A 72,089-nucleotide genomic window follows, 5' to 3' on the forward strand; every position below is an offset into this window, starting at 1 on the left:
GTTTCCACCAGGTCCTTTAAAATATAGTCAGCATTCTTTCATATAACATTGTGATGGAACAGAGCTGAAAGAGTCCGACATCCGTGAGTCCAGCTGAAGATGTACTACTATCATTGTGGAGGACTATGATAATTCTTAGTTAACACTTAAGCTTTAATACATGCAGGGGTATTACTCTTATTTAACAACTGAAAAAGGTGAGATGCAGAGAAATTAAATTGTGTACCTTGAGCCTTTAGATTTGGAACTTCACCTTATTTTGGCCCTCACATGGTGGTCGAGGGAATGCCTCCAGTTGAAGTCAGGCTCTATCTCCCTCTGCAGTTTCCAGCCATATTTCCAGCACTTTTGCTTTGTGACTGTGAGCATTTGCTGAAAACTGGATGGCTGGATAGGAGAGGAGTTTGGATGGTATACGAGATGTATGCAAATCTCTGAGTGTACAAATAATGATTGATGGAAGATGTTCTAATACATGAATTAGCTGTAAATGTATTTTTGTGATTTGATTTAGGTTGGAGGATCTAACCTTAGAGGTTCCAAGTAATGAGGCATTAACTTCACTGCTATTTCTTTCAAACTACCACAAAATATAAGCACATGTCAAAAAATGAATCAGATGATGATAGCTGTTTTATGGGTGGTATTTTAAATAATGTCATTATTGCCATTGCAAACCCAAGCAAAATGAATCTGGTCATTTTAGTAAAATCCCCAGTGAGCAATAATATCCATTCAGAGGCAAGGCTCACATCTTGGTAGATTTTTCCACAGCTGCTCAAATGGGGCCTAAGTCTGTATAGGTCTTTTTTCCCAGATTGAGGAGGGCTCTTCTGTGTTAAGGTGTGTGATTTAGCCATTCAGGGCTAGCTCATAAAGGAAATTGGTAAATTTGTCTTTAGGATCTACGGTAGTCCTATACCTTTTCCCCTAAGAACGTTGTCAACTCTGCTATTCCAAAAGTCAACTTAAACTTCTTTTATTATCAATCCTCCTGGACTTCATTTCTAGGTTCTCTCTCTCTCTGTCCAGTTCCATACAAACTTGTGACCTGACCTCTCTTGTTTGTTCTGACCTTGTGCTCCCATGGGCTCCTGCTACTAGCCTCCTACTAAAACTTCAGGCAACAGACTTCCCCAACATGGCCCAGCTCAGGAACCCTCCCATTGGTCAGGTTCCATGTAAGCTCCAACCTCAATTTGTTCTGGTAAGGGGAGCAGGACGGAAGGACTCTCTTCTTCTCTGTGGCTTGATATTTAGCCAGCTCCTTCTTCCTTCCATATACACACCTGCTACCCTCAGAACAACCATTTTCATTCAGTTTCTCATGACTGATAACACAAAGCAGTGTTCTGTAAACTTTTTAACCACCAAGGACACTACCTACTATATCCCCCTCCATAGATAGAAACCATATTTTGAAATATTTTTAATCTACCATGCTTTATTAATTTAAGATTTCTTTATTTATCACAAATGCCAATCAAGTTTTTGTTTTTGTTGTGATAAGAACACTTAACAGGACATCTACCTGCTTTAAAATTTTTAAGTTTACAATACAGTTGTTGACAATAGATAAAATATTGTCAACAGAGCTCTAAAGCTTATTTATCTTCCTTGATTGTTAGTGACTTCCCATTTCCCCCTCCTTTCAGCTCCCAGAAACCATCACTTCACTTTTTGTCTCTATGAATTTGACTTTCTGGATACCTCATATAAGTGGAATCAAGTAGTATTTGTCTTTCCATGACTGGTCTATTTTACTTAGTATAATGTCTTCAAGGTCCATCTATGTTGTTGCATATTTCAGAATTTCCTTCTTTTTAAAGGCTGGATAATATTACATTGGGTGTTACACCGCATTTTGTTTACCCATTCATCTGCCAGTGGACATGTAGGTTGTTTCTACATCTTGGGTATTGTGAATAGTATTGCAATGAATGCAGGAGTTCGGTATCTCTTCAAGGTCCTGCTCCCAGCTCTTTTGAATAAATACCCAGAACTGGGATTGCACATCCTCAGGAACACTTGTCATTTCTTTGTCTTTCTGATACAGGCTATTCTGACTGGTGTGAGGTTATGTATCATTGTGATTTTGATTTGCATTTCCCTGATGATGAGTGATGTGGAGCATGGTAATTCTATTTTTAGTATTTTGAGGAACCTCCACCCTGTTTTCCATGGCAGCTGCACCATTTTGCATTCCCATCAGCAGTGTGCAGTAGCTGTAATTTCTCCATGGCCTCTCAACAGTTGTTGTCTTTTTTCCTTTTTTCTTTTTTCTGATACTAACCATCCTGACATGTGTCAGGTGATATCTCACTGTGGTTTTGATTTGCATTTTCCTGATGATTAGTTGCCGTGGTGGCATTGTGGTGAGTGGGAGCTGCTTTCCCATCAGATTTTATCAGTACGGATAACCAGCCTTACCACACTGACTTGATAGCATCATTCCAGCCAAAAGCAAGGAAACTTAAATTGTAGTTATCCTTTGTAGTCTGGTTAATATTTTTCATTCATCACTTCTATATTAGAATCTTTACTCATAAATTGCAACTACTGATTATTGTTTATTCTGTCAGCAGAATTTCATTGGAATCGGGAAAAAAGTTTCAAGCTAGAAAAATAAAACTCAAAAGGGAAAATCAGGCTGTTGCTAATGAAAGATGTCCAGGGACATTTGGAACTTCTTGAACATCTGAAATAATTCTTATGAAGTGAGACCTTAAGTTAGACTGTGAGTAAATATAAAAAGTGCATCTACGAAAAATCTACTACAAGAAATTTCAGGGAAAATGTTGGACATTGTAAATGTCAGTAACATTCCTGGAATGGTCATAGTTACAATGGTATGATTAAACTCAGGTAAATGGGGGGGAAGGTGATTAAAGAAAATGCTGCTAATGAACAGAGATTCTATTTAACTGGTATGGGAAGGTGGACACAAGGTAATTCTAATATGCAGCCAGGGTTGAAAAACCACTGCCTATAATTGGTCGTTAGGCCATTGGTAAAATTACCCCATCTAGGAGTTTCTGATTTAGCACGACTCAGGTAGGAACTAACCATGCTTTTCCAGCAAGCTCCTAGGCAGTGTTGATGCTACTGATCTGGGAACCACACCTTAAGGATCTAAGGTAGTCATTTCCCTACCATCTCTCTCTAGACCACAAGCCCTGGCCTTGTCTTGTCCAATTGGAAGTACTGTGTCTGGCCCATACTGAACATTTAAGAGATACTGTATTATAGATTAATACATTAAATTTCTGATAGAAATCAGTGTTACATGAGTTTGAGAATGGCAAACCACAAGTCCCAAAACTCAGTTATTCCCATGACGGCTGCAGCCTGAAGTTTCTAGGCCTGCAAGGTCAATCACTGTGCTGCCATCACCTCTACTAAGATTTTCAGGCTAAATCTCCTTGCTCAAGGACTCAAGCCTGAAAGCCTATAGGCTCATCTGTTTTCATCAACTACACTGTACTCTTCAATTTTAAGGTATCAAAGATACCACCCTTTGTACTGGTTTGTTCTTTTTCTTCAACACTTATTTCAGGAAAATCATTCATACTTTAGATATTTATTAATTAGTTGGAAAATGATGTTTTGCAACATATTAATGATAGAAAAAAATTATCCTGATTTAAAAAATAAGGGTTTGCAGACTAATAGCTATCATAAACATTTCTGCTTTCTTCTTTATCAGTTTTAATAAACACTTTTTAGGAGTTAACTGAAACCCTTATGTTGTATGTAGCATCTGTGTCCTATGTGCAGGGAACACATGGATTAGCAAGAACAGCCCTGGCCCTCCAAAGGCCCACAGGCCACTGAGCCAGAAGCAGCTTGGAGAGGGCCCAAGGTGGTTATCAGTCCCCTATGTAGTTAGAGCAGCATGAAGGAGAGGCCAGGGCTTAGTTCAGGGGAGAGGTGGGGCCAGAAAGGGGATGGAGTGCCAGCCTTTAGAAAGGAGATACTTTCATTCCTTACTTGGTGAACCTCTCTGAGGCTGCTTTTAATAAGGAAAAATGAAATGATGAGTAATCATCATTGGGACCCAAATGATGAGTAAGTCCCATTTCAGAAATACAGAGAACAAATAGGCTTCCTGATAAAATTAATTATTGGTTATAAAAGAACAAAAGGGAGAGTCTGAGATCCGCAGGGATTTTTTTGGTTAGTAGGTGCCTGTATCCCCTACCTTCAACTACCACACAAACCAATGCGCTACCCCTTAACTAAATGCAAACACACACCCGTCAAATCTTTTATCATTTTTTCAAGTGGATCCTTTGTTTGTTCTGTTCTGTGTCCCAGTACCAGCCATTCTGATTCTCTGGCAGACATTAAGGATAAGGAATCAATTACACTCTTGAAAAAGCACATTTATGAACACTTTACATGTCCGTTCAAGCCCTTTCCCATAGCAAGTCTTGCCTGTGGCTGCCTCTAGATGCGGAGGCCATTTTAAAGCCATTATGTGTGTGCGTGCGCACAGGTGTACAATTGCAGCTTCAGAGATTTATACATTTAGAATCCTTTCTTCACCACCTGTTAAAACAAAGATTATAATACTTAAAGTGTGGGGCATTACTTTCAAAAAAAGATTTATCCGACCCCCAAATATAACTCCTTGGGTTTTCATGGCTTGCAGAGAATACATTCTCTTGTAAAACAAGTTCTTTTAAAAAACCTCATTGATTTTTAGATGGGCTTTGTGGTTAGGGTGTGCACATTTATTTCTATTCAGGAATACCTCTGGAGTTCTCTTTAGCTGGAGCAGTGTGCTTGTCTTACTATAGAGCTATGGTGAGATCATTTTAATCAAAAAAGGATGTTTTTTCTTTACTGTCAAGCATGTTTTTGAGTTTGTTTTTCTGAATCATTTTTAATCTTAAATGAAAGAAAAATGTGTATTTCTACCTTTTCTTGATTTTCAGGCTATTTTATTTTGCACATATTTTTCTCATCAGAAGCTAGACTTGAGAAGAAGCACCTTTTTTTTTCTTGCTTCTCTGTCTCTAGAACTTCTCTATTTTTTCTGTACATTCATAGTATCTTTGTAGAGGCCTGACTTGGCCCTGGTTTTCATCCCCCAAAGCATTTTACTTTAAAATAATTGTCCACTTACCTCCTGGACAAAATCATGGACTACAATATTCATAGTTTAAAATGTTAATTTAACTCAAGAACAAGATTGGCAAAGGGACAAAAACACAAGATGAGCAGAGACATTATCTTACACATTTTGTCTGGATAGTAAAAAGAGGGAGGATAATTATATCTCTGTCCAAGAGCTGTTATGAGGATTAAATTAATTCATACACATAAAGCAGTTATAAGTGTCTGACTCTATACATGCTCAATAACTGTTAGCTATTATTATTATTATCTGAAAAAGTAAAACATGGAATTTAAAATAGCATTTATTGCCAGTATTTTGTGGCAGAGGAATGTGGTCAAGGATTATAAATACTCAATTTTACATTTATTTTAAATTTTCCAGTTCCTTTCCTTTTAATCTTCCATCATGCTGGATAGCAGTCAATGTATTTTCCACATGGAAAAGAAAAAGCCTATCTTTCCCCTAACTGCCCACCTTATTAAGGAGATGGTGACCTGTAAGGCATCCACGAAACAAGTAATAATAATAACAGCAACAACAACAACAACAACATCAAAATCATTTCTTGAGGCCATCCTTATCTAAATCTGGGTTTGTTGTTGCCTGGCCATTGGTTCATCAGTGAGAGGGCTCTGGGTTTGGGGCTACATAAGCAGCTCTCCCTCCAGCAGTATGATTCTCTGCTAATTGGAATGAGAAGTTAATCTCTCTCAAACTGAACCCAGCTGAGTCTCTGAGAGCAGTGATGTATTTAAAAGATCTCTGGCAGTGCAGAGCATGTGGTACGAACCGGATTTAGCTCATTAGCAAATCTGCAAGGACCTGCTGACACTGCACCCAGAATAAAATACATGAGGCCAGCCCATGCCCTGTGGGCACCTACAGCATGACTACATAATAAAAAGGCATTTATTAATAATCTCATTGGTCACACAATACAAAGGAAGGCAACGAGAAGTCAAATGCTGTCATTTGTCGTGACTAGAGAAGCATAATTAAAATAAGTGTCGTACGATTAACCTTTGAAAAATTAATCTGGTATGGAAAAAAAGGCACAAAAACAAGGAAGATAGGCTCTTAAAGTTAATTTAATACAATAGGCAGCTGTTGTATATACTTGTTGGCTCAAATTCTGTGTGCTTATGAATATTAGTGCCATTGATAGCAAAAAACAGTTAGCAAATTTAACAAGTGGAATGTCTATTATTAAAGACAACAGCAGGCCACAGAATTAGTGTATATCGTGGTAAAGAGAGTGGGACTTGGTGTCATTCATCTGAGTTTGAATGCAAATTCTTTCATCTACCAGCTATGAATTCTTGGTCAATTTTCTCAACCTTTTAGTAACTCAGTTTCCACATCTGTAAAGTGGAGACATGAATATATCTCATGTGATTTTTGTGATGCTTAAATAAGATCATATGTGTAAAGCTTTCAGAATAGTTAGGCACATTGTTAAGTGCTCAAAAAATATTAGTGATGATAAAAAGTACTTCAGTCCTTGATATGTAAAAAGAAGTTTGCTCTGCATTAGGAAATGCGTGAAGTGCGTACTCAGCAATGTGATCGGTGAGCCTCAATACTGATCCATTGAGTTATTTTCAGGGTTTTGCTGACAGTAATCTTGTGATTTAATGTCAAGAGTGGCACATCAGTGATCCTGAAGGAATGGTATAGTCTATGGCAGAACATGTTTCCTGAATGTTAGAGAATAACATTTGTACATTTGGTCTAGTCCCAGAATGCTTAACTCAAATCTTACAGGGGTCAGGCAGTAACTGAACTGGGCAGGAAGTAGTGGGGGATGCCAAGAACAGGCCGGCAGTCGCTCTCGAGAAGAGGCAGCCGCCACTCAGATAAAGCCACATTTTGCCCTATGAAAAGGCAAGTCCAATGTTGCCATGTTTTCCAGTTTTTACGAGGGATGCTAGAAATGCTGATTTTCTTGGGAACTGTTCCATTTTTAAGAGCACTCTGTTGGTCACATCCGGACCATCCAGTACTAGGGGTAAGGTAAGGCAAATGAGGTATTGGTCTCAGATGCAGCATTTAAGGAGGTGATCAAAACTCAAAAGTGATTAAGATAAGTAATATCATTTTTAAAAGATAAGTGATATCTTTTTTAAGTTTATTTATTTATTTTGAGAGTGACAGAGATAGTGTGAGCATGGGAAGGACAGAGAGAGGGAGAGACAGAATCCCAAGCAGGTTCTGCACTGCCAGCACAGAGCCCAACTCGGGACTTGAATTCACAAATGGTGAGATCATGACCTGAGCGAAAACCAAGAGCAGGATGCTTAACCAACTGAGCCACCAGGCATCCCAAGATAAATAATATCTTAATGCACTATTTTAAAAATTAAAGCAAAAAACTCATGAAAAAGAAAATATCAAAATCTTAAATTAAGACATGATCAGTATTACTTATTTTTCCTTCTGCCTCAGGCTCTGACATAGCTCTGAGTGGCACTGTCTTTAGCAGTTGTCTGGACTCTAACACATCGCTGGCAGCTACTGCCAGGCTTATTGCCAGCTTTGCACTGGATCAGTTTATGAAACAACCATGAAACTGCCCCAAATAAAATAATTGGATAATTTATCAATTAGTGTTAAGGATAACTCCATCTTTATACGACAAAATTTCACTAACATCAACTAAGGAGGAACTATTAAGAAGTCAGAATAATTTATTTGCAAATAAAAAGGTTACATTGCTTTCTGATAGAGTTATCCAAAAAAAACCCAACAACAACAAAAAAACCTCTGCTAGTAGAATGGTTTTGACTTTTATAAATAGAAGAGATTTAAAAATAGGCAGTAAGACAGGCATTCTTGAGCCAAAACCTCTTTGAGATCATATGCTCCTCACATGTTATGTGAACATGTTATGCTCCTCACCTTTCAACACATCCTTATGAGGTCTGGACTCTCAGAAGACCACGAATTATCATAATAGAGCATGAAGGTGAGAACACAGGCTTTGATGCCAGCCAGACCTGAGTTTAAATGCTGATTCTCCCCTACTCTGATACCTTGGACACATCGAAATCATGTTTATCCGTTTTCTTATCTGTAAAGTAGGACCATTTCATAGGTGTGTTGTTGAGATCATAGTCAGTAATATGTCACATTATCCCTTGACTCTTGGTGTGGCCACAGACATCTGACATATGGCAGTTGTTACTGTCATTTAGCATATTCACTCCAAATCATTCCCTGCCAACATCCTTAAAAACACATGATTAATTTAAGTGAGTTAAATATGTTTAATTATGCTATCAATTTGCTTATTCATCTTTTCAAAAGCAAAAAATTCAGCATCAGTTTGGGTGGAATTACCGCTGGATTTAATGAGGCCCGTATTAGAAAAATTTAACAGTACACGATTTAGCAAGTTTCCCCTCCCTTAAATTACAAAGAAATAAGTAGCATTAAAAGAAACAACAAACCAGAAAAATAGATGATTGCGGTCTTACTGCATATTCTGAAAGGAGAGTGACCACTGACCAGTCTGTGGTGCCGTGGAATATAGCCCAGAATAATTAACAACAGAAATCAGCTTTGGCAGTCAGGGTTTTATTTTTTATTTTTTTGTTTTTTGTTTGTGTGTGTGTGTGTGTGTGTGTGTGTGTGAGTGTGTGTGTGTGTGTGTGTGTGTGTGTGTGTGTGTTTGGTGTTAAGCTTTGCAATAATGTTCCTGATGTCTCTGTATAAACATGTGTGCTCCCAAGATTAGAAACAGCATCATAACTCAATGGCTCTGGGTTCAAATCCCATCCCTTCCTCAGCTTTTCAGAGTGACTAGAGGCAAGTTCAATTAACTTATCTGCGCTTTGGTTTCACCCGTTGTAAATCATTTTACACAGGGCTTTCCACTGGTGCCCTGTCATGAGCATTTAAGAAAAATGTGAAGTCTTGCATAGCTTTGTTGTCCTCTGTAATAGATCTTTATTTTATGTTCTTTTCCCTGCTAACTGTTCTTCTAAGAAGCTGCTAGAATTTCTCATTTAATCAGGAAGCCATTTTTTATCATCAATGAAAATGTAAAACCTCTATCAGTTAGAATTTGATATTTATGTCAGATTCATCTGATTGGAACTTAACTCTATTTTATTAATACAGAGAAGTGTCACCCTTTTATCTAATGGAATGTATCTGTAATAGAGCTGTATTTTTATAGGAATATCACCAAAAATAGCCATATGCAAAATGCCCTTTCAATGAACGGGCAAATTCCTGAACCGCAGTCTGAGTTCCTCTTCTATGCATCCCTAACCCAAGTGAAAATTTCTATTTACTGTAGAAGGCCATGTTTCATCCTGGAGAAAAACAATTTTGATTGTTTCCCCATCTTAGGAAAATATTCCTATGTTAGCCTCTCACATAGGTATACTTTAAGGGTGTCATAAACCCTTTAATTTAAAACATTCAGTGCCACAGATGGCCTTGGAAGCGTGTTGGAAAAGATCAGGGGATGTATAAAAACATTCGAAAACAGGTCATTGTGAGGCTGTTCAGGCCCCACTAGCTGTTTTCTCTGGTGCTTTCCTCCACCCACTACCAAGTCTGTGATGGGAAGGGCCCAAATAAAAGCTTTTAAAACATCCCCCCAAGTGATTGGGAAGGCCCATCCCTTCTTCCTTGTGGCAGCATCTTTAAGAAAACATTGCAGTAGCAAACAGTAGAGTTTTCAAAAGAAATCACTGAATAGATCATGTCTCTGGGACTGACCACTCAGCTTTACAGTACAGCACCGGCCGGTTTAGCCATAAATGCTGAACTGTGAACACAAGGTGGTTTTCCATCTTCTCTTTTCTCTCTTCTCCTCCCTCTTCCCCTTTTGCCTCTCCTTTTTTCCTCCCTTACCTCCCTTGCTTCCTTTTCTTCTTTTTCCACTCATCTATTACTTTATTCAAAAAACATTTAAGGTTTGGTATTGCTGAGTAAAAAGTATTAGGCTCTGGGGACAAAAAAGTGAATGCCCTTAGGAAGTCTCTAGTTCAGTGGCAGGAGGTCTTTATGTGTTAAATAATCCTAATAAGGGGAAGCACCTCTATAATGGTGCTGAAAGATGTGGGCTTACCTCTGCTTACCTAAGTCAGGGAACAGAGAGGCAGCTTTGCAATGGCTTGTGGAAGAGCAGTCATGAGCTTAGCAGGCAAATGTGGAGGGGAAAGAACATTCTGGGCAGAAGAGGCAATAGGTATAAGCACTTGGCGGTTGGCAGAACTAAGGCAGCATTATGCACTTGGACCACTCTAAGTGGGTGGTTTAGAGGAACCTGGGTGTGAGGACAGGTAAGCCAAGGACAGATGAAGGATGATCACCCAAAAAGATTTCACAGATATCTTTGGACCCATATTGTAGGTCAGACACTAGTTTTGGTACTTGGGACACAGTCTACATTCAGGAAGCTCATATTATTTGATGAAAAGACAGACAATAAAGAAGCAAGCAGCTCTAATCTGTCAGACCCTGATAAATGCTATTTAAAAAATAAAACAATAGGATTGAATAGGACAGAGACCAATGGGGGCATTCTCCTTCAGATAGGACAGGCAGGGAAGCCTTCTCTTAAGTGCTTAAAAAGAATATGTACTTTTCAGATTTAGTACTTTGGAGGTGAGACTGGGACATCTATACTTTAAAAAGCATCCCAAGACTCTGACGTGCAGCTGGGGTGAAGCAGCCTAACCCTAGGCAGTGGGGCCACTGGAACAGTTTATGTGGGAAGGATGGCCTGGCTGGGCACGTGCCCTGTAGAGAGCGCACAGTGAGGAGCACGAGGAGTTGCGGGGGATGCAGCTTGGAGGTTTAGACTGAAAGCAGGGAGGCCTGTTGGGAAACCACTAGGTCATGAGGGGGTACGGGTGGGTGGAATTATATCTGTGGGCTTCTGCCTGAACAGGTAGAAAAGTCTTGGCTTAAACTGGTATCAAAAGAGCTCAAAACTTAGGACCCAAAGAGGTGGGAGTTAAGAATTGCAGTGAATTGTGGTGCTAAACTCTAGGCCAGCCAGGCTCCACCTTGGATAGCTTTCCCAGAAAACCCTCACACCCAGGATGTGGAATTCATTTTTGCTTTACATAAAACTAAAATGCTCTAATCCAGGGTTCAGAAAACTTGTAAAAGAAAAAAGAAGTAAATGTCTTATGTTTTATAGATCATACAGTCTCTGTCACAACTATTCAACTCTGTTGCAGCTCAAAAGCAGCAATAGCCATTACATTACCATTCATATGTAAATGAACAGGTGTGGCTGCAATCCACACTACGGCACTGTGACCTGGTTTATAAAGGTGGGCAGCTGGCTGGTTTGGCCCATGGGTGGGAGTTTCCTACTCCCTGAGTTATTCTTTTGGGGAGATTCTTTGGATTGTGGCCATTGGCTCTAATGAAGGAGGTTGATGAGTATTTTACCTCTCTTGTAAATGTAAATGAGGATTTTAATTTCTTATTTTTATTGAGCAGCAAGTTTAGACTCTATTTCTAGCTCTGTAGATCTTGTCTTGGTTTTGTGCTTTATTGGCTACTGGAATTGTCATACACCATAATAACTTACCGCGGCAATATAACCAACCGCGGTTACCAACATCCACAGAGATCAGCAGACCTGTGTTTAAAAAGTTTATCTACTATCTAGAGTGACTTTACTTTTCAGAGCCTCCTCTTTAATAAATTGTAAGCGTTTGACTAGATGACTTTAGAGGCTCTATCTGGTACTAATCTATTTCTGTGTGCTTTGTTCATTAGCTGGAATGCTAGTGATATTTGATAAATAGATGCCCAAATAGAAGAGGCACAAGTCAACCAGATGATAAATGACACCAGTCTAGAAGAAGGAATTGACATCATGGATGGAGATGCCAGCATGCAGATGACAGATGTTTGTGGTGTGATGCCAAGCACACTCTTAAAATGAAATGAATGAGGGAGTTTGTCAATGTGAATGGCAATTAGATGCATATGGGTACTACGGGATAGGAAAGAGTAGAAGATGATCATAAAACTTTGAGTCTGAAGGACAAAGGCCTTGGCCATACTCGGCTTGAATGAAAGATAAGGAATAGATGGAGGCATACCCCAAAATGGTGACTTAAAGTACATCATAAAGTCCAGGTTGAAGGTTTCCAGCTGAGGATCTTTAAATATGGGTACATCCACTACCTGCAGTTGACTTCTACTTTGCTCCAACTAAATCTATCAGGTATACAACCTCCAGACAAATATTCCCCAGGATATAGCTTTTACCCTGTTATTTGACTGCTCAACAAACATGGATCCTTCTCACCTGTCTCCTTGTACCAGCAATCTAGATCACTGATAATCTGCCCACAAAAACTTTTAAGTCCTATGTTTGTCTTAAATCTCTGTACAGATCCTATACCTCTGCATCTTGGCATCTCATTGACCCCTGAGCACATCTGGGCTTTTTCACCTCCATGTGTATCTTGAATCATATGCTTTCTTTATCTGGAGTATACTTTGTCCCTTTTTATTTTTTATTTATTCTTATTTTTTTAAGACAGTGAATACTTTATTCAGACCCACAAGAGAAATGGACAGCTTGAGTCTGTAACAAAGTGTCGTGTTTTAAAGCATAGGTCAGTAATTATATATGAGAATATGTATTGCTACATACAGATTAACTGATCAACCACAACTTTTCAATGTTTAAAACAGAATAAGCTTCCCTATAAAAGCAGTCCCTTTATGACATTTTAAACTTTAGTATTCTTCTCCTTCTTCACTCTCTCCTTCAACAGAATCCACACCAACCTGTTGATACTCCTTCTCATAGGCAGCCATGTCCTCCTGGGTCTTAGAAGACTCTCCTTCCTCTATGCCTTCACCCACATACTAGTGAACCAAAGCATGCTTGGCATTAATCAGGTCAAACTTATGGTCCAAGCAAGCCCAGGCCTCAGCAATTGATGTGGTTTTACTCAGTATACACACAGCTCACTGTACTTTGGCCAGGTCCCCACCAGGTACCACAGTGGAAGGCTGGTAATTAATGCCAATTTTGAAAATTTTTTTTAATGTTTTATTTATTTTTTGATACAGAGAGAGACAAAGCATGAGAGGGGGAGGGGCAGAGAGAGAGAAGGAGACACAGACATGGAAGCAGGCTCCAGGCTCTGAGCTAGCTGTCAGCACAGAGCCTGACGCAGGGCTCGAACCCACGAACGTGAGATCTGACCTGAGCCGAAGTCGGAGGCTTAACCGACTGAGCCGCCCAGGCGCCCCAATTAATGCCAATTTTGAAGCCAATGGGGCACCAGTCCACAAAGTGGATGGCACACTGCCCTTGGTGGTGGCAATGGCAGCATGACATCTTTAGGAACTACGTCACCATGATACAATAGGCAGCAAGTCATGCATTTACCATGGCGAGTGTCACATTTCACCATCTGATTGGCTGGCTCAAAGCACACGTTGGTGATCTCTGCAATTGAAAGGTGTTCATGGTAGGCTTTTTCAGCATAAATGACAGGAGCATACATGGCTAGAGGGAAGTAGATGCAGGGTAGGGCACCAGCTTGAACTGGAATTCTGGCAGATAAACATTTACGGCTCCATCAACTCTGGGGAAGAAGTGATGGAGGACAAAATTCTACCTATTAACCTATTCAGATTACTGTAGGTTGGGAGTTCAATATTGACGTTTCTATGGCAGATATCATAGATGGCCTCATTGTCTACCAGGAAGGCACAATCAGTGTTCCAGGGTCGTGCGGTTACTGAGGATGAAGTTTTAGGGCTTAATAGCTATGGAAACCTGGTGGGTGGAGGGGGCAGGGTGTAAATGGAGAACTCCAGCTTGGACTTCTTGTCGTAATCAACAGAGAGACGTTCCCACAGCAGGGAGGTGAACCTAGAACCAGTTCCTCTCCCAAGCTGTGGAAAAACCAAGAAGCCCTGTGAATCTCACAGGATGGGTGCCAGCTGACTGGAAAGAATAGTTAGGGACCTGAAAGAATTAGCACTGACTGGGCACCTGCTATGCATCAAGCAACTCTTTTGATACCTTAGAAACAGTATTTCACTTCACTTTGCAACAACTCTGCAAAGTAAATTGTATATTCCCTAGTTTTCTGAGTGAGAAAAGTAGTTCAGAAAATTTAGGTAAATTGGCCAAGATTGCAAGGCAACTGAGTGGTGGATCCACAGTCAGCAAGGATATGTAAGACTGAACTCCCATGGTTGTGAAGGTGGAATTGCAGCACTGCAAAGAGTTTTGGAGGCAGGCAGGCCCCGTGTTATTTTGGAGATTAAATGTGAAGGTGTCTAACCATGCCTGGCATAGCATAGTTGTTTAACAAATTGTGGTTATTGCTATTAAGTCATACTTACAGGATATAGTATTTTAATTTCATGTTTGAATGTCTCATATTAGCAAATGTATGGTTTAATATTTGTCTTATAATTGATATGAACCATTTGATTTACATTTTGCTAAGCAGTTGTTTGACTTTTTTCAAGAAAAGGATAGGTATGCTGTCTTTATGTGCTCACAGAGAAGAACAAATTCAAGAGCCCTAGACTACATGGTGTCTCTTGTAGCCTATGATAAGTAGTCTGAGTAAAGGCTGTGTTTCTTTCCATTACTGCTATTGCTGGCACATAGGTGCTTAATTAAAATGTGTCCCATAATCCTGATAAATAAATGGGTATGTTTAGGAAGTGCCATCAAGAATCCTATCATTCCTTTGAGCACATTTACTCTTATTCTGATGATTCTGTTGAATTGGATATAAATTCCATTCCAGTTGTTGTTAAACTGGCTCATCATCAGAACTTGTTTTTTGTTTTTTGATATTTTTTATTTATTTTACTTTTCTAATCTAATTTATTGTCAGATTTACTTCCATGCAACACATGGTGCTCATCCCAACAAGTGCCCTCCTCAATGCCATTTTGTTACGTTTTAAATCACGGATTTCTGGGCTATATCTCTTGAGAATTTGATTTACTGGCTTTGGATGTTTAGGCTTCCCCAAGAAGTTCTGCTCACCAGCCAGGTAGGGAGATACCACATATCTAGGTGGTAGTGACCAACCTCCACCCCAACCCCTGGTCAGACACATTCTCTTTCTCTTTTATTAAGCACTCACTGGCCTTGAGTCAAATTTCCTTGAGGCTGTTCCACCATGGGTGACAACATCACTCTTTTCACATCATGCTGATCACAAACCTCCTGAAGATAATGCCCATTGGAAGTGGAGCAACCACTATTGTTGAGGTCTACATCATGTTTGAAAAGCAAAGGAAAGAGAAGGCAGAGGGTAAGTTGAAGGGCCATTGGTCCCATAGGCTACCCTGCCAAGGAAGGCCACTGACATTGCTAAGTGCTTGTCATGAGAGCACCCCGAGTCTACATTTTCTGTTTTACACTTTCTGTCTGTCTTCTTAGACAACATGCTGGGAGGCTCCCCTCCATCCTTCCTACCATAACTATCCATGTTCAACCTCTTGGCCTTAACCTCTGAGGAATTGAAAGGTCTCTTGAACTTTCTAACATCCCCCCACATGGCCTGATGTCAGACTTAAGGACAGGTTCCAGAAATATCAGGATGGCAAATGCTACCCTTTGTGAGACAACGCACTGTGTTAGAGGAGCAGCAGGCAGGGCAAATGAAGTGGGGACTCCGTAGCCATAGGCTGGAACCAGCCAGCTCCTCCTATACCACACTCTTCCTCTGTAGCTCTGTTCTTGTTTTCCTGAGCCCAAGAAGGCCACCTTTCTAAGACATCAACACACCCTCAGCAAGGCACCCACCTCAGATTCAGATTCCTGCTTTGTTACAGACTGTATTTAGAAGGGTTGCAAAAAAATGTGATTTTACCATGTGCTTTGAAAACATTAACTTCTTAAATATTACAATATATAAAAAATTGGGGGGGAGCATAATTAATTCCTGAGAATATAAAGAAGATATGAAAAAGTACTAGAAACATCAATAAAAATTTGGTTACATGTTATCATTATTTGACACACAAAAATATTCTAAATAAAAGTTTTCACTGTATTAAATTTTAACACTAATAAAATAAATAGTATATATTACTCTAGATAGTTTAGAAATTTCTACAGTGATACAAAGTTTATTTTCTTTTACTTTTTGTTTTCTCATTATGACATAAACAGGATAACGGAGATATTTTTTTATTATGGTGGCAAAATATACATAACATAAAAGTTACCATTCTAGCAATTTTTAAATGTGCAGTTTAGTGCTATTGAACATATTTTTTCTCTTTTATTTTTTGTGTGTTCTCTATCTATATTACCCTTGTTAATTTTTTTTTTTTACTTTGAATGGGTATTCAATGATATTTAGATATTTTGATGTCATGTAGATACCCATTTTTGGCTAAGCTCCTAAACATGTGCCAGTTATTGTGCTAAGTTTTTCATGAGTGGTATCTCATTTACTCCTTGCAGCAGTCCTCTGAGGAAAGCACTATTAATATTTCCACTTTACAGAGTAGTAAAGTGAGGGTCAGAGAAGTTGTATTGTCTGTTCAAAGTCACATGGCTAATAGGAGAAGCTGCAGAGTGTTGTCTATTGCAGAGTCTGGATGGTAAAACAACAATATTACTATCTCTGCGGGTTTGGATACCACATATTTGGATACTACAGATTGATCCACTTTTCTAAAGACAAATTTAATGCATATCCAAAATCTTTGTTATACATTTTGACTTTTGCCACTGCAAAAAAGTTTGAACAAATAGAGCCTCAATACATTTTACAGTTTGGGTCTGGTCTCCCCAAAGACTTTAAATAACTGTCACAACCCAATGTACCCAGTGATTGTGTAAAACTGTTTTTATTTAACCCCAAAATAGAACCATGAATTTCTCATTTGCATACAATGGGAGGGATGAACATTCATCTATTATCATGTGGTGGGGTAGCTAGAATTTAAGCTCTGTAATCAAGCTGAGTGCAAACTGAATCATAGGTTTTTAGCTACTATTTAACCTCTCTCTCCCAGTCTTTACAACGGGAATGAGTGGTATACCTACCTCCTCAAATTGTGACGATTAAGTTGCCAGGTACATTTTTAAGTTCTAAATACAGTTTCCAACTTATGATGGTTCAGTTTACAATTTTTCAACTTTACGATAGCAGGAAAGTGATACACATTCAGTAGAAACCGTCCTAAAGATTTTGAATTTTGATCTTTTCATGGGCTAGCCATATGCAGTAATGATACTCTGTCATGACGTCGAGCACCGGCAGTGAGCCACAGCTCCTGGTCAGTTATGCAGTTGCAAAGGTAACCAGTCAACACACTTATAACCATTCTAGACCCATATAACCATTCTGTTTTTCACTTGCAGTATTCAACAAATTATATAAGATATTTAACACTCTATTATAAAAAAGGCTTTGTGTAAGGTGCTGTTGCCCAGTTGGAGGCTAATGTAAGTGTTCTGAGCACGTTTAAGATAGGTGAGGCTAAGCTATGATTGGTAGTTTAGGTGTATTAAATGCATTTTTGATTTATGGTATTTTCAACTGACATTGGGCTTATTGGAATGTAACCTCATTGTAAATTGAGGAGGATCTGTGGAAACTAGCTACAATTAGTCATTCATTTAGCAAATATTTATTGAATTTATCCTATGTGTTAGGTACAGGACTGAGTTGGTACAGATGATTACACTGTGGCCCTAGCCTTTCAGATTCTAGAAAAGGTAGACATGGGTGAACAACACATTATATTATGGAGGATATTATAACAATATCTACAAAGTGGAAGAACACAGGAGAGGACAGGAACTAGATGGGAGCAGCTGGGCGAGAAGGCGTCAGGGAAGAGGGGACTTGTTCTTGGGTAACATCTGCATTTCTATGCCACACAAAACTGTGCTGAATATTTAGTCCAAAAAACTACCTTTTTTAATTTTTTAAATTTTTAATTAAAGTATAGTTGACATATATTATTAAATTAGTTTACTTTATGAAATTACATTGTGAAATGCTAATGGTCATTAATGTATTACAATAATATTGACTACATTCTCAATGCTGTACTTTTCTTTACCTGTGACTTATTTATTTTATAACTAGAAGTTTGTGCCTCTTAATCTCCTCCAACCATTTCACCCGTCCCCCTACCCTTATTACCTTTGGTAACCACCAGTTTTTTCTCTATATTTATGAGTGTGTTTCTCTCTTTTGTTGTTGCTTTTCTGTTCACTTGTTTTGTTTTTTAGATTCCACATATAAATAAAATCATAGGATATTTATCTTTCTGTGTCTGGCTTACTTCACTTAGCATAATACCTTTTAGGTCCATCCATGTTGATGTGAATGGCAGGATCTCATTCTTTTTTATGGCTGAATACTATTCCATTGTATATATATACCACATCTTCTTTATCCATTCATCTATCAGTGGACACTTAGGTTGCTTTCATATCTTGGGTATAGCAAATAATGTTGCAGTAAATGTAGGAGCACGTATATCTTTCTGAATTAGTGTTTTTGGTTTTTTTCAGGTAAATATCCAGGAATAGAATTACTGGCTTATATCATACTTTTATTTTTAATTTTTTGAAGACCCTCCATAATATTTTCCAGAGTAGCTGTACCAGTTTATATTCCCACTAACAGTGGACAGGAGTCCCCTTTTCTCCACATCCTCACCAACATTTGTCATTTCTTTGTCTTTTTGATACTAGATATCCTGAATGGTGTGAGTTAATATATCATTGTGATTTTTATTTGCATTTCCCTGATTATGAGTGATATTGAAAATCTTTTCATGCATCTATTGGCCATGTCTTCTTTGTAAAATGTCTGTTCAGGTCTTCTGCCTTTTTAAAATCAGATTATTTTTGTGGTGTTGAGTTGTATGAGCTCTTTATATTTACAAACATCTTCCCCCATTCAGTAGGCTGCCTTTTTGTTATGAACCTCACCTTTTTGTTAAGCTGATGGTTTCTTTCACTTTCCCTTTATTTTGATGCAGACTTAATAGTTTATTTTTGCCTTTGTTTCCCTTGCCTAAGGAGACAGATCTAGAAAGATATTGTTAAGGTTGATGTCCAAAAGATTACTATGTTTTTTTCTTAATAAAATATTTAAAATTTGTTTATTTTTAAAAACCTTTATGATCCTTAACTCAATTATAAACAAATAGCGCTCAACACTAGAAAAAAGAGAAAGCTTTTTGATGAAGAAAAGAGGTTAAGCAAAACCCCCTTGTCATTGGTAGTGTTCTGTGCTGTGGAGAGCTCACCACGATCTTTGGGTCCTGGAGAGCAATTCAGTATGAACTGAATCTGACATTCTGAGCTAGTTTCCTAAGTCAATATCACCATTGAAAGAAAGCCATTGATCAACCAAATGAAGCCGCTAAAAATGGATTCCAGCCTAGGAAAAATTTACCAGGGAAGCTATAAATGTGCCTGGCCTATCATGGCAAGGTTGGGTTCTTTGTGATTCAACTGGGGGAGAGCTGAGGGCTGCTGTCCAGATAAACCCCTAGCAATGATAACCTGGCTCACTGGTCTCCAGATCCGTAGCACTCACTTCCAACAGGAGAAAAAAGTGGACCTCACTGTGGTGGACTGTGGAGGTCAGGTCTGCCTTTGCTATATGTCCACCCTCACACCTGGTTAATTCCAGCCTCCCCAGAAGTGTGACCCTATAATGAGAGGCTGGTGGTGGCCTTGTGGCCTCTCTGCCCTCCTTTCTTGCCTAGTGGTTCATCACACTTTAATGGAGATGAACAATGGGGGGAGGGCCCAGGAGGCCAGCGGATTACACAAAGAATGAAATTGTGCCTTGGCCAGATCCACGCCAATTATTTCTGAATAAACAAACCCATAGAACAAGCTAAGAGCCTTCCTTCTACCCCACCTCCTGCCCCCGAATTTTATTTATTTTTATCTTGGTCTGGAAAGTTGGACATATTCCCTGTACCATCCTGGTACCCAGATGGCCTGTTTGAGTAAGCAGTGGGGAAGAAGGTCAATAATACATCAGCATGCAGAGTCTCTGCTAAGGTCAGTCCTGCATAAAATATACCATGACAACCTGAGGGCAAGTTTAAAATGGTGCTCCATGAGGGGGTAGGGGCAAGGGTGGGGGTGGGGACAGTACAGATGCTGCTTTCTCACAATTGCTGCAAAATTCTGGCCCCCAAAAAATATATTCTACTGGGTTTTCCTTTAAGAAAACTTTTCTTTACACACAGGAGTGCTCATGATCCAAGTGAGGAGGATTTTAAGAGGGTCTCTCTTCATACATAAATACCTGTCATGTTCAGAGGTTTTCTAAAAAATAGTCAGATCCATTTGTCCCAAACAGGAACATAATGGCTACTGTGGTTTCAAATTCTAACCTATTGTATCAGTTTTATATAGTTGTTTTGTTTCCAGATATGTTTTAATAAGATTTGAGGGTTGAACTAGGTAGTACTTGTAAGTTTTTAGCTGTTGTGAGATTTGTATTCTTGAGTGGCATTTCACAGTTACATTTGATTATGACTGTTTAATAAACATAACAAGCAGATTCCTATGTGTAGAGACATCGGGGATTTTACATGAGTTCCTTCTGCTTCTCTCTTCCTTTTGAAGATTGGGGGAAATCCAACAGCACCTTTTAATGTAAAAAAGCAAAGTCCATTTCACTTTGGGAATTTATTCAAATTGGAGGCGAATACTGACACAAATATTCTTGAAGATTGATCCAAGTCGAAGCGTGTTGTGCATGGGTTTACTGTTCAACTTGCAAGTAATTTGTAAAGCCAGAGTCAGTCTTGACTATGAAACATTGTATCACTGTGATTGGAATCAATAGTTCTTGCACTGTCATTTGTCACATATTTACAAGCTTGAAAAATAGTTCATTTTGTCCTCATCCCATAACTCAAAAGATTGAATCAGAGCCCTGGAGGGATCCGCCAACAGGACACATTCATTACTGATCACCCGTCTTGGTGAGGCCATAATCACAACCACACCAAAAATAGAATATAAATAAAAATTAAAGCACTACTCATTTGGTAGACTCTTAAATATTTTCAGCTTCAAATATTTAAAAGTCTGCTGGGAGACTTCAGTCACCTTAGTGACCTACATCAATGGCCACAAAAAGAAAATTCATTGAAGCCGAGTTTCCCATCACACTCTCAAGCATTCAAAGATACAATTTTTTTGAATGAAAAAAAAAAGTCAAAATCTAGAGTTAATGGTCCAAAAACTTCATAAAGTATACTTCTTCTAGCCACCTTGCATATAGTTCATAAATGACCTTCTATTCCCATGAAAGATTTGTAGAAGACATTTAAAGATAATGCTTTCAATTTTAAGATAAAAGATTTATGAATGATAGAACTTGTGTCTATGAAATCGCTAATCCCAACTCTCCAATATTTCAGATGAAGAGCTTCATAAAATGAAAAGAATGCCCATAAAGGTGTACTACACCTGCTGTCAGAGACAATCAGTAATGGAATTGCAAAGTGAATATTGAAAAGGATGTGAGACATGCACATTTTGGGTTACAATAATGTATCTTAAGTTCCCTTCACTAAACTTCCCATCACTTCAACTTTTGGTTGAAGTGTTAGGAGGCAATTCTGATTCTTTAAACAAGTCCCAAAATACTAACAGATTAACATGTTTTTCATCAAATTTAGTTGATAAAATAACCCCAAATCATAGGATTGCAGCTAGTTTCTGCAGACAATTTTCCTGACTAAATTCAGACTATGGGAGTTTGATCCATTTCTCATCTCAGCCTGAAGTGACCTAAAAACTCCCGATTACCTTCCAAATGCTCACTTGAATGGTTCTCTACAGATATGGCATGATATTCCTTTCACTAGAACAAAATTGAAAATTAATGTCATATGCTAGTTGTTTCCTCCCTAACTCTCTAATTCGTAATTTTAATATTTAGATTCTGTGACTTTACTATTTATTTTATAAAGTGACCCCATTCTCTTGATAAACATCCTCACTGATAATGGATCTGGTCTGTCTCCATTGCTTTGGAGAAGAGATAGGAAGGACACTTTCTCATAATGAAGACTTGAATTGAACATATGTGCATTAGACAGAGTTCATGAGGTCTACCCATCTATGCCTCTATTTTTAGAAAGAGAGTGTAGTAGACAAGGAGACTTGTATCCTTTCTCTGTGCAGCCAACTAGACTAGGTGTGAGCCTCTAATTCAGAGGTGGCCCATTCACAAACTAGTCAGTGACCTAGGATTCTGTATTCTGGTTTGAATAGATGAGCTGAGTAAATCAGACTCTTTGTCTGAAATATAGAAGTTGCCAGTGGGGTATGTACTTAAGGCAAAAGGTTTTATAGGGATATAGTGAGGCAACCATTACTGGCCATGTGTAAGATAAAACAACTTACACTCAGAAAGAGAAGAGAATGCAGCTACCGGGCAGGAGGTACTATACAGGAAAGAGAGAAAAAAAAAGTGGAGAAAAAGCAGCCCTCACTCTTGTCCTTTTTGCAGCCATAGTTTTTCAGCTTTGCTCAGATTCTTTCTCATGGAACTTCTGAAAATGCATGTCTCCTTTGTTTAGGGCTGGTTTGAATGAATGTCTGTCCCTTGAAACCTCAAAACACAGAACAAGATTTATTTAATATTGCATCCAAGCCAGAGCTAACCTGTCAGTTGGGGACTTTGTTCCATTCATTCCATCTCACTGGCATGCTTCTCTGAGGATCAGTGCATACTGAAGTTTAATGTTGGTGCCTGTCTTTGTACCTCTTCTACTCTAATAGGAGAGATAAGCTACTCAGACACAGACAGTAGAAAACTGCCTGGTAAAATGGTTAAGTCAATGTGCTGAGATAGACCGGGGGTTGTGTTTATAACCTAACAATTGGAAGCCTCAAATATCCTACTGATAGAAGTGGCTGACTTATAATTTGAGTACAGGAATATAGGGAGATGACACAGCTCAAAGGAATATCATTTTGAGTGGAGGAAAGTTTGTTCTTTTAGACAAAAAGCATAAGATAGTATCAATGAAGTCAGGGTTTGAATTCTGACTTTTATTTCCCGTCTGCATGACCTTGAACAAAATACTTGATGACTCTGAGTCTCAATTATATTTATAAAATTCCAATAATAGTAACTTTTTCCACAGAGTGGTGATAATTAAGTAAAATAATGTATGCAAAATATCTGTGTCATTTTCTGAGACCAAAGGAAAGGTTTAGTGTCTTCATCATTGAAGCTTATTTGCCTGTCAAAAACTATTGAGTCATCATGTATGCTTTTAAGATTTTTTTTATATAGAGAAACTCAGAAAATTTAGTGAGAATATGCTTTACCTCACAAATCATTTCTGAGAGCTGTTTTGGTGGCAAATGTTAATGCATCCATTTTACTGATAAGGAAGCCATTTCTCAGAATAAATGAAACTCAAACTCAGAAATGACATACTTGAAAATAAATCTGTATGAAATTTGGGGGTAATATGATATTCCCTCTCAAGTTTATTAGGGAGACTTGTGATTATTGCAAACCAGAACCACAGATAGACTATTTAATTGCGTGGCTATGAGATATGATAAAGTACTTGTTTATTGTTTTTCTTTTGGCAGAAGCCTCAAATGTTTAAGCAATGTATTTCCTATGAGGATATCCTTAAATGGTCATCATTATGCAATTTCAAAAACTGAATTCATGTCTATCTACTTTAAAAAGGCATTAGATTGTGATCGTTACTAATACTTTAAGCTTATCATGACCATTTTTGATATTAATCTATGTATATGCTAATCCTTCATCTGCTACTCTTAGCAGTTGAATCCTTCATTAACTTCATTTGTGAAGACAGGTGGAAGATAATTGCCAAATGTTTATTTCTTTGTTCTCTATATCCTAAATTTTATTGTCATGCTTAAAGACCCAAATTGCCCTGACATTTATCTCTGCGCACATGAGAACTAACAGATGAAACCCTGTGTGTGTGTGTGTGTGTGTGTGTGTCTGTGCATGCAATGGGATGCTCATTAGTTATTATTTCTTCTGCCTTTCTAACTTGCTGTAGTCCCTTTCTATAATCTGACTAATTTTTCCTGGGACAGAAAATCATAGAGAATTAACAATAGCAGAATTCAAAGAAACACAAGCTAAAGAAGGACGTATGGGAAGGCACTCAGCAAGAACACATTTATAAGTGTCATATGTGTTTGATTTGTGGCAATTACATGGAGAAACTTAATGATATTTCCCCAAAATAAGTAGACTATGTGACATTATGATGCATTGGCATATAGTGAGAAAGGTTGGCTATGCAATAATTCCATCTACAAAATAATTGGGAAATAACTGGATGAGAAAGAATCAAGTTAAGTCCAAGGAACATATATTACTCTCAGAGAAATCAGACTAGAATGTTATTAAACATGGAAAGGTGTGGATAAGTTGAAGCGAATGTTACCCAGGTCTGAAGAGAAAAATGTGTGGGTCGAAGGAAGACACATCATCTACATATACCCAAGAAAGGAGAACCCAGGGATGGAGGTCTTATAGTGTGTCTTCATCATGGTGCCCTAGCCAAAGAGTGCTCTGACTGGAATCCTCTTCTTAAATTCACTCCAGAAGTATTATTGGCTGCTACTGTGAACCATTAACTGTGCCAGGGCCAAGGCCAGTACAGAAGAAGATGGATAAGTTCTCTGCTTCGTTCCTTGCCTTTGTATTAGCAAAGCCTTTTTCTCCTCAGCACTTAACATCATGTAACATAGCACTGTGTTCATATTTACTTTCTTCATTCTCTGTCTTCCCTGCAATAAAATGCAAATGTCATGAGGAAGGAGGGGATTTGTATCCAGTAGTATCAGTTCACTGCTCTCTCTTCATTGTCTAGGATAGTACCCCGCACACATGGTAATGCTCAGCTAATGTTCTGAATAAATGGAACATAGAGATAAACAAATAAGGAAACAAACCTATACAATTAAGAAAGCTACGTAGAAGAGAAATAAAACATCCATTGAATCCTTCCCTCTACCCGCAAAAGACACTTAATGACAATTCTCCTTTTGGTGCATATCCTTCCGTCCACAAAAAGTGAATGCATTAATCTGTGCCTTCTATTTCACAAGCCTGTCTTTTCCATATTATAGTTTTATATTGGTCACATAGTACTCTATTGTTTGGCTTATGCCATATATTTAAGCAATCCTGTATTGATAAACATTTAACTTGTTTCTATTACTATGTATTATAGACAGTACTATGCTGAGCCTTTGTAAACAAGTATCTTAACATACTTGTCTGATTTTATTTTTAGAATTAATTCCTAAAAGCAAATTCACTAAGTTAAAAGTGTGTATATTTACATTTTGATATGTATTTTTAAATCATCCTCTAGGAGTGCACAACTTCTATTCCCAACACCAGAGAAAGAAACATCCATTTCTCTCAACACCTACCAGCTCTTGGTATTATTCATTTTTATGTTTGCCAATCTGATAAGGAAAATATGTACTTATTATGATCTTGATTTACATTTCTTTGATTTCCTTTAAGGTTAGATATATTTGTATATGCATTCTAGCCATTTGTATTGGTGCGTGTATGTGTGTATTGCTTGTTCTTGTCTTTTGCTCATTCTTCTATTGTATTAGAACAATATTTTTAAACATTTAAGCACTTCATAAACATTTAATTACAAATCTAATAATTTTTCCACATTGGCCCATATTTAAAAATTCAGTACAGAAGGCCTAAAATTAGTATAGGATCTTTATTCCCATAGGAAATGAAAAGTACAAACACACACTGATACAGTAAGGCAGAATCCCATTAGTCATTTGATAGTATATTTACTAATAATTACTGAATTCTAACTTCAGATATCAACTTCAATATAGCCTTTTCTGTTTGGCACATCATACTAAGATGTGACAATGAGGTGATAATGACACTGAAACAGCAGAAACATGGGACAAGTACTATTTGGAGTAAAATCAAGGACTACCTCATGTAAATGGACAGCATTTGGGTTATCGTTTCTTCAGGGGTGCCGGAGCCAAGCCCCTGAGCCAACACACCCCTCAAACGTTCTGAATACGCTTGGGAGTTTGTGTGCTGCCAGTTATGCATGCCAACTGCCAGGGCAGAAAAGGCTCAGTCTCTTTCAAACTGCAGCTTTTTGGCAATTTGGAGCAGTGGCAGTAAAACTCATTTATGCTGTTCCCTTATGGCTCTGTATCTGGTATAGATTGTTCAAATCTCTTGGTCCCACCAGAAAACCTATAAGCTTGATGCTAAGTTGCCTCCTGTGTGTCATTTTGGCTCATAGTATTTTGTTCAACCTGCCATCCTTCTCCTTCTGTCCTTAGAGAAATATATGAAAAGGCCCTCTTGAAGGATGTACACAATCCCTAAATAGCCAAGCAACATCAAGATCTTGCCATGAAAAGCATTATCCTTTATCCATATACCTCCTCTCTAACTAGAGTAAAAAGATGAGCAATAAATCATGGCTGGCAGCTTACAAGATTCTGTTTGGTCAAAACCATAAAGGAAGAAAATTTTGGTGCTGAAATTATCCTCCTTTTCTTCTCCTACTATGTACTTCTCTTCCATGTATGTCTCGTCCATCTCAAGTCCCAAGTCCTGTCACTACAGGGACACTTGTTTCCATCTGCACAACTGTTTTCTTTGGGATATGGACACGGAGGCTACTCTCACTTTCTGGAAATGGTATTCGTACTTTTCTCCAAAATGTACATTTCCAGATGTGACTAGATTTGTGTATGGACTTTCCAAATAGAAATTCATCAAAATATACTGAAATTTTTAAAATTCTGCTGGCAGATGACTAATAGGATTTTTTTGGATGCCTTTAATAAACTGGGTCTCAGAGACATTCTATTTTAAATGTAGCCAAAGAGTCACAGCCCACACAATTTCTTCTTTTAATTTTTTTAATGTTTACTTATTTCAAGAGATAAAGACAGAGCATGAGTTGCGGGGGGGGGGGGGGCGGCAGAAAGAGAGACACAGAATCTGAAGTAGACTCCAGGCTCTGAGCTGTCAGCACAGAGCCAGACATGGGGCTCAAACTCACAGACTGTGTGATCATGACCCGAGTTGAAGTCGGATGCTTAACTGACTGAGCCACCCAAACACTCCACATCCCACATAATTTCATCCCAGAATTTAAAAAATAAAAGAGTCTTTGCTTTTATGTTTTTCATATATGAATTCAAAGTCTGAACATATTTCAGGTAAACATAAATATGGCCAATTTTTTTCAAAATTGTATATATTATATATAAAATATATGTAAGATTTCTCTATCTTGGAATTTAAAAGTAGACATATGTGCTTATTGTTTAATTTATTTAACAAATTAATAAAGCCAACACAAAAGTGGGCTTTTCAACTTCTATTTATTTTATGTTTATCCTCCCCAATTTTACCATTTCTTCCCTGAGGCAATAAAGCTCTTTAGGATTTTATTTGTCATCATTTCAAGATCATGCAGGCATCTATTCCGAAGCTATTATTAAAATTGCTGAAGATGTCCTCTAGCATCCTCTTGCAGATTCAAAGACTCATTTCCCTTTCCTGTAGACACTTGTTCCTTATTTGGAAGCACTTAATAATAAACAAAGCAGGAAGCAGCAAACACAGCCCTCTCTGAAATGGCTAAGCAGTATTCAATCTGGTGGCAAAAAAATAAATAAATAAAATTAGGCTGGTGATGAGACACCACTTCCATATACACTCAGGAAGTGGAGAAATGCCATCCATTCTGGGTCTTTGTAACAAGGCACACATTAATGTGTCTTTCAATCTAAAAGGAAGGGTTAACGTCATTTAGCAAATAGTACTGCAATAGGGAGGTACAGCCTAAATATTGCCATTCCTGGTTCCACCTGACGGTTGGATGTCTTCATGATTTCTGGGGCAATGAGGGGAGTCTCCCAAGTATTGAAGCAGCTAGGCCCAGAAGGTTCTTTCTGAGGTTTCCAGCCAGTGTCTATGCCAAACCCCTTTCTCCACCACTGTGACTGGGCCTGGACTCACCTTATAAGTCCTTCTGAAAATGTTCTCCTGCTTCTTTGATATTTCTGGCTCAGGTTAAGTTTTTTCTTTTTCACCAAGCCTTCCCTGGAGGCAGCATGACCTTGGAAATGTGGCCTTTAGAGATAGAGAGAACCACTGTTTCTTCTGTGTACTTGCTCCGTGGCCTTAGGCAAGTAACCTGCAACCTTTAAAAATGGCTAAGATTAATACCCATATTTTAGGGTCATACCAATTATAAAGTATTATTAAATGCTAACTACTTAAGTTAATAATTAATATGTGGTGTTAATGGCACTATTCTCTCAGGTTTTGTGTATGTTTGAACATTTTCATAATAAAAATCTTTTTATAAAAGGGAATGTATATAAAGCACCTAGCACACAGCAGAAAATCCCTTCCTTCCCACTCAGTCTTGTCTCTCTTTACCCTGTGAGTTTTCATAGTTAGTCATTCCTAATTCCTGTCCTTCCTCAGTGACAGGAGCTGGGAGCCCAGGACTGCTACATTACCCACAGATGCTCCTTGGTGAGGATCCCAAGGAAGACCTAGCAAGGCAGACATCATCAGGTAAAGGAATTCTTCTTATAAGCTCAAGGCTCTAAATGTAGACCCCAGTAAAGGCACCTGGGGACCTGGTTCCCTGCGTTTTCTCCAGGGCTCCTTCCTCATAGGCCAGAGGCAGAACTAAAACCTCAGCCACTAAGTAACTTCTTGGGTCTTTCCTTTGGGTTCATATCCTAATTTTGAATATATAGATACTTCAACTTTGATGGTGAAGAAAAACGAATTGAAGGGATTAAAGAGGGAAAGGGAATTTTTCCCTAGGGCCTAGAGTGGAATTCTGCTCACGTGTTCACTCTTGGCTGCTGCAGATATGCCCCTTGGCCCCAACAGGGGACAGTGCCTGGCTCTTCTCAGGGGCCAGGCTCTCAAGAAACAAGCCATAAAATGGAGGAGTGTAGGAGCCATGAGGAGCAATTGAGAGAGCTCCTCAAGAGAGTCTGAGTTTAATTCCCTCCTTTCCTCATTCCTCCTGGAGGCAGCCGAGCCAATGTTCTAATTCTTATTATCCTCTTCCTGAGAGGGCAACACATCAGGGGATGGCAGTGGGAGGAACCTTGAATTCTTTCTAGAAGAAATGAAAGCTTAGAATAAAACCATGTATTTGCTTTCTGTTAGAAACCAGAGGGTTTCCTTCTTCAGAAGGAGGAAACATGGGCAGATTAGAAGGACCAATGTGACAGAGAATGTAACCTTGTAATAAGGACTCTGGCTCCATCTTTGGTGTTTGACTGTAAACGGCATTTACCTCTGCTTTCTTGTACCGCTTCCCCTTTCACCCCATATCTGGGCAAGCTGGCATCAGTGGAAGATTCAGGCCATGTAAACCCCTAGTCTCCAGTGGTAATTCCCACCCTGGCCCCATCCCTAACCATCGTAAAACCCCCAGCAGTTCGCCTTTTCTTGCTCTCAAATGATTTTCAGACCATTTTGGGAGATATTTACTGCACTCACAGAGAAGTCTCAAATATATAAGTAATAAACATTTTATACCCTCTTAGTGTGCATGTGTGTGTGTGTGTGTAGCATCATTAGTTTCAACATCTGTATCAAATTCATAACACTCCATCCCATTTTTCCAAAGAGTTGCTTCCATAGGAATCAAAGGGAAGAAAGAATATAGCTTTAGCCGTTTTTGAGTGGTGGGATTATGAGAGATTTATCTTACTTTTCTGTAAAGGTCCAAATTAGTAAATATATACTCAACTCATAGTGTGAAAGCAGCCACAGACAATACTAAACAAATAGGTATGGCTGTGTTCCAATAAAACTTTATTTATAAATACAGGCGGAGGACCAGATTTAACCTGCAGATCATAGTCTGTCAACCCCTGCTTTAAAATATTTCTATAATAAAAGTCTAATACCTATATGATTAATAAGTTGGGAAACCCTGGTAATCTTAATTAAGACCTAGTGATTGGCTCTTGTGTGGGTGATAAACGGAGACAATAAGAGGTGGTTTCTTAAGGCAGCTGCTCACTTCTAGAGAGGAGAACCTTAGAGTCTAAGATGGTCCGACCCCTCCCCCATGAGATGCTGTTAAACTGACCCTGAAGAGACTAACTGCTACGGTATCACACTTTATAATCTAGAATGAAAATACACATTCTATAAGGAATCAATTGATTCCACCCTCTAGTAACAGTGGAATAACTCTGAGAATCTTGGAGAAAGCTTCTGATAAATTCAACATGGTATCATTGAATGATAGTGACTTAGTTTTCCTTTTCATTGTGTTTAGACTTCCCTGACTTGTTTCTGCTGACAGGGCTGGGACCTTTTAGGAGAATGAGATGAGGCTGAGCAGCTCCAGAAAATTCTCCCTTCTGCCCAGCAACTCAGGGGAATTCGTACGACAGTTCATATTTCACTGGGGAAAAATACTAACTAGACTTCCAAAATGCCACTTTGGCCCGGGCCACATTCACAGGCCCCCAACTGTCCCTTCTAACGTGAGTCTCTCTAATAAGCAGGTTTGCTGTGAAGAAAACACCAAGTATGGCAGAAATTGTCTTCCTATTGGGAGAACAGTGGGAGAGCAGGTGCTTGAATGTGGGAATGTCAGAGCTCAGAGTGAAGGCAATTATTCTCCCCCACGTAGCTCAGCATGGAGAAGAAATTAGTAAGGAAAAGGCAGGCAGCTGCTCTGCTCCGAGTGTCATGGGCAGCTGCAATGAGAGGGTGTCCTGTACACCTGGGCACACATAAGCTGTGCTGGCCCCAGCAGGCCTCATGGGCTAGTAGTGCCCAGGGTCTTGAACTGCACTGCAAAGAGAGGCCTGTGGCAGGAAGGAGCTGGAAGGCTATTGATCACTTCTGGACTCCTTGCAGGAGCTGGAGGTGAAACCAGGAAGATGATGCTTAGACATCTTCACTAGCAGGGACATTTTTTCAGAATCAAATTTGACTCAGAAGAATAATATTATATACCCTTTACACCTTGATATTCTTCCCTCTAGGCTCAATTTTTGTACATACGAAGTGAAAAACATCATTGGTGGTCTGTTTCACTTTTGATTAGCTAAGCCCAAAAGATGGGGCCCCAAACAGCTTATTAAGTAAGAATGGGAAAGATTTAGTAGAATTACCTCTACCTAGGTTTCCCTCAGGGACAGCCAGGCTATTAATGCAGGCTGCCCAGGAGCATACACGGTCAGACCCAGGGGGACCCAGGTAATCAGGAGGGTTCAAGTTCCTTTTGGAGTATTCCTGTGTGAGGACTCCACATTCTCCTCTGCCCTCTGCATTATGAAGCATAGAATGAGTTAAAAGGTTCTAACAGAAGCTTTAGAGAAGGGGAATTATATTGGCCAGAGGAGATGGGGATTTTTAAAAAATTTTCAATATTTATTTTTGAGGCGGGGAGAGGTAATGAGGGAAGGAGACAGAGGATCCAAAGCAGACCCCTCGCTGTCAGCAGAGAGCTCATTACAAGGCTCAAACCCACAAATCGTGAGATCATGACCTGAGCTGAAGTTGGATGCTCAACTGATGAGTCACTCAGGCACCCCAGAAAATGGGGATTTTTTAATGTAGGTGCTTGGCCATTTCTCTGTGGCTAAGCAATCCTATGCTAGATTTTAGGTTTCTAGAACTCATTTGTTTCAAAGGCACAGGTGAGAAGTCTACTGGGGTCTACAGGGTTCAGTTCCTAAGTGTTAGTGATTGAAGTAGCTCAGCCCAATGCCAGACCAAGCCCTGAGTGGTTTAGCACAACATACATTTTTGTTATATATGCAAAAGTCCAAAGCAGATATTCCTGTCTGGAGGGAGGCTTTATTCCACATAGTCATTCAGGGACCAAGGTTCCTTCTACTTTGTGGTTTCTGCTTCTTCTAGGGCCTCAGAGTCTTCCCTAGTCATTGAAAGGTGGGGAACAAAGCAAAGGGAAGACATATCTACTTCTTATCCACTCAGAGCCCAAAAGGGCATACATTAGTTCTAGTCACATTCTATTCATGAGAATAAGTTGCACAGCCACACCTACATGCCAGGCCACTGTGACATGCAGTTCCTGGCTGGGCAGCCTCTTCCCAGCAACAAGCTAACACTGTGTGTCTGGGTGGCCAATTGGCTTTGGACATGCTTGTAGTCATTCAAACCTTCACAGAACTGCTTACTGATCCTGCCACTCACATGCAAGATGACTAATCTTGAGGTGGTGCTTCATTTTGTCCCACCATTGGCCCTCTATTCTCAGAGGTCCCTCAGGTAGAGTTCTGCAAATGCTTCATTCTAACTAACGGCAGGTGTAGTGTGAAGATCAAGAGATTCTTGGTAGGAAGGCCATCCTGGCTGCTTTGACACAAGCTGAGGGTGAGAGAGGAGAGTTAGGGGTTATCTGTGTGTCAGGTGAGGTGTGCCTCAACTGGGAGGTGGTCTAAGATGGCTTGGTGAATGGAGCTCTGTTCAGTCATTGCTGAATGAGACTATTAGAAATTTCTGTTTCTTTGCACCAAGCATGCCTGATAAGGTAAACATTTTAAAAAAGAAACTGTAATACTCTGAATTTCAGTCATGCTAACTCAATTCCCAATTCCTTCTGACCCATTTTAATCTTTTAAAATTTATATATTTATTTTGAGAAAGAGAGAGTATGAATGGAGGAGGGGCAGGGAAAGAGAGAAGGGGAGTGGGGAGAGAGAGAGAGAGAGAGAGAAAGAGAAGCCCAAACAGGCTTCACACTGTCATAGAACTCATGACCTGTCAGATCATGACCTTAGCTGAAATCAAGAGTTGGATATTTACTCAACTCAACCACCCAGGTGCCCTTCTTCTGATCCATTTTAACACAACTCTTCTGAAAAGTTTATCTTCTCTCTTTCCCTTCTTGGAAGTTTTATCCAGAGTCTTTACATTGCTAGGGCATTTAAAAATTTTCTTCAAATTTTTTTTTCATCTATTCTGTCCCTGCTTCTCAGAAAAATCCTGTGGGCTAGGAAGTACACAGAGAGCTTGAATGATGACACAGTGTATCTGATACCACATGGCCAATCCACAATCACCCAGATATCCCAAGTGTCTCTAATGTTCCCAGATGCCCCAAATGCCCCAACTCTCAGGATCTAAATTTACCAAGGCTGGACTAACGTTCTTATTTCTTTTATAGTCCATCTTACCCAAAGAATTCCTGTCCAAAATATTTGGACACCAAGTAATGGGCCATCCATCTGCCTCCTACAAGACCTTCAACAAAAATGGGTCACAAATGTTTTCTTGAAACCAATGTGATTAGAAATATAGCCTAACAAAAAGATTTTCACAAATCACGATACTTACAGTGTTCCATATCCTTATAAGACACCTCAGCACCTCATTACAGATGGGGGTACTGAGCACATCCTGCAGAGTACTAAGTCCAGTAATGGGAAGGAATCTCTAATGTCTATTCAAAGGCTAAAGTTTCACTACATGTTTTCCGAGGAGGAAATGAAGAGCTTTTGCTTCTAGTATGCTGCCTCTGTGGCCTTTGTTACTCACTTCTGTGGACTCTAGTGGGTGAGAGAGAGGTTATACTACATGTGCAGAGCACAGACTGAAGCTAGTTCGCCTATGCTCAAACTCTGGTCTCTGCCGCATACTAGTTCTGCATCTTGGAGAAACTACAGGAAAACCTTGGATTGAGAGTAACTTGTTCTCCGAATGTTCCATAAGATGAGCAAACATTTTTAATATATTTTAACTTCATACACAAGCGATGTCTTGCATTAGAAAGATTAATTAGGAATAATTACAAATTATTTTTGCAAACCAAGGTTTTACTTAACTTTCCATTCCTCAGTTTCTCATCTGTAAAATGGGGATGATAACTTGTATTACAGGCCTGTTGTTAGAGTTAAATGTGTTGATAATATAAAGCACTTTCAACCATGTCTGGCATATAATTAGTTCAACATAAGCATTTGCTATTTGGTAATGCATACTATTTGCCAGGTCTTGTTTACCAACCACTGGTGCGCAATCAGCCAGACTGCTAGGGAATTCTCTTTTAGCCATGCACGCTTTCTGAAATCCATATCCTTGGCTAGGCTCACTTAGATTTAGCTTTCTCCAAGGAGAAGAAGAATAACCAAGAGTAGAAACTCTGCTAGCAGGCTACTTCACCTGCCTAGAGACTGGCTTGCTCCAACACTGATCCTTCGGTTTTCATTTAACTTATTGTTAAACACAGGCTATTTTGAGGCCTTGGAAGTGTTAAACCAAATGGGATGTTGTGTCAAGAGTGTTAAATAAGGAAAGCCCTAGCCAATCCAGGACATACATGTATGGCCTCCATAATTACTGCTGATTTGAGGTTGGTTTATTTGGTTTGCTGCTAGACTATGGCAGTAACTACTAGATCCTTGTACATATTGTTGATTCTGCTCAACATCCTTATGAAACAGATGAGGCAATGGAAGTTTACTGATGTGCTTAAATTATCCCAGTAGTGATCAGCTGCAGCTTTTCTCTTCCACCATGTCATGTTCCCCTTACTCCCAGAGACCTCCCAGTTTCTGAATACATTTAACTACTTGGGGAACCATTTAGCTGAACTGTCTGGTCCGCATGCTTTCAAAATTCCCATTGCTTCTCTGGCATCTGTTTTGTGCCCATGACAAGGCATAAAATTAACTTATAAAATTATTAAAATAGATGTGTGCATTATCTTTTCTCTGGGCCACAGTATAGAGAAAAAATGATTTTTGGGAAAAGAAAACTTAAACTTTGGGTCTGTCATTCATTGGCTGTGAGATCTGGCTCAAGTCTCTTGCATTCTTTTTATCACAGATCTTATACCTGTGTTTGCTCTTGGAATTGTGAGTATTTTCTTATCTATAAACTTGGAATAATAATACTTGCCTAGCTGTAAGGATTAAATGAGTTTCAGGGAGAAAGAGCTTAGTTAGCCAACAGTAAATGCCAAAAATAGCAATGATTATTATTTTTTAAAATTATTACCATAAACCCAGAAGAATGATCTTTGAGATAGATAAACAAATGGCTAAGCATTATATAATAAAACCAAGAGGGCCTAAACGAAAATGTTCTATGTCCTCCTGTCTATAAATGTATCCTATACTTGCACAAGTATGCAAGTATGAAAGATGCATCCATAAGGATTTTCATCATTACACTGTTTGGAAATGTAGAGCACAGAATCTCTCTGACTTCGGCTAATCGGTTATGGTGCCTCTCGTGCCGAATTGGATGAACAATCTACTTAGCTTGTGTAAGACGAAACTTCCTGGGCCTGGTAACCTTACGTTGAGTGAAATCACCGCAGCAGGAAGTTTTGACCCCACCACTCCCTGTGCCTGAACCAGAGAACAGACCTGGAGTCCCTGGAATAAAGTAGCATTTGAGTCCCCTTGGGGAAAGAGTTTGTAGCACTACCAAAAATTTATCCTGTAAATTCCCCTCCTGGACTTCCCTGTAATAAGAGTTAGTGGAAAACTATGACAACTCACTAGAGGCAGGACTGAGACAGGCCCAGACTTTTCAGGCATGAAAAATTATTTCACCCTACCAGACTAGGAGCGCCTCTAGCCAAGGTGCTTATCAAAGGCAATGAAATATGAAAAGGATAATGGATAACATAGTTCTAAATACCAAGTGTAACCATGTGACAAGTTACAGAAACAAAGGCTATAATGGTTATGAACATTTCTTCCATATTTTGGCCTAAATGTATTTGCATATATATTAGCCAATTCTGTCTTCTACTTTCCCATTTCTCAAACATAAGATGTGTTCATCTCATTACAAGAAAAAACATTAAGACTATGTGAGGTGATGGAGGTTGACTAAACTAATGGTGATGATCATTTCACAGTATTTACATATATTAAATCACTATGTTGTACACCTAAAACTAGTACAGTGTTATATGTTAGTTGTAACCCAATGAGACTAGAAAAAGGTGTGTTAAACAGCAGTATAAGCTAACCTTATAGCTCAGAATATCAATTACAGACTATCAAAATGGGACTCAGCAGAAGACAGAACATCAGCCAAACTATGAGTAAAATGACATTGTTTTCCCCTTGGGAAAGGGTTTGTGGAGGGGGTTAGTGTGTTTTGATTGCAGGAAGAATATTTGCATCATGTTAGTTGTAGTGAGATGTTGCTCTTGTCCTTATTTAGAAGTTATATGTGGTTAGGCAATGATGTATGGATCCCATGTTGACAAGGTGGCTTTGTATTTTGTCAACTTTGCTAAGCTGAGCTGTTTCCCAGAATTCTGTGTCCTGTGGGACTTTGGATTAGGGCTTGTCACAAAAGACATTTATATAATATTTGGAAGATGAATTTAAGCAGCAGCCTTTTCCAAGCACCAAAAGTGGCTGCAGGGTGCCATGACAGCTCCTGCACCTTGCTGCAGGTCTGGTGGGCTGCACCCAGGCAGACCTCTCCCTCACCTTCCCGGGCCAGGTATAGGTTCATTCCCAGGGCTGAAGGTATCACCTTCTGCAGGTCACCCACCTCATCAAGATGAGTCATTAAAAGCCAGACATGAGTTCTATTCTGCCCTTGCTCTCTCTTATTTCATATCCTTTTTTTTCCTCCCCAGCTGCTATCACAGCTGACCAGTAGCAAATTTAGCCCAATGCCAGGTGCAACGACCTTACAGATACTTCTTCACCACTTCTCAGAGTTGTGTAAGATCTAATCCCTGTTGGGAGGCCTGGGTGGCTCAGTCGGTTGAGCATCCAACTTTGGCTCAGATCATGATCTCACAGTCCTTGGGTTCGAGCCCCCAAGGCTGTGCTGACAGCTCAGACCCTGGAGCCTGCTTCAGATTCTGTGTCTCCCTCTCTCTCTGTCCCTCAGCTCACACTCTGTCTCTCTCTCTCTCAAAAAATAAAATAAAGACAAAATTTTTAAAAACCCACATTTTATACTATTGAGAATGGATTTGCTTCTGTGATCAAACTCTGATTGATACACGTTTCTTTGCTTTTTATTTAAAATTTGACAATGTGAATATACAGCTTTTCATGACAGAAGACTTTATTATGCTGATCCCATACTTCCTGTGGTCACAATTAGCTGCAGGAGAGTAACAGCTGTTCCCCAGGATGATGTATGGACTGTCCATTTGCTGCAGTCCCCAACTGACCCTTTTCACTCATTTATATTTTATGCCTGATCCCCAAAAGCATTTGGGTTTGTGACTCCTAGACTGAAGGCATTCTTGAAAGGTCTGGTCTGATTTTTGTTCTATTGCCTGACATAGATCAAACAACATTTCAAGCTGTTTGAGTAACCTGTGACAGAGTTCTAGTATCTCATTAATATAACTATTCTTTATTAAAATTAGTATTCCCCCATCCTTGGTAAGCATAGAATCACACCCATACTTCACTGTGAACAAACTCAGGTACTTTCCCAGAAGAACATAAGTCAATAAAAGAGCATGATGGGAATTATGCTTTTCACAAGCTTTGGAGTTAGAAGGAGCTTGAGACAATACCCACTTCGCCCATTTCAAACTTTGTCTACTATCATCTGACTTCCTCTGAGACTCTTCTGGGCTCAGAGATTAGGCTGTGGATGTCAGAAGGTGAGACTCCTCCATATTGTTCTACCAGAGAAGCTTCCCATTTGTTGTTTCATGTTGGGTTTCTGCTGAACTTTCATTTTCTGTAAAGGAAGACCTTGTCTAACCCTCTCATTTCACAGATGAGGAAATTTGGCACAAAGTGTCCCAGAGTTGACACCTGCCTATGAGTGAGGTGCAATAAGATATCAGGACAGCTGACTTCCATTTAAGGATTTAGCCATACATCCACTGTCTTAAGAGGCAATTGTATTGGTTGGGCCAAGAGAATCCAGATTATACCTCAAGAGCTGATAGATCAACTTCATGACCTATGCACAAGGGTGAAACCGAGACGCTGCAGGTTCCTAGCTGGGCAGGGAAGATTTCAAGCTCTTATTATTAGTCTTTTGAGGTTTCTATACCAGGACCTGAATGAATAAGAAATAGAGAAACATTCAGAAGTTATTTATTTCCCTAGTTAACTGAGGCAGTTTATTTTACTTTTTTTCTTAAAGAAGAAGCATCTTGTTCCCTTTAAATCCACTTAGACAAAAACTAGATGTTATTGACAGAAGGCCTGCGATGTGCATCTCAGGTTTTATATGGGGATTTTCATTTTGTCACATCCAGTTGAAGCCACCAGCCTAATTTAATTACAATTAATGAATCACCATTTACCCTGAGGCAAAACCAGGTTTTCTTGCTGAAGAGGTGTTCAGTGCATAGCATTCAAATTCATGACCTAGACCTCAAATTAACGGGGCTGTCCATTAAGAATGGATGAGTGGCTTTGAAGACTGCATTTATCAGTTGTCGACAGTCCTCTCTTGCAGTCCCCAGTGTTCCCTTTGGAAGAGACAATCAGAACAGGAAGATACGGCAAAGGGAATGTCCAGGGCTACCTAATGCCAAATGAGGTTTCATTAAAGGACAGTTCTGCTTTTCTAGGGGGGAGTCCATGGAGTGGTAGTTAGCTCTGGGGTCTGAGCGGAGGCTCTGTCTCAGCAGCAGGATTTTCTCTACCCAGAAAGAAATTGTCCGTCTGAGAAATTGAATCTTTCCCACAACAGTGGATGCTTCCCTCCTGCATCTAACCTCTAGGGTCTTACTGTTGGGGAAAAGCTAATGGAACCCTCCTCCCAATTTGTTCATTGAGAATTTGGTGACTGCCTACTATGTGCCTAAGCCTCAAGATATGTAGATAATAATCCTAACAACTGTAGTATTACATGTACATATGGGTGACACAGACGATCTTGGGACGAGATAGTAAAGGAGTTCATCTTACAAAGTTGTCAGTCATACTGTCTTTGCCAGGGTTGATTATCCAGCTGGTATAATTGGCAGGCTTGGTGACCCTGTTTTCCTTCTATTGCTCCATTTGTCAAAGAGAGCACCATTCCATGAAAGCAGAGGGTCATCTTAGCAAAGTGCTATGGGAGCTACACTTCACTGCTAGCCCTCTGATTGTGTAGGATGCAGAGATTGAGGTGGGCTGGCTGGGCATCTGAAGAGGTATCTCAGAAGGTTTAAGAGTGATTCTGAGAGGTGAGAAGGCATTCCTGGTTCTGACTGCAGGAGGTACAAAGGCCACCCACAGCCAGGCCCATCCATAAGCAGGACATGGCTCTGCCTGGAGGATGAGGTCCTCTCAGGAGCCAGCAGGAATGACTATTGAGTCAGCCTCCCCTGCACCCATGCTTCAGTCTGCAGCATTCACTGGGGGTGCCGTGGCTGTGGTTGCCTTTAGTGGATCACTGCTGTCCTAAAATCCATCCGCACTTGGCTGTCACACAGTTGACCCTTCATTTCTGTTCAGCATGCTATTGACTTCACAGCTGTGTGCCCTTAAGGCCTCAGCCATAGTCTCCCCACAGGCCTTCACCAGACCCCCTAAAGTCTCATGACTTCTAGATCCCTGGCCTATCCCCATTTCTCCCAAAAAGATGAAAACACCGTGATAACTATCTTCTTCCAATATCTACTGCTGCCACTCCCTTATTTGAACAACCTCTCTTTTTATTTTGGCAAATCACCCTGCTGCCTCTGCCCTAACTGGTACATGAGCTGAAAAATGGGGATGCTGAACTGCATAGCTAGGGGGAAGTACACTAAACTCTGAGAAATGAAGTTTATGAAGATTGAACTTGACCTTCCTGATTGCCTCCCCAATATCTCTGACCAGCATCCCTCTCTTCTTTTTCTATCAGCCCGTGGCCTGTTATAAGCTAAGTTGGAATGTCCAATTCAACATTTGATACATAGTCCCTCATTTTGCAAGCCAGAGCAGATCCAACAGGCTCATATGGAAGTTAATAACCTGCTTCTTGCCCTCAAGATGCTGATCATCATGAGGAGATACCATCATGAACAACCATAACCATCACCCCCACCACTCCCACTCCCCACACACAATTAAATAGCAAGACAATGATGCAAGAGTTGTTATAGGAAATGCCAAATATCTACTCTTGACATTAAGTGTGGTGTGTGTTGGGTGAGGCAGGAGTCTTTGGGCTAGGTGGTCAGGGCATAATTTAATATAAGAGTGATTTAAGCTTATTCAAAAAGAGGGTGAGAATCTGATGAGCACCATTCCAGTTTGCCATGATACTATAGCATCATATTCTCTACTTATTTGATGTGTATCTAGGTTTTCTTCTCAGGCAAACTGCAAGTTTTTGAATTTAGGAACCCTGCCCATCCATGTTCCATCTGGATCTTGCTCCTCTAACAGTGAAAAACATCGTGTCTTCTTGAAGTATATGCCAGGGAGATGCTCTGAATTGACTTAACTTGAAGTCATACCCTGAGAATATCTGTCCACACAGGAAAGAACTTAAGGTCTGAGGCCAGCTTGAGTAGAAAGGGATCGTCAGGCAGCAAAGCCACACAGACCATCCCAGGAAATACAAACTTTCCTTTCTCTGAGCAACTGCAGCATGGTCAAAAAATCTCCTTTCTAATCTATACCTTTGCAGTAAGGCCCAATGAGTTTGTGCTAATAATTCTTATAATAATCTTATTATTGTTTTCCCCAAGGGAGAATTGCCATGAAGCTTAAAATTCAAGGACTCTCACTCATATGGACACCTCTTAAATTCGAATACCCCATAATTTTAAATGCCCTCAAAATGATAGTAGCTTCAGTTCCCAGAAAATTTGGACCTGGCCCTGCAATTTATCATTTATTTACTAAGTACTTTTTTTATGGAAGCCCAACAATAGTCTCATGAAGTAAATTTTATATAATTTAGACTTTATCAGGAGTTCCAGAGAGGTTAACTGACTTGCTCAAGGTCACACAGCAAGTTAATTCAACTTCTATAAATAAATTTCAGAGCAGAGATGAGATATTCTTATAAATTATCCAAGATTGAACATTGGAGTCTTTTCATTTCCTCTCCCAGACAGTGAAAATGAGAACACAGCTCTGAGTAACATTATGTTCTTTCAAAGCTACCCTCTGTCTGTAAGGTGAGAAGCCTGGGGTTGCAGTCCTAGGCTAGCAAGGCTCATGGGAGCAGATACCAAACGGAATTCTGTGGTTGTTTATTGGTGCTTAAAGTTCACCACATCTCCACTTTAAACTATAGCTGCAATGGGATAGAAAACAGCATTAGAAAAACTGACTTAATTTAAGGACATGTCTGGGGCATCCAAACTGTTTATAGTTTCTGAGTTTCACATTGTTCTCTCTCTCTCTCTCTCTCTCTCTCTCTCTCTCTCTCTCTCTCTCTCTCTTGCTGTAGGAAACTCAATCTTGTCTTATAGGATGTTTTGTTGTTGTTGTTGTTGTTGTTTTGTTTTGAATGGGAAAGATTTATGCCAACATCCAGTCATTTGTGAAAAGTTACTTATCAGCATTAGTGAGTATCTACTGTGAGCTCTGTACTATGCAAGGGGCTGGCCATTGTGAGTACGGCCAGTCTTGAGTATTTAGGAAACAATTATCTCTTTCTGTAAAACCCTGGTTCTCTCATATCCCTTGAACTGAGGCCCCATCAGAGAACCAGAAACAGGGGTACAAGGCCTGCTTGAGGGGGCCATGGGTCCAAAGCCCTCTAATGTACATTTCTGACCTTTTCTTAAAATTGGGTTTTAGAGATATCATGATACAACTGAACAGAGACATTGATAATACATCCCAAAACCTGTGTTCCATTTCAAGCCTACACAAACTATAATGTACTATGGGTTTATCAGTTGAAAACAAATCCTTCTATTATCTTGCAAATAATACATTCATACATCATTGCATTGTTGGTGACAGAAGTGCTAATTTATGAAATGTAAATATTTACAATTTACCACATTTCTGATAGCCCTATTCTGACATCTCATCATAGTGAAATGGCCTAGGAGCCAGCCCTCCATAGGTCTCTGAGAAGTCCTGGTCCTAAAGCGCCATTTACCAGAATGCCTGACCTTGGTCTCCTTGGCCTTGCATTATCAGCCCTCACAAACTTCTCTGGTCTCCTCCTATATGACATTCCCTTTTGCTCATCATGTCACTACTCCAGTCTTCATGTCCTGAACCTTAATCCATGCTATTCTTGCTGCCTGCTCAACTTCCATGGGTCTGGCCCCATCACACTCTTCACATCACAATTTAAACATCACCTCCTCAGAGGCTTTTTCTAGATTTCTCACCATGGTAGCTACTCTATTAAACTCTGGCAGCTTTTGTAACACTAATCAAATTATACAGATCCCAGTTATATTTAAATAGTTACTTGCAGGAAGCCCATTTGTGTGACTTGCATTCATTTTATTTCCAGAAAACCTAGTTAAACTTGGCTCAGCCCTTATTTCCAAGTTTGCTTTTGTTCTTTCCTCTTCCAAAACTGGGATTTGCAGTTAAGATTCTATGACATGTCCCTGTCTTTCGTAACCTAGATGGAAAGATTGTAGCCTGGCTTTTCACTGGTTTTCAGCCAAAGAAAATCTACTTGCCGTCAAGTATTTCATGTGTTCAGACCCTGGGTTAAAGAGATGAGAGTCAGGAAAGGACCAGAGTACCCAGGTGTCTAACATTTCCTTGGCACTACTTTTCATCTCTCTTCCTCACTTCCTGCCCCTAGAGTTTAGAGCAATCTATGGTTTCTTCCCTTTGGGGATGCAGAAGAGATAAAAATGGTTCTACCAGCATTAGGTTCATTAAGTTACATATGCTACCTCCAGCAAGCATATAAATTATTTTTTCTAAACATACTAGCCATCTCTACTGGGTTTCTGACGCATACAGTCATCTCCATCTCTTTCATGATTAGCTAATTGCTTTCCCACTTGAAGTTAAGCTCCCTGAGAGCAGGTAATATGACTGTCTTCTTCACTGCTAAACCCCTAGAGCTTGTGTGACATAAAGCATTAACACTCATTAAAATATTTGTTGAATGAATGAGTGAATGAATAAATAAATAAAATTTAACCCCTGAAAGTGAACAACATGGAACATGAATGACCACTTGCCAGGCATTATATTAAAAGCTTTGTATCTGTTGCTTTAATTCTTAACAATTAAATGATTTGAATGAATAACTATTGTTATCCCCATTTTACACATGAGGTAATTGAGGCTTTGTGATTTTTTTTCAGTATCACACTCTTATGTGCTGGAACCAACATTCAAACCCATGCCTTTCTGGTTCCACAGCCTGAGCTTTGACCAGTTTGTTCTTTGTTTTACCTTTTGACATAGAGCAACAATAGTAAAGATAATAATGATGATGGCTAGACTTATTGAATACTATATTCTTATTACTATGCTATTTATAAAAACTATTTTTATTGCTATCAAAAACTTGTGAATAGGAATTATTGGTGTCTTCATTTTATAGATGGGGAATTGAGGCTTAGAAAGAACCATCTAATCACTCATAAGCTGTTTAGATAATTTTGAATATAAATGAACAGAAGAGCCACACAAAATCCATGTAACCTATTTTTTTTGCCATATTTAAATTATTAAATCACACAGACCTTTCTAATAATATTCAGAGAGGCAGTTTCACACCAGAAGCTTTCTCAGAGGCTGGTGTCTCAGAAATGAGAGCCCCTCTGTTTCTGGAACTTTTTGTGTTACTTTCAACAATTATTTTTCATTTCCCTCTGCTGAGCAAGCCAATAATTGGTGCCTTCTCATCTAGTTGCTCTCTGGATGACAAATCACATTACTCTGAATTTCCCATCACTTTCTAACTCTTTCCAAGGCCAGTGGTCAAAAACAACAAATGAAACTTTGATCACCTGTCTTCATAACAGGGAGACTGGACTTCCACTAGTTGCTGGTGACAAGGTCCATGGCTTCTGGAGGCCCCAAAGAGGAACTTAGATCAGGCAGAGACAAGCCTTGTAAGTTTTGAACTGTATTAGTTTCCTGTGCCTACCATAACAAAGTACCACAAACTTAGAGGCTTGAAACAATAGAAATATATTCTGTCTCAGAAGTTCAAAATCAAGGTGTATACAGGGTAGTGCTCCCTGGGGGCTTTATTGGAAAACATTCCTTTGCCTTTTTTGCTTCTGGTGGCTCTAGGTTTTTCTTGGCTACAACTATATAACTCAGATCACTGCCTCTGTCTTCACTCGGCCTTCTTGCCTGTCTTTTCTAAGGGCACTTGTCATTGGATTTAGAACCCACCCAGTTAATCCAGGATGATCTCATTTTGAGACTCTTATTTAATCTGGAAATAACATCTTTTTAAATACTATAGTCCCTCCTTATCTGTTGGGGAAATGTTCCAAGACCCCCAGCAGATGCCTGAAATTACAGTTACTAACAAACCCTATTTATACTATGTTTTTGGCTATGCACACCTACATATGAAAAATACTAGTTTACAAATTAGGCATAAAAAGAGATTAACAACATAACTAAAGTAAAACAGAACAACTAAACTATAATAAAATTTATGTGAATGTGGTGTGTGTCTCTCTCTCTCTCTCAAAATGTCTTATTGTATGGTACTAACTCTTCTTCTTATGATGTGAGATGATAAAGTGCCTACATGATTAGATGAAATTGGGTAAATAACATAGACACTGAGAGGTAGCATAAGGCTACTATTAACCTTCTGATGATATGTCAGGAGGATTATCTGCTTCCGGACTTCAGTTGATCATGGGTAAGTGTAATTTATACTGTAAATAAGGAGGATTACGGTAAGATCACATACACATGTACTAGGGTAAGGACTTGGTTGTATCTCCTCTGGGGACCACCGTTCAACTCTCACTTCAGGGTCCGTGCAGATTTCTCTCTGCTGGCTCCAAGTTTTAGCCCGGGGATGGTAAGAGACGGAGGAATATCATTAAAGGCACAGGTGCCCAGCTTTTGAACAACCTGGTAGTTATTTCCCCAGCTTTTATTTATAAACGATTATTGAGCTTCTACTGTGCTTGGCACTAGGAGCTCAGAGCTAACCTGAACTGCAAGCCTGTTCTCTACTTCTCAAAATCTAATCAGACAGACAAGATCACAGTTACTCATGGGTGAGTGTGGCATGTTATCTAAAAGAGGAGCGGTACAAAGCATGCAATGTGTTCAGTGAACATGTGAAGAACAGAGGGCCAACAATCTAAGTTCTCTTCTATGACCAAGAAACCTGAGGACCAGTGAGACTGAATTGTCTAAGATCTGACAAGATGGACCCAAGGCTTAAACCCAGAGCTTCTGATGGTCACTTAGAGGCCACATGCTTCTAGCAGCTGAAAACAAAGAATTTGTCCTCTTATAAGGCAGACCATCACATTCTTAGTGACTTTGGTTTGGATTCTAGAAAGTTCTATTAGATCTGGGGAGCTGTTGTGGAGAAAGGTCATATAGACAGATGGTTATCTAATGGTCTTTCTTTTTGTCTCATCAAGCTTTCTTTACTTTTTCTTTTTTCTTTCTTTCTTCTCTGAGTCAAGAAATAGTGGATATGGAAACCCAAATTATCTTTTGATAAGATGTTTTCAAGCAACAGTGAGATAGTCCCTGATTTGTGAACTCTTTACCAATCCAAACGGTATAGGTCAATTTTGGTGTCTGAAAGAATTCTGACATTGAAAACAACCACCCACGCCTCCATTAATAGAAGATTATAACAAAAATCATGGAAGATTGCAACACTTTTTATGCTGCCAGTTGGGTGTGTTCTCTACTCCAGGATTACTGCTGGACTTTCTCTGTTCTGAGACAGATGTCAAAGCAATTCTGTCAAGTAGTTTCTGTGGGTCACAATCCTTTCTGGGGGCACAAACTGGTCAAAGGGTTGTTCATGAAGTCTGCTTTAAAAAATGTACAAGTTGATTTAGCTGTTCCAAAAGGAGTTATTGCTAAAACCAGTTTATGTAGGTTCTAAAAGCAGCTTTTTTTCTGTCAAAAAATATTATAGCTATTTTTTTGTTCTTATAGATAATGTCTTAGAAAGAAGAGCATTTGTGCCTTGTTGTTCCAATATAAAAGAGAGCATGAAAACTCGGCAAAGACATTACAGAAAGGAAAAGGGATGGGGGCATCACAGACGGTGTCTTGGTTGAAAGGAATCGTCATAAGCCCACTAAGGATATGACAGAAGTTCAGGCAGCATAAGCCCACCTAGAGTTATACAGCCCTAGGATACATGTAGACCTCTTTCTTACATCCTAAATTTCTCCTATCTGATCCTAAGTTCTGCTGTAGTCCAAATAGTTTGTTGAACACAGTTTGCTATTCTGTTCAGTGGGATGAAGGTTAAGTGTTGACCTTCCCACAGACAGATCTTGGCATGATTGGTTGTTCTGATGCTCTCAAGCATGTCAGATCCTCTCAAACTCATCTGTTTTTCATGCCATCATCACTGGAGGGACCAATTCTCTGTGGGCTCCCACCAGTTTTGCACAAGTGTGACCTGGGAGCATCCTGCCTCAGGCTTGTTTCTTGCCCTAGGTCTGCTGCCCTGGGGGTCACCACAGGAACCCATTCATTTGACTCCCCATGTGCAATGTAGAAGTGATGGGGAGTTAACACCCCAAATGTAAACCTTTGGTAAATGGGAGATAGAAGGTGATGAGTTAACACCTTCTTCTTTCTCTCTAAGGAGGCACTACTAAGACACATTTCCAGTGGTTTCACAGACAGTTGTCTGAGATGAAGCAATCTGTATAGGGTGGCCATGCAATAACACAATTTTGAATTCAAATCCCTCTTCCTTGCTTCCTTCTCTTTCTTTCCCTCCTGCCCCCTGGTTTCATACACTAATAATGTGTGTGTAATGTGAGTGGTTTACAAGGGAATTATTTTAATACCTTGTTATCTGGTGATGAGGCCAATCTAAGCCTATTCTTAACATTATCATACCCTTTGCTTGCCTGTGCCTGGAGATTTGGTCTGCACTTTTCCTTCGGTGTGGTTTTAATGGTTGCTCCTCACTTGAATTTGAATCTAACACTTCCATGAAAATTTCTAAGAAGCTGTCCTCTAATTTGGGAATAGGTTTTGTTGGGAGACTACAAAATCTTCTCAGTTTTGTCTAGAAAGATAATGGGGTTCTTTTCCTATTCGTGTTTCTTTTATTAAGGCTTGCCCTTGACAAAAATGGAAAATATAAGTGTGGCTTTCTGTTCAGGCATATATCATTCATTTGTTCCTACCTTCATCAACTCTACAAATATTTGTTAGATGTGCCAAGCACTGTTCTAGGTTCTAAAATTACTAGAGTAAATCATGTATAGACCTTGACTTCAGGAAGAATTTGATCTAGAATACTGTTTCTTTAAGTGTGTTTTCCACAGCCTATTCTCACAGCATTTTGTTGTTGTTGTTTTGTTTTTTAAAAACTAGGCTCCATGCCCAATGGATGGCTCAAATTTACTACCCTCAGGTCAAAAGCCAAATGGTCGATGAACTGAGCCTGTCATGTGCCCCTAGTCTCATAGGAGCTTCTTAAAAGAAAATGGGAAGTGAGGTGTCACATACTAATTTTCCCTCTTACATATTCTTATTGTACTTTAGCTTTAAAGATTCCAAAATGTCTGGTATATTGAAATGTTTATCTTTGGGGCCCTGGGTGGCTCAGTTAGTTAAGCATCAGACTCTTGGTTTCTGCTCAGGTTGTGATCTCACGGTTGTGAGATCAAGCCCCATATGGGGCTCTGAACTGACAACATGGAACCTGCTTGGGATCCTCTAGCTCCCTTTTTCTGCAACATCCCTGCTCATGCTCTCTCTCTCAAAAAACACAAAACAAAACAAAACCAAAAGACCTAAACAGAAATGAAATGTAAACAAAAAACAAGAACTTTAGAAATGCTTCTTTGTGTAACTCATTTTTCCCCAAATATATTCAATCAAGTAACCCTACTCCTGTTGTTTTTGTTTTTGTTTTTGCTTGTGTGTGTGTGTGTGTGTGTGTGTGTGCACACATATGTGCATGTGTGTTTTGTTTTTTGGTTAGCTTGTATTAAAATCTTTTAGACAAGTTCTGGGAAACAAAGTACACTGATACGATGATTCTCCTTTGGTGCCTCTGCTGATGGGGCCCCAGGGATTCTTATTCTGTAGGCATTTCCCCCGCTCTTCCAAACACAACCCTTGATTCCACCACTGGCCCAGATTTGTGATGTGTGATGATGTATATATTTGTCCAAACCCATAGAACATACAACACAAAGAATGAGCCCAATTGCAAACTATGAATTCTTGCTGTCTGGGCACACTCATCTTTAGTGCCTCCTGAGAACATGTTCCTACTTCAGGGTCTTGGCACTCACTGAACATGCTGCCTGCAAGATTCTGCCTCCAGAGATCTCCTGGCCAGTTCCTTGTTGATAGTCAGTTCTCTTTTTGCAACCTCCTGAGAGAGGCTGTGACCATCCATAGAATATGCCTTTATTCCTGCTCTTCCATTGCTATTGCCTCACCCTGTTTTGTGTCTTCTCAGTACTCATTACTATTCAAAAGCATCCTGTTTATTCATGTTTGCCCCATCCTTGCCACAAACCCTGGCATATCATGGGTCCTCAAAACATATTTGTTTAACATGTGACATAGCATAGAACAAATTTTAGAAAAGATTTGGCCTAGGGAATCATCTAGAAAATCACACAGGTACCTATTTTATTTATTTATTTATTTATTTATTTATTTATTTATTTATTTAGAGGGAGTAAGAGTGAGAAAGGGGCAGAAAGAGAGGGAGTGAGAGAATCTCAACCAGGCTCTACACTGTCAGTACAGAGCTTGATGTAGGGTTTGATCCCATGAACCATAAGATCATGACCTGAGCTGAAATCAAGAGTCGGTTGCTCAGCCTACTGAGCCACCCAGGTGCCCCAGTACCTATATTATTTATATTTCTATCTTTGTCAGATCAAATGTCTCTGACCCACAACATTAGGTGAGGGCAGATACCAAATGAATGTCATTCATTCACCATATATCCCAGTATCCAGCATTTTGCTTGGTACACAGTAAGTGCTCAGTAGTTACGTGATGAAAGAGTAAATAAAAGAATTAAAAATGAATAAAAACCTACAAAATAGTAATATCTACTCTTACTTCTGATTTCATGAAAGTCAGTGTTTCATGTCACATTTCAAGTAAAATGATGACAACTCAGTTGTATTTTTCAATGTTTGACTCAACAGGGGCACACACAGAAATTTTGGAATTAATAGCCTGTATTCTTTTCTCTCCAGCACACCATTGGTCCAATCTATCATGATTTCTAGGAGATTCTATATCCTTAACACCCCTGTGCACTCCCCTTGGCTTCAGTAGGCTCTGTCTTGCCTCAAGACATTGGGCTTCTGGCTTAGGTGATTGGTCTCCCTGCTGCTGGTCTTGCCACAATCCAATCCCTCCTCCCACAGCTGCGTAGTCACCTTCCAAATCATGAATCAAGTCATGTTTGCTCTTGTTGGAAGTATTCAATGACTCCCCCTAGTTCCTACGATGGAGTTCAAACTTCTCCAACTCCCTTTAGCCTCATCTTCTGCCACATCAGCAGTCACAAGAGCTGTAGCCCCCCACAGAGCACACAGGCCCACGCCTCTGAGTGACACTCCTGCAGGTTCCCTGGAGTAGAATTCTTGGTTTTCGCTCATTCGCCAAAATCCTCAGTTCAGGCCTTCTCCCCAGAAGTGCTCCCTGTTGTTCCCCAATCCTCCACCCCACTTCTCTCATACACACCATCTTGCACATAGCAACTTCCTAGTTAAGTGGCTTTGGGCAAGTTATTTAATCTCTATCTCAGTTTCTTTATAAAATGGGGATAATAGAAAGGTCATTGTGAATGACATGTAAAGCTTTGTTGTTGTTGTTGAGTTCCTAAATATATACCTGCAGCAGTTTTCATAGTGTACTTCATCATAAATTTATATTTCTCTCTCTCCTCTGGAGTTACCATTCCATTTTCTGTCTACCAACATAACTAAGCTTCAAGCATCTTGGAGATGAGTATTCTCTTTTAGCCAAGAGAGAGTAAAAAAAAAAAGGTTTGCTTTGCTAAGTTTTAGCTAATAAGGGACATACATCTGGATATTTTAGGAGACATAGTCTTCCTAAGAGAGGTCATAACATGTTTCTGCAAAGGAGTGGGGGCTTTGTCTCGTTTTTACCTTGAACCCAGAGGAGGGTGCCTGACTGACTTCCCAGAGATCAGAGTGTGGATGAGATCCGTGGTAGAAGGGTTCTTGTCCTACTGTTGGTGCTATATGAATGAAGCTGTCACCTTGTTTTGGTGATATGACTGAAGACGAGGATCCTCCCATGTTTCCACACCCACATGGCTGCTCTTTCCCAGATTTTTATATAAACCTAGGGAGGCGAGGGGGTTTCCTAAAATGGGACTGAGATTAGAATATCACAGCTTGGGGCATCTGGGTGGCTCAGTCAGTTGAGCATCCAACTTCTGCTCAGGTCATGTTGTGAGCTTGAGCCCCACATTGGACTTGCTGCTGTGAGCCTGTCAGGGCAGACCCCGCTTCTGATATTCTATCTCCTCTCTTTACCCCTCCCCCACTTGTACTCTCTCAAAAACAAATAAACAGGGCACCGGAGTGGCTCAGTCAGTTAGGCAGCTGGCTTCAGCCTCAGGTCATGATCTCAGGGTTCATGAGTTCGAGCCCTACATCTGGCTCTGTGCTGATAGCTCAGAGCCTGGAGCCTGCTTCAGATTCTGTCTCCCTCTCTCTCTGACCCTCCCCTGTTCCCACTGTCTCTCTCTGTCTCTCAAAAATAAATAAACAACATTAAAACAATTTTAATAAATAAACGAACAAACAAAAGAAAAAAGACTATCACAACTCTATGAATAGAGGATCAGTGCCAGAGATGGCTTTGCTTGGAGCGTATAAAGCTCGTTTAAAGTTACCTTTTCTATCTGAAGTAGGTGGAACAAATGCTTACTCCTTCCATTTACATGTTTGTGTAATTCTGTGTATGTGTGTGAATGTATTTGTTAGTCTATATTTGACAGTATATGTGATATGAGATGAAAGCGTAGGCATTGAGTTGCTAGACGTAACAGGAAAGAATAACAGATGCTTAGTTAAATTTAAATTTCAGATACACATAGTAAGGATTTAGGATAAGAATATCCCATGATATATTTGGGATGTACTTATATAAAAATATATTCATTGTTTATCTTAATTCAGACTTAGCTGGACTCTTTAGTGACCCTAGCAGGTATTTATATCTGTGTGTACATGTGTATCTGTTAATGTGTGTGTGTGTGTGTGTGTGTGTGTGTGTGTGCACGGATGCGCACACATGCACACATATGGGGGCTGAGGACTCTGTTCGCATTACTGGATTAGTTACTGAAATTTACTTTTTCTCTTGTTTAACATGACTAAAGTTTCAGGGAGTCCTGGAAAGGGAATAAGGAGATATATCCTAAAAGGCTGGATAGAAAAAGCTTCCCAAAATTCAGAGAGACTTCAGCTCAATAGCGGGAAGAACAAAGCTGAGAGAACTCTTAACTTCAGTGGAAAGGGCCAGTTTCCAGCTATGCTTCCAGGTCCAAATAAAGGCCTGGAAAGGCCTGAAGGGATATGGAGTTCATCAATGTGTATAGTATGGGGTGATAGAAACCACATGAGCCAGAGCCAAAGTTTGTGTTTGCTGTGTAAGCCAACACAAGTTGGTTAACCTCTCTGAGCTTTAATTTTTCTGTCTGCAAAATGAAACATAAGACCTTAGAGCAGTGTACCTAGGGAAAAGTGACTGGCGTATTATAATAATTGTGAATGTGTTTTTAGTTCCCCTGAGGTATCTTAAAGCATGCTAACTCAAGCATAATATTCAGCCAACTTCTGTGACTCATCCCTTTCCCACCTTTTCCTCCTTCTCAGTGAGGTCAGCCTTTGATACACAATATCAGGCCAGCAATGCTTAGTAGTGGTATCTATTATTGTGTATACTCCAGGATACTATCTAGAAATAATGACACTCATGCCAGGGAGCAGGGATAAGCCAAAACTGCTCCATGTAAACCACATGTCCCAGGCTTACCAGCACTTCCATTTTAAGAGCTTCCTTGGGTCTGCTCGCATTTCAGACCTTTCCAAGTTGGATCTTGTATACAAAGGGGCATTTCCATAAAAAAAGCAGCCTGACTCCCTGGATAACTGTGATATTCCAGCCAGTATATATAGAGAAATTTATTCTCAAGATCCAGGGCTAATGTGCGAGGCCAGAATCTTAATTTTTCTTCCTCATTGTGAGCAGTCTGGCAGATTCTGGGGATGGTATCTGTAGTGTGCTCCCCCTGTTCCAACGTAAACAGCTCAGTTCCTCCTGTTGGCTGTACCGGGTGGTCCTGCAGTAGGATATGGCTTAGACCTGGCCATTTGGAAGATTTCTTCTACTAACTTGGGTTGATAACTACTTCATTGAAGTAGTTCATCCATGCATCCTTTTCCCTCATGACTACCATGTCACCAGAAGAAAATTAAGTGTCCATAGATTTAATTAATTCTGCCCTTGTAAGCCAATCATTGCATGCTTTCAAGTGCATATTTGCAAACGCTAGGGCTCTCTTTGACTTGATTCTCTGTGCCAGAGCCTCTTGTGTCCATAATCCCTCCAGGCTTATGCCAGTTGGCTGCTTCAAAGGGCCAATCATCTTGGATGGTTCCACAGTAAAGACTTAAAGTTTCTCTACAAGGCCAGACTGAAAGAGCTCTTTTCCAGCTGACTTGGTTTTATCAGCCACAATAACAGCCAGTCAATGAGCTATCTATGGACTCATGCATGGTTGATCCAATTCAGTTGTTGAGGTGCCTGAAATAACATCAATCCCATTGATTGCTTCACCATTCATGACAATCGGTCTCTATGATGACCAAAAAAATCCTTATTTGATTGGGAAATTATCAATAAAGTCATAAGCATGACATGTAGATATTGCCCAAGTGGGTCCCAGAGGACTTTTTTACCCCCTTAATTCCAAAAGATGAGTCTTCCTGATGGTGATTATAATCAGAAAATGGCAGTGTGTATAAAGGAGAAAGGGGAGTTGAAGGGTGAGAGCCACCTTAAGACAGGGAGCACATGTAAGGTTTTTGCTTTAGTGATCATCACCAAAAGGGCTCTCTATGGTTTAATCCTCCTAATTGCCATGAATTTATAGTAGTCACTTTATTCCTCACAGAGACCCACCTGTTTTCTCCAATGCAGATAAGCTGGCAATGGCGTCTGGAATAGTCCATAATTTTAACACCTATCTTGAGCCAGTGACAAATGAGCTCAATCAATGCAGAATGATTGCCTGCAATCTGCTTTTTCCTTTCCATTTTCTTCAAATGGAAGGAAACATATGTATATGGAAATATGTATTTTATATGTATCCAACACACGTATGTACACATTTCTCACATCTTTCTGGTTTGTGTTCATTTGTTTCTTGTTTGAATAGAAAAGAGAAAGTCTGAGTCACACTACTCATTAAGAGGAAGAAAAAATGTTTTACACCAAGGTTCCAAAATATACTTCATTTTAATTTTAAAAGTCAGTAGGGGATAAGTTATACATTTTTTTAAGAATAAAAATGTTTCCAAAAAAAAAAAAAAAAGACAAGTTAAATTTAAGGCACCTGGGTGGCTCAGTCAGTTAAGCAAGCAATTTAAAAAAATTTTTTTTTTGTTTTTTATTTATTTTTGAGAGAGAGAGACAGACAGACAGACAGTGTGAGCAGGGTTGGGTCAGATTGAGAGGGAGACACAGAATCTAAAGACAGACTCCAGGCTTTGAACTAGCTGTCAGTACAGAGCCCAATGCAGGGCTTGAACCCACAAACTGTGAGATCATGACCCGAGCCAAAGTCGGACATTTAACTGACTGAGCCACCACCCAGGTGCCCCCCCTTTTTAAAAATTTTTTAAAATTTATTTTTGAGAGAGAGAGAGAGAGAGAGAGAGACAGCGTCAGAAGGAGAGAAGTGGCCAATTCTTGATTTTTGTCTCAAGTCATGATCTCAGGGTTGTAGGATATAACCCTGCATTGTGCTCTGTGCTGGGCATGGAGCCTGATTAAAAATCTCTCTCTCTTTTCCTCTGCCCTTCTCTCCTGCTCATACTCTCTTATTCCTTCTCTTAAAAAAAAAGTCACTTTGTAGGAGAAAAGACAGTTTTTAAAGAATAAGAGTTCAGAATGAATACAGAAACATGAGAATGGAAACATACAAAGTGAAAACACTAAGAAGTAATGACATGCAAATCCATAAACTATTTTCCTGTTGGAAAACAAACCAATGTATTATGTATACATTACATGTTTTGTATTGTATTATGTCAGTAATGTACATATCTTCAGATAAAAAATGTGCTTTTTCCAATTTGGGTTTTTTGGCTGTAGGAAAGTATGATCAGATTATGCAGGGTGGAGAAATAGAAGCTAAGGAACCAAACTAAATTAGTAGTTAATCTCTGTCATTAAAGGATATGTCACAGATAAATCCAGATTCAGAGCTCATCTTTCCTATTTCTGGTGGGCTCTGCATTTGTCTTTTTCTCTCAACAAGGACATTTATTCTCTATATTAAGATTTTGACTTCTGCTTAACTGGGAGAGGTGTAAGACTTTATTCTAATGATGACTGTTCAAGTCTGCTTCGCCTTTTGGCTAGGATTGAGAAACTTAAAAATAAATGACCCTGTTTTATTTTCTAAGACTAAGTTATATAGCAGAGCATCAACTAGGCTCAATGACATAGAACAGCAGCTGTGATGTTATGCACATGATCTGATAGAACTTTGTGATTCAAATTATGTAATTGAATTACCTTTCACTTCTTAATGAGTTACTGAATTAAACGACCACAGAAACCAACTTCTTATACTTGAAGAAATGCTAACCTCTTATTTTACCATGGGGTGACAAATACTGGTCCTGTCATCAGATAAAGGTTTTATGGGGGGAGGAGACTACAACCAAATTTTCTTTTGAAAAGTCAAATTTCATTTAAGTGGCAACTAATATTTATGGTCTTTGAAGTATAGAATGTTTACCTTAAAAAAAAAAGAAGTATATCATTGTGTTCTGTAATTGGGGAAAACAGCAGGCTCTGGGATGCTATGCTGTTAAAAGATCACTTGGGCTGCATGGTGAATGATCTTCATACAGAACAAGCTTAACAAGGCCGATTCAAGGGCGTTGTGCTCTTGTTGCAGAAGCTATGCTTTTGCTCTAGCTAAAGCCAACATCCCAACTCCTCTATTACTTTCTTTCCATTCAGCCCTAACTTTCTTACTCACTGACTGTATGATCCTGGAGTGGGAGGGATTTATTTCCTCTAGAACTTAGTTTTCCCAGCTGGAAAAGGAGGATTCGAGGCTTGCTCATGTTTCAGAAACATTAATTCTGATGGCATATCCTTAAATGATGCTGTTCATACAAGCACTGTCCATGTACCCAGATTTAGCAAAGCTCAGACTACTATAACAATTTGTCAATTCCTCTGTGATGGTGCATCAGTGGCAGCCATACATTGTTGGTTGTGAAGAAAGGAAGGTGCAGCTGAAACATTTGCTTTCCCCCCATTCATTAATGCTTTCACTGTGCAAATGACTGAGAATGAAGTTCTTTTAGATATAACTTGGAGTAATCCCTAATTTAAATATAATTTTTTTGAGAGAGAGTATGCACAAGCAGGAGAGAGGGGCAGAGGGAGAGAGAGAAAGAGAGAGAGAGAGAGAGAGAGAGAGAGAGAATCTTAAGCAGGCAGGCTCCATGCTCAGCGAGGAGACCGATGTGGGGCTCCATCCCACAACCGACCATGAGATCATAAACTGAGCAGAAATCAAAGAGTTTGATACTCAACCAACTGAGCCACACTGGCACTCCTAAATATATTTTTAAGGTACTTTGGTACTGTATTTTACTTAACAAATTGTTTCCTACATTCCTCCCAACTGTTTAGAAGACCTAAGTGCTCTGTGAGACTGTAATACGAAATGTAGGATCTCAGAAATGAGAATAAACAGAATGCTTGTTATATCAAGTAATAAGTCTCACAAATAGAATGGAGAAGAAGAAACCACATATAAAAGAGTAAATATAGTGTGATTCCATTTACATAAAGTTGAAAACAGGAAATTAACAGACTGTGAAAGAAATTTGACCAGTAGTTACATTCTTTGGGAGGAATCACACTGGAGGGGCAGGAGGTGGACTTCTAGGGTTCCGATAAAATTCTGCTTCTTCATTTGGGTAGAGATGTTCAGTTTGTGAAAACTCATTACACTCTCTGCTTAATAATATGAACACTTTTCTGTATGGATATGTTTACTTAAAATGAAGACATAAATAAAAGATACGTTGGGCCAGTTGCCCTCAAAGGAAAAATAACACAGAATAACATCCATATTATTTGCTGAGTGTTAACCATGTGCTAAGCACTGGTGAAAGTTTATGGATACATTATCTCACTTAATTCTCACAGCACTATTAGATATATAGATAAATAAACCACAAAATAGATAAATTAGATTTGTCCAAGGTCCATGCAGATAGAAAGCCATTGAGACAGGTCACAGAATGGAGACTTTTGGTTACAGAGTGCACGCTCTGAACCATGGCACTTCAGTAAATGGTGCACATTGTCATGACCTCGGGTGTGTCTGGGGGCAAGTCCTCTACTGTCTTGCAGCCTCTATTTCCTTTACTGCCTCTTATAACTCCCACACTCTGGTCCTATTTCTATTTGCTCACAGATTCAAGTGTCTCCCTGCTTCCCTTTATGTTCCGGCCCCTCTCCCCTCAGAAGAGCTCTCCCGAGACAGCCCAATGAGATATTAACATACAAATAGAACTGTAACCTGAAGTACAATTGCAGACCCCTTCTTTCCTTTGTGGGTGAGCTGATGCTGCATGTGAGGGTTGCCTGAAACTGTTCCAGGACAATGCTGCTGTTGTTATTACTTAGCACAATAATGCCAAATTTTCAATCATCTTTGCTGCATCCTTGCCACCACCCCAACAGGGCCCTGCCATGCTGCTGCAGTATTCATTAGCATGAGATTTTACCTTTTGAGGAATGCATCCCAGCATTTGAGGCAGCTCCCAGCAGAACAACCTGCCATTTGTGATGCTTCCGTCAGGTTAAACATTTTAGATTAATCAATAAGTAAATGGCAAATAAATGGCATGAGCCCCATGTCCAATATAAATGAGATCAACAGAAGAAGCAGAAAAGGGCAGTTTCGGCATTGTCGAATATGCCTTGAGCATGCTGCCTTCAGCTCTGTCTACTTGAGGTGAAATATCTAGATGAAAAGTGAACAGTGAAGTGTATCATCCAGATGTTTTAGAACATCAGGGTGTCTGGCATTCTTTACCTTAACACACTGACTTCATTTTGAGGTGCCAGAGGTGCTATTGTTCTGAGTCTCTGTCACCTAGAAGAAAGGTCGTGACTCTGCAAGCCCTTCTCCTTTCAACAATATAAACCAAACTGGCCAGCCCCAAAACACAGTGGGATGAAAATGCCGAGGCCAGAGCAGAAGCATCCTTGGCTTTGAGAATTTGCCAAACACTGCCCCAAGTATGTGTTTCATAAAGAATTCCATTCATTTCTCCCAATTCTTTCTGCTAATTTACTTCAGTTACACTTTTCAGATGTGTAATATCTCATTCTTGAGGAAAAATATGTTGCAGCCAAAAGAGCTGACCTTCATGCGTTTTCAGACTCTCTGCTGTGTACCTGACAAATGAGGCACCGATGCCTTTCCATATTCTGTTTGGGGGTCTATCGGCTGAGGAATCCTTGGTCATCCCACCTGCCTGGCGTCTAGGATCATGATGAATTGTCTCCAACTCTGGCCTCAGATTGTTTTTTAACATTTAATTTAGTTTCTTCCTGTGCTTGGATGAACATGGCCATGTTATGGATTTCTGCTCTAATGTACACCAGCAGGCTGGAAGAACAAGCCTCAGCAAGCTGTGGAAATTAGAGAGGCTGGATCAATAGGCAAGGTCATGACCCCCCGGCTCCGATTCTGTACACTGTCCTGAAATTCTCTCCCTTGAAAATCTTCCTGCTGCTTCTAATGTGAATCCGTGTGTATTCCCAGAAAGGAATTCATGTAAACAAGCCTACTCCAACCTCTCACATCTCAGGGAGGGACACCCATAATCACAAACACTGAAAAATTTGTGTAAACAACAGCCTAGGAATATAAACATGTAGACATTTGCTTTATGTGCAGTTTGTTAACTCCATTGTCTGAAGACCCCTTCACAAGGAGGACAAATAGATGAGGACAAAGAGAAAGCAAACCTGCCAATTCTGGAACAGACCTCTAAGAAATTATCCTGTCTCACACGTATACCTTAAACAAAGGGACACAATCTTCTGTGCCTACGCCTTGAAATTTTTATGGAACACAGAATTGGAAAAGTTAACCTGACTTAACCCCTAAGAAATATCTCTGGGCTCAAATAGACTGAAGAGAAAATATTTGAAAATAGTTTAAAAGATAGCAAGTGCTAATACAAATTTAAATCTTGTTGATGTAAAAGACCTATGTTCCCAAACACAAAGCAATATCGTAACAAACTAGTTTTCTATCTGGAGATTTTGAAGTTGATGTTGTTCAGAGTTATAATTTTCCTGGGTGGAAATAACTAATGCATCAAAACTTCAAGCCTGCAAAAGCAAACCCACTACTGGTAATTTATCATATTCACTAATCACTGGTTCCAAAACGACCTGACATCAAAATGATCAATTCTGGAAAAAAAAATCTTAAAGATCTGTCTTTTTGAAGAGAAGGTTAAGAATGTGCCAAAAATGGGAGAAGGGAGGTTCAGATCAAGAGGAGGGGTAGGAAGCCTCAAGAGCTGCTTATCATCTGGAATGTGGGCACCACTTTCACTTGGTAAATCTGAAGCCACTGAGCCCAGAAAAGTGGGATCTCTTTTATTTGGAGAGTAAATTCAGTATGTGATAAGGCACATCCTTATCTAAACCTCTTATTCAGAAACAACAACAGGAGCACTTTGTATACGGCCCAGCAATTCTACAATATTTGGTAGTTTGTTTCAGAATTTAGGCACCTGGGTCATATTCAGAAGATGACCTTTGCTTCATTTGTGACAAACCACTGTGTTTCTATTATGTCAGAGATTTTAAATGAAATAACGTACATTTAAAATCTTCAGATGGAAAATTAGTTTTTTGAGAATATTGCTTTGTACGTAAGAATGAAGGTCTTTGCTGAAAAAGGATACTATTTACAAGAACTCAGAAAAATGAGGATGTTTGCTTTGTAGCACAAGGATAATTGCAAAAGAGAAGAGTTAATATTGTTCTTTGCTGCTACTTTTTTGAAAGGAAAATATACACACAGACTCTATTTCCTTGGAGGTTCTGAAAAAAAATATTTTTTTCTTATCCTTTAAGAGTAGCCTCAGTTAGAGATGTACATATGAACATGGTATGAGTTAAGATTGGTGAGAGAATGTTTTAGAAGACACAAAAAGGAAGTGATGAGAATTTTTTTTTTACTCCCAACTGGTGCTATTTTTCTATGCCATTTCTCAGTGGAGGCTTTCCATTTGGAAGTAAATTCTAAGTTTGATCACAATGGCAGGTCACAATGAATATTTGGATGATTAAATGACAGTTTAGAATCACAAAATTTAGAGCAGGATCTAACCTAATCTCAAGAGTATCTCCTTTTGGGTGAAAGAAGTTATCATGTATGTTTTTCAGATGAGGCAACAGAGACCTTGAGATAGTTAGATGTCTTGCCCCAGGTCTCCCAGTGAAAGGTACAGAGCAGACCAGAACTCTTGTGTTTCTTCTTCCTGGTACAGGGCTTAACCTTCACATAAGCTGTGACCCATTTTAGGGCTCTACTCTAATTTAGGATTCTATCTCCCAGTGCCAAACTCTGCCTTCTGATATATCAATTTACCTTTGTTCTGGCAATTTAATGCTGTATAGCAAGTTACCCCCAAAATTAATGGCTCAAAACAAAACCAGAATTTATCTGTTGTTCATGAATCTGAAATTTGGATAAAGCTTGATGCATATTGCTCATCTCTGTCCCATGTGGCAGCAGTTGAGGCATCATGAATCATCTGGAGGCTGCTCTACTGAACCTTCATGTTAGCTGGGGCCTCCGTTCCCCTTCTTGGGGCCTCTCTACATGTTCTCTCTACCTGGATTAATTTGGACTTTCTCACAGCCTGATGCGAGGCTTTCTCAGAAAGGAGCCAGTGTCCCCCAGAGATGGAAGTCTCATAGCATCCCTTCTGCCTTACTCTATTGGTTGAAGCAATCACAAGCCACTGCCCCAACTCAAGGGGAGAAAACATAGACCTCACCTTTCAGTGGGAAGAGCCATAACATTATAAGTTTTTGGAAATGGAGACATATAGGAAAATACAATCTTCCATAATCTGTCTTCTGGCTGTAACAGTTTAAATACCCTCACATGCAAAATTTACTCATGCCTTCCCTCTATTCCTATAAATTTCATCTCTTTGAAGCCTCAGCTTAAAGTCCAGGATCTCATCATCTAAATCAGGTCTTCAAGAGGAGAACGCTTTGTCCAGACATAGCTGCATGTGAATGGGTAGCTCATCTCTCCTCCACAACAGATAAGGTGGCTTTAAAGCTGGGGACTGGAATCATCTAAAGTGTCATTCACTTAAATGTCCAATAAGTGATTTTGGTTATTGGCTGAAGGCCTTAGTTCCTCTCTATGTGAAACTTTGTGGTCTCTTGAGTTTGGGCTTCCCTGTAGCATGATGGCTGACTTTCTCAGAACAAACATCTGAAGGAGAGAGCTAGCTGAAAGCTATTGCCTTTTTATGAGCTGGCCTCAGAAGTCACAGAGCATCACCCTGTTGTACCCTATTGGTTAGAGTAGTCCCAAGCTCTTGCAGATGCAAGTGGAGGACTCCTAGGCTTCACTCTCAGTAGAGGAGGCCTCCAAAACACACTGTAAGAAGAGTATGCAGGAGGTATTATTATGGTCATTTAGGGAAATGTAATCTGCTGGCATAGTCTGCTTTGCAGTTGGTGCCCTTCACCCTGGAGCTGAGTGACTGTCCGTCAGCAGTGCTGTCGGGGGGGATCCTACTACAGGTAGAAGGTTTAACTAAATAACCTTTGATGTTTCTTCCAACTCTCAGATTATGACACTATGAAAAGGCTAACTGAGCCAAATATTCTGAAGATATCATGCACTCCAACTGTGTAGCTTTGTGGTATATAAGAAAAGGAGCAGGAGAAACCAGATGTGTGGATACATTGAAGGTGCCAAGAATGTAGTTGTAAGAGAGTCTGTGTCCAAATACTATGGGCCTGTCTGCTAACAAGAACAATGGACCGTGACCTCAGCCAGGGTCCTGAGGTGTGCTGCTCCAGATGGTGAGGAAGGTGGCAGCTCATACAGGAGTTTATTTTAAAGTCTAACACCAGGGTGAAACCTGAGGTCCAGTTGAAAGGGGTTGTACTGTCTGCTGGCCCAGAATGTAGGTGCAAGAACAAGGCTATGAATCTTTGGGCTAATAAGAGTTAAATGCAATTGTGTGTGTGAAAGGGCTTTATAAACTGTAAAGTGAGGCATCAAAGTTGTTTATTGTATTGGGATTTCCATTCATACAGCAGAGACTTTTGCAAACCAAGCTGAACCTTCTTTTGCTTTCTGGCCCACAGAGGTTGCTTACCTTTGGTCAGATTATTTTTCCATGAAGTGTTTTTGTCTGTGTGCCTTTCCTGTGAGACCCTTTCTTAATATTCTTAGTCAACCAATCTGGTTAAAATAACCAGTAGCAGGGGCTATGTCAGTGGATGCAGTCTGGGAGTGTATTGCTGTGGGTCCGCTCGTTGTCTCGTTGTCTCGTATTGTGTCCTTTCCTCATCAGTTTTTCAAAACCAGGCACTTTTTCCGCTGCCCTTCGCTGGGCTGGCTTCCAACAGTACCTTGCTCTGGGGCAGAATTGTACTGGCGAATGCATAATTCAGTGGTTTGTACTTTGCATCTATTAACCATGGCACCAAAGGCAGGAATGACACAATGGTGAGGCTTTTGCTTAGATAGTGTTTTTTTCTGAGTGAAGCTTAACATTCAAACCAATTTATAGTTCCTTTGCATAGTAGACAAGTATCATAATAGTCTTTTAATAGATGACTCAACGGAAATACATACATTATAAGGTCAATGCCACTGCAAATTATTACAAAAGGTCCAATTCAAGGGTCCTAACTCTCCATGTCTAACTTTTACTACTAGATTATGCATAGTACCGAGTAGGTATTTGAAAATATCCATTGAACTTTATTATATTATCAATAGGCAATTGAAAAAAATGCAACTTCAAGGCTTTTTTTAAAAAAAATCCAAGACTAACTTAAAACAGACTCATTCAACTGATTTGAAAATCTCTGGCAGAATAATAACCATTATGTTTCCATTGGATAAATGATGGCAGCCCAATAAGATCTCAACTAAATGTCATATTTGTAATCATATTTTATTCACATTATGCTAGTTTTGGAAGTAGCAAAAAAGCTATTGATATAAATTTTTCTTTTCCATATCTTACACTTTAAAGATTTTATTTATTTTATTTTACAAAGTATAAATATTCATTATTCTATTTATTCATAGAACAAACGTAGGGAACTGTTGTATAGATATTACTCCCACTTAAAAGATAGGAATCAAAAGGCTAGAAGAAATTTATCGGGAATTTGATATTAGGCGATTCTCTGGTTTGATTCTCTATTATCTATTATTTTTAGGTAACAAAATAATAACATCAGCAATAATAACAATAACAATAACAACTCATTATTGGGCATTTATTGTATTTCAGACTCTGTGCTAAATCTTTCACCCACCCACATTATATCATATAGTCTTCACATCAGCTCTTGAAGGAGACACTGTTACTAGTGTCATTTTAGAGATGAATAAACTCAGACTCCGAAAGTTTGAGTAAGTTGTGACAAAGTTCTAAAGCCAGTAAGTGAAAGAGATGGATTTTGAAACTATGCCAAAGTATTTAACCACAACTCTGTACAATTTCTCATGCCACATACCATGGGAAAAAAACTGGAGATGGTGGGAAAAGTGACATGGGCATGTACAGACTTTTTTTTCTAAAAGAGCATTTTAAATTACACAGTTAAGATTCAGCCATTATGTGAGTGAAACCCTTACTCCTGGAAACTTAAAGCTTCCTTCCTACCCCCCATTACAGTGTTACAGACCAGTTGATGTTGAAGTAGGAAGGAATGTGCTCTGGAGTGGATTTATATTTTATAAGATGGAATAGGCCATTTTCATGCCCCATTCACTCAGGCCTGTTCTCTATCTGTATTCTGATAACATCTAAGCATCTGTCCATTCAAGGGTATCATCCCACTTGGACAGGCCAGCCTGTATAAACCACACTTTCCAGTTGCCTGGTTATCATTACTAATGTATCAGAATGCTTTCTGAGAACTTCTGTGCATCTTTAAAACCAGCGAACCACAATTTTCTTATTCAGCATCTTGTCTCTAGAAATTAGGCTTCTTGTTTAATGTGATCCTTCTCCTCTGCCTTACTCTAGTCTTTATGACCTCCACTGCTTGCTGCACATCAGCTACTGTCATTGATGCTAAAGGCAGTGTAGAGAATTTTTATTAAGAAAATTTATCTGGGAGCTCTTTTGTCCTGATCGTCAGTAAGCCAAAATTTTGGGAAATAGCAAATGAGTCTAGGAATTTAACTTAGCCTGACCCTTGGATATCAAGTTATATATAAAATATCTTAATCGAGGTGTCAAGTTAAGCAGAGAAAGACCAGGTTCTTGAGTTCCCATTATTATGATACTGTGCCCTATTAAACTTACCATCACAGTGTTGGGAATCACATGATGATTGATTTTCTAAGAGATTCAACAATATGTTGAAATCAATATTACTGATGGCTGATGTGCATGTACACACACACACACACACACACACACACACACACACACATGGCCCAAATATCCTTCCACTTTTCCTTTCTAAACCTTAAATATGACCCGGGTCCAAACACTTCCATTTCTTTTCTTTTTTTTCTATCACTAAAATACATTTCCTCTTCAAGTGTTCTTTCTGAATAATGGGATGATAGATTGAAAATTCCCCTAAATTGCTTTCTACCTAAACAGGAACTCCCATTCCTATGTTCCAGCTACTTGCCATTCCATGTCTTGTATAACTATATTATATAAATAACTCTAGGAGTGTGGACTGTAATGAACTGAGGTTGCCAGAGTCTGAATGTTTGTGTCCCACTAAAGATGATGGAATAAGGAAGTGAGGTTTTTGGGAGATGATTAGGTCATGAAGGTGAGACCTTCATGAATGGAATTAGTGCTCTTGTAAAAGAGACCCCACAGAGGTCCCTCACCCCTTCCACCATGTAAGGACACTGTCAGAAGTCTATGACACAGAAGAGGGATTTTACCTGACTCTGGTAACACCATGATCTTGGACTTTCAGCCTCCAAACCTGTGAGAAATAAATTTGTGTTGTGTAGAGACTACTCATTTGGTGGTATTTTATTATAGCAGCCTGAACTAAGATGAGGTTTATCTATAAACACCATCATTTTTTTTAAGTTTATTTATTTTGAGAGATGAAAGTGGGAGAGGCAGAGACAGAGGTCGGGGGAACAGAGAGAGGCTAGGGGGAGGGGAGAAAGAGAGAGAGAGAGAGAGAGAAAGAGAGAGGGAGAGAGAGAGAGAGAGAGAGAGAGAGAGAGAGAGAGAGGGAGAGAGAGAGAGAGAATGAATCCCAAGCAGGCTCTTCCCAAGCAGGCTTACATTATCAGTGCAGAACCCAACAGACTCATGAACCATGAGACCGTGACTTGACCTGAGCGGAAGTTGGACACTTAACTGATGAAGCCACCCAAGCACCCCTATAAATACCATCATCTTGAAGGAGCCTAAAATTTCTATACATGTCATCCTTAATTATCTGCCATAGTAATGTTTTCAAGGCTATAATGATTTTTTTCCAGCTAAATCCAAGGGATGTCATTTGACATTTATCTCTGTACCTTTTCTTTGCCATTCTTATTATTATTCACCATTCATTTCAATCTTGTGAAAAAAAAATTCCCTAATAAATGGTTTCCCTAGTTTTTTCCCACCTCTCTGATTTTTTTTTCTCCTCATGTAGGGCCATCAATTTTGGGTTTATTTTGTTGTTTGTTTGTTTGTTTTAATAATTACTCAAATGTGGAGCATCCGGGGACCAGGACATAATATGAAATCATACAGGGCTCTTTTTAGGCCTTGATACATGATGAAATTTGACATGCTAGATTTTAAATTTGCCTACTTTGGGAGCACACATTTTTTGTTTCTAAAAAGTTTGTTATTTAGATGGATAGAGAAGATTTAATTTTGCTCCAGAATGATTCATGCCTAGAATTTTACCCTGTCTTAATTTAGATGATGAGACTGGGGATTTTTGAGCTTATGGCATTTAGAGAAGGTTTTTGAACGTAAAACTAATGCTCTAAAAGCTTGAGACTGGGGCGCCTGGGTGGCTCAGTCAGTTGAGCCTCCGGCTTCGGCTCAGGTCCTGATCTCACGGTTCGTGGGCTCGAGCCCCGCGTCAGGCTCTGTGCTGACAGCTAGCTCAGAGCCTGGAGACTGCTTCAGATTCTGTATCTCCCTCTCTCTCTGACCCTCCCCTACTTGTGCACTCTCTCTGTCTCTCAAAAATAAATAAAAAAAACATAAAAACATTTTTAAACTATATAAACATTTTTTAAAAAAGGAGGCAGCTTGAAGTTATGTGTTACAGGAGCCAGGTAATGCCTGGAGCCTCTAAAAATCTGGCTAAGGAAAGAAAGGGCTCTCCACTAGAGACTTGGAGAGGATGTGGGCCCTCCCCATAACCTGATTTCAGATTTCTGACCTCTGAACTTTGAAAGAATCAATCCCCACTAGTTTTTTGTTTTTGTATGTTTCAATCTTTATTATTGAAATATAATTGATATACAATGTTATATTAGTTTTGGTGTATACCATAGTGATTCAACAATTCTTTATGTTAAGCAGTGCTCATCATGATGAATGTAGTTACCATCTGAAGGACCTCAGTTCTTTTTTTTTTTTTTTCTTTTTTAGAAAGAAAGAGAGAGCAGCTGTACAGGGAGAGAGAATCTTAAGCAGGCTTTGTGCCCGAAGCAGAGCTTGATGCGGGACTCAATCTCACAACCATGAGATTGAGACCATGAGACTTTGATCTGAGGCAAAATCAAGGGTTGAACACTTAACTGACTGAGTCACCTGAGTGCCCGGACCTCAGTTCTTGCTTATCAGCTTTAATTTCTCCAAAATCTCACCCTGAGAATATTTACCCAGTCTTGGAGTTTGGTACCATTGTTGTGTAGATGACTTTGTAATCTGTCTCTCCAATTTAGTTCTGTAGCCTTTATCCTGCTGTTTTCTTAATACCAAATGTAACCCATAATCTCTCCACCCAAGTTATTGTTTTTGTTTTGATTTGTCTGTTTCTTTTTTTTTATGTTTATTTATTTATGAGAGGGGGGTGGGAGAAAGAGAGAAGCGGACTCTGTGTGAGAGCCAGAAGCAGGGCTCAAACTCATGAACTGGGCGATCATGACCGGAAGTTTAACCAACTGAGCCACCCAGGCACCCCTTGATTTGTCCATTTCTGAGAAATATTACAATTAAAATTTAGGTGAATGTGGACTGATATGGTAGCTGACAAAATTAGAAGAAAGGAATGTACTTGCAAGAATTTTCCAAGGAATAAATATAGGATTTAATCACTGGTGAGATGTAAGGAATGATTCAAAGATAAAGAAATTATTGGTAGCCTAACCATCTCGTCAGTGTCCTGGAAATAGGCTCTAGATCACTTTTGACTCCACAATTTGTTCATGTCTTACCTCCTTTCCCCAACCATCCCCAACATACTTTTAAAAAACAGCTCTGTTTTATTTTTATCTTCTACCAAGCCATCATAGCTGTAGAATTTTGTTAAAAGAATGAGTAAACGCAATGAATTGATCTCACTTTCAACTTTTCCTGAGGAGACTGATGTGAACTTCCAGTGGCTGCCAGCAGCTTTGAAAGCTCATTCTCTTAATTCAGGTCTCTGCTGACAACTTTTGGATGCCGTTGTTTCCAATTTTGTGGTGAGAATCTAAAATCCACATGATTCTTTCAGCAGCCCCTGATCTATGTCAGAACTCTCTTGGAAACACAAACACTCCAGATCTTGGTTAACCCCTGCTGAGAGTTCTGACCCTCCTCTGCCATTTCTAGTGTTGTTCATCCCTTTACCAGGGCACTATGAGGCTCCTGTGGTGGGCATAAACACAGCCCCCCAAAGATGTCCACAGTTGCATCCCAGTAAACTGTGAATATGATAGGTTACATGGCAAAAAGGCTTTGAAGATATGATTAGCACTCTTCGGGGAATTATCCTGGATTAACCAGGGGACTTAATATAAACACAAGTGTCTCAATAAGAGAAGAGGAAAGCACAAGAGTCAAAGGAGGAGATGTGATGTTGGAAGCAGGGGTCAGAGTGGTATTGCTGGAAGGAGACCACAAAACAAAGAATAAGGCCAAGCTTTTAGAATCTGGAAAAGATAAGGAACAGATTTCCCACTGGAACTTACAGAAGACACGTAGCCCTGTAAGACCAGTTTTTGGATTTCTGAACTCCAGAAATGTAAGATAATAAATTTGTGTTGTTTTAGGCCTCTAAGTTTGTGATAATTTGTTATAGCAGCTTTAAGAATCTCCTAATCCCCTAAACCAATATTCTTCACCACTCTGTTATCCTGGTCGTTGCTTAAGACTCACCCTTCTGTTTGTCCATTTTACTTCAGACTCTCACCCCCAAATTTCTCTATGCTTCCTCTGCTCATCTAACCTCCTCTGATTCTCTTTTTCTCAAATCTTTTCAAATCCACAAAGTTCTGTCTTTCTGTTACATTGTACACAAACTCCCCTGTGTTCTCAGGCTTTCCACCAAACACGGTCCCTAACATCTGGCTTTAACTGTGAAATGCTCTTTCCTGAGGACACTAACATCCCTGAAGATCCCTCAAGAAGATGCCTTTATCTTTCTTAGATTTCCAAGTATCTCGCTTTCCAAAATGTACAGCTTCTCAAACATTATACTTCTATCCTTGTGTAAAAATCCCTCGTCCTTATAGACTACTCATGATATTTGGCCACAACACTTCTTGTCATTTTCATCTTCTAGCCTTATGGTTACTTCCTCCTTGTTTACTGAAGATTTTAAACCTGGATCAGTGAATTAAGATCTCTGTCCAAAGCTCTGCTGTCATCTTGGGGACTTGAGAATTCTTAAGAACAGTCTATCCTCAACCAATCCATTTCTTGATCTCCTATACTCCAGTAACCTTCACCTCCACTCTAACCATTAATTCCCAAGGCCATTCTCTGGGCCCTTCCATCACTTAGAATTTCTTCTCCTCTGAAATCCTGCATTCAAATATAGTATAAACAACTAAGTCAAAAAATTAAACATACAAATAACCAGAATGTATTATCTAGCCCCATCACACCCCACCTCAAAGGAAATATCTGTTCTCATGATGCCTGTCTTTAATTCTTTTTTTAAAAAGTGTATGTATTTATTTTGAGAGAGAGAGAGAAAAAGTGTGTGTGTGTGTGTGTGTGTGTGTGTGAACCAGCAGGCAAGAGGCAGAAAGAGAGGAAGAGAGAGAAAATCCCAAGCAGGCTCCGTGCTGTCAGTGAGGAGTCCAATGTGGGGCTCCAACTCATGAATCATGAGATCATGACCTGAGCCAAAACCAAAAGTTGGACGCTTAACGGACTGAGCCACCCAAGTGCCCAGGCACTGTCTTTAAGTCTACCTCTCTCCCAATTTTCACATCCAATCAGTCACTATAAACTCCTGTGGAGTTTAACTTTCTCTCTGAAGCCTGTCCTTTATCTCCAGCCCCATCATCGTTACACTAAATAGCCTTTCTTCTGAATTACTGATTTCTAAATGTTCTCTCTCTGGCTGACTCTCAATACCCCTTAAACTCAGTTCTTTACAGATTTTGGTTGATATTTCTGAAATATGTTACGATCATGTTACTTCTCTGCTAAAAATGTTTCAAGAGTCTCCCACTGCCTTTGTAATCAGGTTCATCTTCATGTATCTTTAATGACTAACTGCTGCTTACCCAGGGAGCGTCACCTGGTGTACCTGCCACGTTCTCTTTTCTCCCCACTACAACCCTTAAACAGACTCATTCGAAAGGGGTGAACTACTTTCAGTTTACCAAACTAATTCTGCTGTTGGTGTCACTTCCAAGATTTTCTACATGCTGTTCTCTCTAGTGATAACTCTGTTTCACACCTTTACTTATCTGATGGCATCATATGTTCTTCAGATCTTAGGAAGCCAATTGCTTTTTCTGAAAAAACTTACTTTATTTCACATCCTGCCTCCTCACCTCATCTTTGAAAAAGGCTCCCTTTTGATGGAATAACCTGTACATACATCTGCTCTAGTATTTGTCATTCTCTACAGCAACTGTCTCTTTAGGTATCTCTGCAGCCAATTCATAAACTTGAGGAAGCACCGTATCTTTTTTGGTCATGAAGCCTCAATGCATGACACAAACAATCCATAATTTTTACTGAAGTAACAGATTAATTAAGTATAGATTTGTGTTCCTAGCTATATTGTCTCTTACTTTATTAATTTGAGGCTTATTATATTTATCCTAAGTGGAGCTAAACTTAACATTATTTAATCTAAAAGAATGGCTTTTTAAATTTTTTAAATGTCTATTTATTCTTGAGAGACAAAGAGAGCATGAGCAGGGGAGAGGCAGAGAGAGAGAGAGACAGACAGACAGAATATGAAGCAGGCTCCAGGCTCTGAGCTGTCAGCACAGAGCCTAATGAGGGACACAAACTTGTGAACAGTGAAGTCATGACCTGAGCCGAAGTCTGACACTTAACCGACTGGGATACCAAGCACCCTCATTAGTGCTTTAAAATAAATTCATCAGGGACTCCGAGGTGGCTCAGTTGGTTACGTGTCTGACTTTAGCTCAGGTCATGATCTGACAGTTCATGAGTTTAAGCCCTGCATCGGGCTCTGTGCTGACAGCTCAGAGTCTGAAGCCTGCTTTGGATTCTGTATGTCTCTTTCTTCTCCTTCTGCCCCTTCCCAACTTGTGTTTTCTCTCAATCTCTCTTTCTCTCAAAAACAACTAACAAATACATGCATACATAAACAAATTAATTTATTCATTATTAGTCACAGGATCAATTTACATGCTTTTTGAAAAATTAGAGCACATACAGTTATAAGGTATGTGAACATATAAACTTGCAATAGCTGTAATACATCTTCTAAACTTGAGAACTGCTCATAGTTTGAGAACCTTTTGATAATCATTAAGATTTGGTAAATATTACCATTCTCTAGTTTTATTAGTTTAGGTAATTCACTAGTTAGGCAAGAGCTTCTCCCTCTCCTTTCCCTCTCATTTCCTAAATTTTGTACCATGGAAACCTAATCATTGATTGAAAAAGGTATTTCAGGATAAGCAGTTTTGGGAAATGCACATAGTATTAAATTTTTTAATGTTTATTTATTTTTGAGAGAGAGAGAGACAGAGAGACAGAATGTGATTGGGAGAGAGGCAGAGAGAGAGGGAGACACAGAATCTGAAGCAGCCTCCAGGCTCTGAGCTATTAATGCAGAGCCCAATGTGATGCTTGAACTCATGATATCTAAGATCATGACCTGAGTCAAAGTCAGCCACCAAGGCGCCCTGGGAAATGCACCGAGCATTATCCTCTTAGAGATGCTTCATGTGTATAACTATATTAAAGGCTCTGAGAAATATTACAGTATAGAAATTTGCTTACATGATTTAATTCCGTATTTCCTAATGTTATTTGTCAATGGAGCAGTTTTCCCCCCAATGGAACACTATTAACATCTCATATCTTAGAGCACTGATTTGAGAAATCATGGTTTGTAAACACTTTACTACTGGGTGGGGCACTGTCAGCCAAGGGGACAAGAGATCCAAGAGCACCACTGGTTTTTGCAGGCATTGTGTATTTGTCCTCAGGTGGAGGCAAATGCTTAGTAGCTGTGCATGGACGTATGAAGACTTTTGATCTGGAGATGTGGCCACCCATGCAAATCACATACTCACTGAAACAAATTTGGGACATTGTAGAGATACTGAAAAATCCATTTGACCTTCCAGATTACAGTGTAGTTGCAAGTCTTTCTGTCCTGAAGATATAACCATGCTCTGCAGTTTCTCAGATGCTGACCCTTAAGAAGTGCAATTCACACAAGGAGGCTGATTTTATGCCAGCAGAGAAGCACTACTTTAAGAGTGGGTGCTTTCAATGTGGTGTGATGAGTTTTCCGCACAGACACCTCCGTAGTCCTTGGCATTCCAGTATGTACTAATCCACCACATTTGGCAGAATAAGTGCAGAGGGTCTCAGTCGTGTTCCTGGTTCAGCACAGATATCCTTAGTATCCAAGACAGGCTAGAGAGGAGATGAGGAAATTCTTCTGGGCGTAGCCATAAGGTCAACAAATTGGAAAAAGCCACAAGTCACCCTTGGGAAGGATTAAATACGCTGACATCCTCCAAATTGATTTACCTAGATCAGACCACATGTTAATGAGGCAGGCAAGTTACTCTAATTCATTGTTACTATTCTAAATGCAGAGACTTTTTCACATTAAAGGGGTGGGGCCATGTATTCAAATGAGCATTGCTTGCTTACTTATGGCTTGTCACTCACCCTGCCGGGACCAGTGTCCTCAGAGCCA

General features: G+C 39.6%; 1 long non-coding RNA gene and 1 pseudogene across 1 annotated transcript; both read right to left on the reverse strand.

The window, feature by feature from the left end:
- Nucleotides 1-12,853: 12,853 nt before the first annotated feature.
- On the reverse strand, nucleotides 12,854-15,431 carry LOC115302314 (annotated as a pseudogene).
- Nucleotides 15,432-27,525: 12,094 nt separating this feature from the next.
- LOC115300851 lies at nucleotides 27,526-31,423 on the reverse strand. The gene is made up of 3 exons (XR_003912887.1): nucleotides 31,329-31,423; nucleotides 28,177-28,361; nucleotides 27,526-27,811 (listed from the first exon to the last, which is right to left on the reverse strand). It is a non-coding gene; the product is annotated as an uncharacterized LOC115300851 (long non-coding RNA).
- Between the last annotated feature and the right edge of the window lie 40,666 nt (nucleotides 31,424-72,089).

The sequence above is a fragment of the Suricata suricatta genome, chromosome 9 (genome assembly GCF_006229205.1).
Source record: "Suricata suricatta isolate VVHF042 chromosome 9, meerkat_22Aug2017_6uvM2_HiC, whole genome shotgun sequence".
Lineage (NCBI taxonomy): Eukaryota > Metazoa > Chordata > Mammalia > Carnivora > Herpestidae > Suricata > Suricata suricatta.